We start from the raw sequence: 72089 nt of genomic DNA, 5'->3' as shown, positions 1-72089 counted from the left end.
CCTAAGTACCAAAATAGATGAGAGTTAATCTACAATCCCCAAGAGTCTGTTCTAGGCTTGGAGAGATGGGAAAAAGAGATTCCTAGCGCAAGGAAGGCTACAACCCATGGATTTCAGGACCGTCTCCATAGTTTCTCCATACGGAAGTCAGGGATCGTTCTATAATCCTTCTAAAACTACTTGAAGTCTAGGTAAACTAGGTTTTCTCAATTGAGTAGTTATAAATTCGTTCCCATTGCTTATATAATGTAGGTTGATGGGATTTCATGCATAGGCCTTCGGGCACGGAGTCTGGATGGTTAAATAATTTTCAATTGATGTTTAGAGTGGGAATGTATGTTGTGGATAATGATTATTATGTGACTAGTGATAAATGTTCAATCTTGGTGAAAACTATTTAGAAGGCCAATGCCCTTGCGGGATTAAATGTAGACTATTGCTGGGTTGTTAGGAGATCTTGAGACATGTGAGTTATGAGTTATTGATGTATATAAAGGGATGTGATTATACTAATAATTGTGTGTGTTTATGCTGATTATTCCCTGTGAATTACTTGAGCGAATCGTAAAATAAAAGGGTGAATGTGAATGACTTAGTGTTGATATATTTCATGCCACGAATCTATTTGATTACCTGTGACTGTAGGTTATGGTTTAGTCTATATTATAAAGAGACCCTTAATAGTGACTGAGTAATGTTGTGATGTTTACCATGCATTTAATTATTGTGATTGGATAATTGATATGTTATTGTGATGGATCTATAATCCCAAGACTATAAAATCTATAATTTTGAATTTGCTCTACCCAAAAGCGATGCCTTAAATAAAGAAGGCTTTATGAAATATTATTAATGAAGAGAAAAATAAAATGAAACTAATGAAATGACTATTTATGAACAATTACATGCAATGAGACTAATTACTTGCTTGTGCAAGTATGAGAACTATTCATTGTGGACTGTATGTGTACATTGTAATTGTGATATTGTATCAGGTGTTGCATTTCAACACATATATGGAATCGAGTATCACGTTCTAAAATATATATTGGATTGGGTGTTGCGTTCTGACACATATATTAGATTGAGTATTCCATTCCGACACATACTAACTATTGGATCGCAAGCCACACCGACACACTAGCAGTTTGAGTATAGGTTCAATGAGAGAACTATTATGTGACTATCATCTGTGAATTGATCTTGACTATAAGTGTCATTATAGAGAAACTGACTCGATTATAATTGAGCATGTCCAACTTGTGTTATAATTGATATGAAAGGACTGAAGGTTCAAGTGTGACCTGTTGACTGTTGTATCTTAGATTTTCATTGTGAAACTATATATTGCTCTGAAATGGTAAATTGATAACGTGTTTATGTATATGCCCGTTTGAATTATGTTATGGTTGATAGACTTGTCCTCATCGTAGGCATGATGTCGTGGGTAAATAAGTGAAGAGCAATCGATGCATTGTTAAGTGAAATTAGTGACTTAAAGTCAGATATTACTAATGTCCTGTGGGCACATATGTTAAAAGGGGAATTTGAAGAGAATTCATAGCTTATTCCTCCGAACAGGTCGCTCTAGCAGGAGGAATCCTGATGTGGCGAGGCTGCCAGAGCGGGATAGATCCCGCCACAATATAGGGTAGTGCGGTTAAAATATGAGCCTTATTCCACCTAAATATTTCTCTTTTTTGAGTGAAATGATTATTATTCTAGGGTCAGATTTTGGTTTGAAGGCTAATAGTAGTGGAATGGTTTGACAAAGTTAATGAGCTCCATAGTTCAAAAACTCATCGATGTGATAAATGGGCTAGGCGTTGATCTAGATTAGAGTTGATAGTGAACAAACTAGAAAGAATGAGAGTTATGCTTGAACGACTTTAATGAGGTTAATGAGAATGATAAGAGTTTGTGCATAAAGGTTGTCGAGTGTATTTCCTTAGGAGCATGCTTCTTCTTGTTGATTTCTTTATATTAAGCGGTGGGTATCGAGTTGACCAATGATGCTTACCTATACGTGTTGTTTGTACTGATACTACTCTTGCTAAGTTATTTGACATAGTTTAGTTGTAGAGTCAGTGATGATTTATAGGTGAAGACGAAGATGAGTCTCGAACAGCTTCTACTCTTCATTCTTTATGGTGGGAGTTATGTCTTATTTTTATTTATACTCTATATCTTTAAAAGCTCTTGTACCTATTTAGGCTAGTATCCTTGGGGGTGTTAGAATTTTTCTTGTAATAAACCTTAGAGTTTAATACTTAATTATGGTGTATTCTTGACTTTTTAGGCTGTTATTTTGATAATTGTTAAACTTTCGCACGATATTTTTGTAAGAATTTCCCTATCTAGGTGTTAGAATAGGTGCCCGCATGATTCAATGGGTTGGTGTAACACCTTCCAAAATTTTTCCCTAAGATTTAGACCTTTTTTATATACGTGTAGGGTCGAACTCGATTATTGTGAAGTGTATGCATGAGTTAGGATGAGTTCCCAAGTAATTGAAGAGCGTTAGAGGTGACGTGGAGCCATAAAGGATCCCTAGAATCAAGCTAAGCCCAAAGAATCCGTCTTGGCTAAGTTTTAGAATGAGTTCGTTTAAGGGGTCGACTTCTAATGACCATGTCTCCTAAATTAGGATGAATTGGATGGTCGATTACCTATCAAATTAAAGGTCTTTGAGTCTTCTTTCCAATGCCGCCAAGAGTATAATTTTTGGGGTTTGGAGTCAAAAGATATGACGATCCTAAGACGACCTGGTACTACCGGAATTTCAGGCCTAGGTTGTGACTGCAGGAAGCCTAGGCTTGGCGCCGCAGTGGCGTGATGCGCCATTATCTCACCAGGAACAAGCCTTAGTAGTTTGGTCCCTGGCGCGACGTGCCACTACGAGATGTGCAGGGTTTTCAAGCCTATTTTCCAGAATCCAAAAAATATAGGCTTGGCGTTGTAAGGGCGCGATGCGCCACTATCGCGCCACAAAACAGCCTCAGTAGTTTGATCCCTGGCGCGACGCGCCACTGTCGCGCCAGGAACATTTTTAGTCTGTTTTCCAGATTTTTGGAGAAAGGGCAATTTGGGTATTTCCCCAAATTATATATACACCATCCTTGAACGTTTTTGGGACCATTTTTCAGTCCCTCTCTCTCTAAAAGCCCTAATATTTCCCTCTCTTTTTCTTCTTCTTCTCCAAATCCTTCTCCAACAAAGAGTGCCTCCAAGAGCTTCAAGAATTCAAGCCTTCCATTGGAGACCCAACATTAAGGTCTTCTTCAAAGTCTTCAATAAGGTATGTAAGACTAATCCAAAATATGGATTGAGTTCTTCCATATGCCCATAGAGGTGTTGGATGAAGAGTGTGAAAGATTTGAACCTTCTAGGAAGGTTTCCTTGAAATTTTTCTAAACCCTAGAATATTTTCATATGCTAGAAATTGATGGATGATTTTAATGACTTGAGTTACTAAATATTTATTTTTCATATTATTGACTTCAAATGGATCTTTGCATATAAATTAATATGTATTGATGGTATTCTTGAGTTGAGTTTTGTTGAGAGTATGGATTCATGTTTTCTACACATGAATCCGAGATGAGATTTCTTTTGGTCATAATTGTCTTGAGTTCGAGATGGATGGTTTGGGTATATGTGTTGATTGGAATGAGAAAAATGAATTGAAATAGTTATGAATGTGAATGGCATAAAAAGAATTAAAATGTTGGTAGAGCTAGAATGTCACTTTTGTTTTTATAAATAGAATGTAGAATTAAATAAGGATTTTGGAGTAGATGTTTGATGATGATGTGATGATGATGTGAATGATGATATTTGGTGATGATGCGATGATGATGTTTGATGATGATATTTGGTGATGATGCAATGATGATGTTTGATGATGATGTGAACGATGATATTTGGTGATGATGCGATGATGATGTTTGATGATGATGTGAATGATGATATTTGACGATGATGTAAATGAAGAGGTTATGTTGATGAGAATGTCATAGGATGAAGTAGATTGGAGTCTAATGTGATTATGTGATATGTGATTTGTATAATTTGATTTGATTGGAGTCTTATGAATATTTTGAAAATAAATGATCTTTGAGAAGGAGTTTTAAATAAATGATTTGTGAACATTTTGCATAAACTATTTATACACTATTTTTGAGTTTAAAGAATGATTATTTTTCATCTATGATTTAAAAATAGTTTAAGCATGAATTGAGTTTGAGAAGTCTTTTAATTATTTTTGAACATGAGTATTTTGAGTATAAACGAGTTAAGTATTTCTTTTTAAAAAATGTTTATTTTGAGTTTGAGTTGATGTCATGACCCAAGCCTAGGGCCTAGACGTGACATGGCGAATGAGGAACCCGAAAGTACCTCAAACAAGTCTCTTAGCATTCTTTTAGCCTTTCATAGGTAATGATGATAAATAAACAAGCGGAAATCATAATAAATCTTCAACTTACATATGTCCAACAATACCTCTAACTATTAGATTTAACGGGGCTAAGAAAAGTCCCTAGCTCACCCTCAATCATAATAGAAGAAATTCCATAGTAAAATATCTTAACATATCATAAACTAGAAAGATAAAGAAGTATTGTTCCCGGAACATGGGAACTCACCAAAAGTAGTCTTCAATGGAATATCAACTAGCCACGTGGAGGAGAATGAGGAGGAGCACTGATCCCTACATGGTGATATCATGTAGGCAAAAGAGTATGCGTTAGTACTTTGAATGTACTAAGTATGTAAGGATGTATGAACATTGAGAAAACATTAAAACATTTATGTAATATGGAACATAATTTAATGTATGCATAATAAATCATATATATATCCTTTAAAACATTCATTTTGTGGGAAATTAACCATAACCGACATTTAAGACCATGCGAGCTATTACATGGAATCCAACATAACCCCCTACGTTGGCCGGGGAGACTACTTGCCAGGTAGAACTCCGTCAACTTCATTTATTTATTTAACTTTAACTTTAAGGGCTATTTATGGATCCATTAGCCTAAGCCTACAAGGGCTCCTATGTTGGCACATAGTTAATGAGACAAGGGTTTGCTACTAGGATTTCCTTACCGAATCCCACCTCAATGCCTCATTCGGTGCTAAGTTAATCCCATGGAATAATTTAATACTTTAAAATATTCATAGCATATAACTTGAGAATTCAAACATCATATTCGGTAGAATAGCTCATTAAAACATTTGGTAATTCAATTATGCAAGAATTGTCCTTATTGCATAAAGAATCCATCATTCATATCATTTCATCATTCTTTCATTTCATAAGACTCCCTTTTGATCAAAGATATTGCTTTCATAAACATTTATTTGGAGTCAAAGCTTTCAAGTCAAACTTTATTGAAAATATAGTAAAACTAGGTGGGTTGAAATAACTTCAACTTGCAAACATATATGTAAATAAATATACATAAATACTTTGAAATCCATTAATTAAAAATTATGCTTTAAACAACCCACCATGAATTTCAAGAACCTTTAAATAGATAGTTAGAGGGTTTACTTGTAAATCATCAATTCGTACATATGAAATTATGTTGCATCAAAATAGAGTAATAATCATTAGTTTAACCATGATTCATACTATTAAGTAAATATAAGAATTAACATAAGAAAATATTACTTGAAATCAAGATATTTAATTGAAAGAGTTTTTGGACTACATGGGTGGAAGAACCCATGGATAAATACACACATAACTTAGAGTAGAGTTTAAAGAAAATAAATATAATTTATCATATAATCAAAATAATTTAGACATAAGAGTGGAAGAAATACTCTCATTGAAACCTTACATACCTGGAAACCGAAGCTTTAGTTGGTACCGGAAGACTTAATGACCACTCTTGAGTCCTAGCTTCTCTCCTTGCCGGAACGTTTTGTGTACTACCCGGAATATATGAATTACCAGAATAGTATTTCTTCACTACTAAGAACTAAAACTATATTTGAGAATGTGTAAAGAAGTGTATAGAGAGAAGATTTGCTTGAGAAAGCTTGATGAATAAAATGAGGAAATAAGGTGGGTATTTATAGGTGGGAAAGATGATCTAACAATAAATAAAATAATTATAAATAAAAATCTGAAAATTTAGTGAAATATATTGATGTCATGGATGATGTTAAATGGAGGACAATTTATGTCATGAGTGATGTCAAATGTATCTAGATCTTTCTATGGTAGGTGAAATGAGTTATCTTTGACAGAATATTCTTTTTGGGAGCTGCGTTTGAATAAGATAAATTCTTTATTAAGATTTGGTGTCTTCATAAGAATTGTAGATATGGAAGTCTAGTTTCATATCGTTCAAGAATCAACCAATTTGGATAAACATACAGTGAGATATGATTTTTCTTCTATAAACACTCATTTCCGTCACAGCATCCTACCTTACAAAGATTAATTTATTTGACCTACTTAACCTCCGAATCTTAAAATATGGTCTTCCTAAAAGTTGTAGGTAATGATCTTGTGGTTACTCAGAAATTTGAATCACTCAATTTGGATATTCCTATGAAAAGTTATGACCAAAATACAGAGGCTGTATCATGTTTAGGCAAAAATTGAAATATCGTATACAACGTTTTTAGGGGATGTTACAGTTGAGGAGTTGAAATTATGTTCTAAATACATCTAATATTTTTCTACATCCATTGAGTCGAAATGGTATCAAATTTGAAGAGAAGAGTTTGATAATTGAGGTGAGTTAATTTGAAAGAACATCCAATGAGACCAGATTGATTGAGTTTTGAAAAGAGTCCAATGAGACTAAATGAGTTGATTTGAAATTAAGTCCTAAGAAACTAAATGAGTATTTTGAATATTTTACTCACTTAATAGCTATGTGCGTATTGAATCTTGGGAGGAGTATTGAGCACCGAATTGGGTAAGAGTATAGTCCATACCCGAATCCCATAAACTACGCCACCAACGTAGGAAGAAATTGTACCGTGTTGGATGTTTCCCTATTTCATTGTCCTGAAATGATAGGACTTGATTGATTGACAGAACCATGATTGGTTTGAGTCGTTCATACCCTGGCAAGTATGAACAGACAGAGCAACGACGTGACTCATTGTGCATCACCTATATATAGGTGGTGGGATTGTTGTCGGTTAGAGAAACTCCCAAATTGAGTGGATTGTGCATGATATGATTGGTTTAATTGTGATTGTAGATGATTGAGTTGAATCGTAAAACATTGCATAATTTAATTTGCATATTTATTGAGTTGAGTCCTTTGAGTTGATTGTCGAGTTGATTGTATATGATCGGATTGGATTAGATGATAGGTGATTGGATTGTATGGTGTGTGATTGGTCGTTGTCTAAAATGTATTCTTACTTTGGACGTATGATACTTTGATTGAGTCTCTCTTATCTTTCTGAGTTGAGATATTTGAACCAACGTTACTCTTCCTTGAGGTATGTTTCATTCTGCCATATTACATACTCGTACATTCCATGTACTGACGTCCATTTGGACCTGCATCATTTCATGATGCAGAGACAGGTTTAAGAGATCGTCAATAGGAGCACCATTGAGGATCTATACACACTCAGCGTATTGATGAGTCCTCTCCTACATTCGGAGGACACCACTTATGTTATTCTTGCGTCGAGTTAGCCCTTTTCATTTTGATTTGAGGTAGCCATGAACATGTCATTGGCACCAATTAGATAGTAGTGATAGAGGCTTCATAGACTAGATAGTGATGGGTCGATTGAATATTTTATTCCCTCGAATTTATTCTTGTCAAACTATTTTAATGACAAAGATTGAAGTTTGAGTTGCTGGCCCATGACCTTTCTTTTTTGAGTTAGATTGTTGATTTGGGATTCGCCCACCAAATAGTCTCTTTATTTTAAGTCTTCCGCTGATTGAATGAATGAACGGATGTGTGATCAGGTTATGTGGTTCGCTTGGGAGCCAGAAATGGTTCTCGAGTGCCGGTCACGTTTAGGGTACCCTCTCGGGGCGTGACAGTTGGGTTGTGACATATATATTAATCCTGCCTATACTTCAAACAAATACATATATTACAAGTAGTTATAGACTTATAGTTTTATATATATCATATATTGATGAAGATATATTCAGATACACATATCTCTAAAATAGCCTAAATTAGTCATTTGCACAATGAAATCATCCTCATGCTTTAATGTCAATCAACTCTCTCTCTCATCAACCTTTCATTCCATGTCGTCCACAATCATCCTATCTCTTTCTTCTTTTTCTCCATCACGATTTTCACCAGTAGACCCTTAAAATTGAAATCTGAAACAACAACACACCAATTTAAAGTTTGTATCTATTTAACTATTATTCAAAGTCATGTATCTTTGATAGATTTCTATTTGTTTTGTCTTCTAATAGATTTCTATTTATTTTATCTTCTAATTTTTAAAAGTTAAAGTAAAACTCTATTGATTTAGGGATTTCTTAATTTATTTTCATGGCTAGTGATTTCGACGAAGAATCACCAGCACCGCCTCATTCTTCCCTCTGACTCCGACGACATTAATGATAAGTCACATCCACGGAGAACTGATGCTCACAACAACAAATTAAACCAAATGGTGAAGCAAACACCTTCGTGGTTAGTTGCCGGACCAATCGAGAATATAATTCAGAAAGTTTCAATAAACAAAGATTTACACATGTATATGACACATTATTGATGTATCTAGCACATTATTGATGTTCCTGACACATTATTGAGTTAAGATTATATGTATTTAATTTTTCTCAGTATATCTAATTAAGTGTATATGTATCTGACAAAATATAAGCATGCATTGGAGATTTATGCATGTATCTAACACATTATTGACATAAGAATATATGTATCTAATTTTTATCGGTATATATGATTAAGTATACATATATATCTGACAAAATATACACATGTATTAAAGATTTATGCATGTATCTGACACATTATTGATGAATGTGACATATTATTGAGTTAAGATTATATGTATCTAGTTTTTTATCAGTGTATATATATCTGACAAAATATACACGTGTATCTGAATAAGAGTTCATGAATCTAAGTTAAAAAGTCTAAACTTTACTGAATCACCAATAAAAGAAGAAGGGATTATAATTGTTTTAATTTTTTTTTTTAGGAATTGTGATATGCTATATCCTCTAAAGTTGTTACATTACAAGCGTGCTTTCCTCCTTAATTAATTTCTTTCAGTTCTATTCATTAATTAGACACACTCCTTAATTAATGACTTTCAATTATATTTCTTAATTAAACACACTAATTGATATGTATCTGCCTTACATATTTCTCAGATACATGTATCTGAAGAGGCAGATACACATATTTGAAGCTCAAAATATAGTAAAAAACGTAATATTGTAAACAAGAGTGAATCTAAGTAATTAACTCCTAAAGCAGTGAGATTTGTATAAATTACCCTTTTCACAGACACATATTGCTGGGCCACCGACCAGTCCCACAAGAAGGTGCACTATACTCTACAATACAAGAAATTCCAAAATAGCGATTTATCTTTTTAATAAATTATATTCACATATAATCTTAAGATTTGGGTTCAAGTTTGTGTAATTCGATGTGATAAATACTAATTTAGAAGACTTACATGGTTTTTTTATGATGGAAGCAGACTGCAATACCTTATTCACGATTGTCAGTAATTCTCACAAAGTGGATGAACTTCCTTTATTCACCATTTAAATATTTTTTAGGAGATGCAAATCGTTTTTCTCTATTATTATCTCTAGCCGTCATCTAATATAAAAAATTTCTATTTTTCTACACCATATAATAATAGTATATTTATACAAGGTAAGATTTAGAAAAAAGATAAGCTAATAGGCTAACGGGCTAATTAACACTTTTTATGAATAGACCTGCTCTAATATCATTTTCCAACATAATTACTAAGGGAGAAAAAGTGAGAACTGGAACTTTCTTCTAAGTAAAAGATCTTTTTTATTTTTATATTTTTCAAAGAAGATCTTCACTTAAACACGTTTAAGAAACACGTGAATTTAATGACTAAGTCTTTAATTAAACAAGAAAGAAAAGACAAGATTTTGGTAATTGCCTACTTGGTCATAATAAGATGCCAAAGTCTGTGAGTAGTTAGACACCGAAAGCAATCCTAACATATAATATTTTTATATAATAATCTAAAAAAAATAATATATTTTGCGTCATGAATCATGCACATATCACAACGTTTTTTGAATCTAGGAGAATGGGTTAACAACTTATTTATGATGTGATCTTGTTATTCATTGAAACTCAATAAAATATTTACTATTCATTATCAATACTAACCCAACTACAACACGAAAATAACAGACGCAAGCATTTAATAAGTGAAAAATGATTTAAAATATAGTTTAAAACTGGGTTTTTATAAACCCAGGTAATTTTACCAAAGCATGCAAATTAACCCTCTAAGATCTAAAAGTTATTGTACCAAAACTCTAGCTAATGATGTAGAATAAGGGGATGCAACTCCGAAAATAATAAATATAAATATGAATATAAAAGTCCAAGTCCGAGAAACTAGGATTGAGAATTAAAATGAATCCACGACAGCTCGTAAAAACAGGCTCACCCTTGAATCCAAGCAATCAATGATTTCTTAACTGAGATTTCTCAACAACCGCCTGAATATGCCCCATACTCAACAAACAAAGAGTAAGTGCAATATCAGTACATAACCACATTGTACTGGTAGGATCACGCGACCATTTCCAGTAAATGAAATATAAAAAAGAAATTACAACATAGTAAGGCAACAATATACAACCACATCATAGTTATGCCAACTCTTATATTATTATACAGGTAAACATACTTAATCACAATACAACAGTCAAACAATGACCCACTCATAAAATCCATACCTAAACTATAAGTGTACCTGTGTGGTATCCATTCACATAGTTAGTGTACCGACATGGTACTTGTTCCAAATGTACCGGCATGGTATCCGATCCAATTGTACCGGTTTGATACTCGATCTAAATGTACCGGCGTGGTACCCGATCCAACATAAAGTCACACATCACAATCACAACCACAATGAATATGCACACACACTTGTACAACTAAGTAATACGTTCATTACATGAAATTTGATCACAAGATGTCATTTCAGTTCATGTTCTTTCCTTTTTTCTTAATCATATATTATGCATGCAATACTTGTGATGTAGTTAACATGCACATATAACACAAACGAGAAAACACAACTATTACCTACCTTGAATCAAGCCTGAATGCTCTAAAGAATCTGAGCTCTCCCTTTCGGAAGCGTCTTGGCTCGTTCATGGTCGAAACAAATAAAGGATACAAAAAATCAACGAACAATGGCCTAATTTATCCGGAATATATTAAAATCCTAAATCTTGGCTAATTTTATGATCATCTTACCCAAATAGGGCTTTTTCCACCATTAATTTCATGCCAAAACCTTCCACTAAGAGAATCTCCATAGATTTTAAGGTCTAAGAACCGAATTACATGTTAGAGGAACGATTAAGTTTAACTTTACCAAAGTAATTGGTGGAAAACTGAAAAGAAACATCCCTAAGTGGCCTCTAGCTCTCAAAAAATTCAATTTGTTTCTTAAAAAAAAATAATTTTGAAACTTTTCTGACTTAAAACCTCGACTGTCCCACTATAGTGGCCCCGACATAGCGGGATTCAACCTTCTATGACTTCTTGTACGAAGACAAAATCTTGAAATTTATGTCCCACGACCCCATTTTGCAACACAACCTCAAACTTCAATATTCTAAAATAATTCTTTCATGTCAAATTCGCTTTCGGAAGTTCTACTCACCCGAATTTACTTCGGTAGGGCCCTATGGATTCCTTAACGTCTTAGCTACTAGCTCAAACAATCAAAACTCATAAATCAATCCCAATCTATTACTGGATTGCCTTAGACCTCACCCGACTCAGATTCTGTCTAAGTCTGACCTAGTCTTAAATTTTCTAAGTCACCATTCGAAAGTTTTCTAGCCCAAATTTCTTCCCCAGGAATGAGTCGTTACACTAATAGTATTATTATGAATAATATCGAATAATTGGTATAAAACTCTCATTACTGTATAATCAACATTAATCAAAGTTCGATGTTTAAAATGTAATAATGATTAGTGTAAAATTGCAGTCTAATAATTATTAACTTTATTTGCATAATAGAGATGTAGAATTTAAATTACAACATCAATGATATGATTAGACAGATCAGATCCCACAACTTTTATATAAGATTGAGAAATTCTTAATCCGAATGTATCTAAATTTAATATTTTTAATTTGGAGCATAAATTAAAATATAAATAATTATAAAAATACTAATAAATTGCAAATATAAACTTATAACTTTAATATTTAACGAATTCAATGATAAAAACTTAAGATATTAAACATATAAAATTTTAATTCTGATCCACCTCTACTTAAATGAATCATATAGTACAATGCAAATCTGAGGTGCCATTTGGATCCAAATAGTTTTTGGATAAAAGTTTTTTAAAAAGCGTGAAATTAGTGTTTGGCCATTAAATTTTTCATTACTTGGCAAATATATTATCACACTCCGAGAGGGTACCCTAGGCGTGACTAACACTCAAAGACCATTGTTGGTCCCCAAGCGAACCACTTGGTCCAATCGCACCTTCATTCATTCAACGGAGGACTTAAAACAACAGAGAAGGGGACAATCAAGTGGGCTAACCAAATCAACAACTCAAGAAAGAATAATGTATTTAAACCAAATCTTAACTCAACTTTATGTCAAAGAATAGTTGTGAAAACCAAAACAAAAACTCAATACTATCAGTATCTTTCTATAAGCTTCTATCACAATTCAGAAGGTGTCAATGACAAGTCCATGGCTATCCAAATAAAAATATCAAAAGTAAAACAAAATAATATGATTCCTCCGAAGGGAAGAAGGTCTCACCACAATCAGTAAAGGAAAATAGATCTTCAACGGAGCGCCTGCTGGTGATCAATAGCACCTGTATCTGCATCATAAAATGATGCAGGCCAAATGACGTCTATACATGAAATATACGAGTATGTAAAATAGCTAAAGAAGAACACGATTAACAGACTCAACATCAATCAACTCACTTCAAGGGACACAACTCCATAATCAACTCGACTTGATAAAGAGCGCAAGTTTAGAGTAAACAATGCTTTTAAAAAGAATAGACTCAGTAATATGTAATTCAGCCAATCAAATCATTCATTTTAAATTTGGGAGTTTTTGTTATCCAACAACAACCACCTATGAGCCGGTGATGTACAACGAGCCGACGTCGTTGTCACTTCCGTCCAATACTTTGCCACGGTAAGGAATGAATCAACTAATCTTGGATCCATTATCAATCAAATCAAGTCCTTTTTTTGGGAAAAAATGGAAATTTTCGATTTTACATTTCAATCCTCTCTTAAGCTGGCTACATAGTTATGGAGTTCGAGTTGTTAGTTACTCTCACTAAAGACGGTGCTCGATACTCCTTCCAAGACTCAATATGCTTATATTCAAATCAAATCAAATCATGCATATTGCATCATCTAGTTATATTGGACTCTAATCAACTCAATCTGATCTGAATTCATCAATTCTTTCCTTTAGACTTCCTTTCAATATTTAATCATGACACGTCAAGACTACAAATCAACTATCATTTAGACTCCAAAATATCCAATTCAAACGATAGTAAGTGTAAAGACTTCTAATATGCAATCAAAGTTCGTCTCATTCTCATTCAACATTCACCCATCAAACCTTTAAGACTAAAATCATATTATAAAACAGTAAAAATAGTACTCAAATAGGATTCATGGGAATGATGGCATAAACGGATATCTCAATTACTCAACTCATCGACATCAGCAAGACATAATTAAATTTGTATATGCAAAGACTCATTAGAAGCATAAATATATCAAGAAAACTCAAATTGTAGGAACATTCAAATTCAACTCTAGGATAAATTCAACTCAAAGAAGATGTAGGGAGCATGGATGAACATAGTCCAACATTCTGATAAACCTTACATACATGGAACTCAAAGAACAATCGAAGCTTGAAAGATGAAAGTGAACGCTGGAACCCTAATCTCTTTCTCCTTTCCAACCCATGCTTTCAAATAATTCTAAGTGTTAATGAGAGTCTAGGCGTTCAGGGTACGGATAAGAGACTCAAAATAGTCTCAAAATATTAGGGTTTTTATTTGGAAAGGGTGAAAAAAGACTAGAATATCCCTTACTAAAATTGACCCTGGACGTCTACGAGTCATTCTTACAAGTATTCAAAGTTCCTACGGATCATAAGGACGACTCGTAAGAATTCCAGATTTGAGGACCCTGTCCTATGAGTCCATCTACTACTTGTAAACATTTCTACGATTCATTTTGTTGAATCGTAACAAAAGTACTGAGGCTTGTATTTTTCAAAAATCTGACAATGACTCTATGATTCATTTCTATAAATCGTCAACTTTCTTACGAGTCATAAGGTGACTTGTAGACCCTCTCATACTTAACCAAATTTTTCCCTTTTCAGTTTCGACCCTACGAGTCCATCCTACAATCCTTAGAATACTCTCTAAGTCGTTGGACGACTCGAACCAACTAGCACAGTCCATTTTTCTCAATATTTTCTCATGGTCCTCAAACTTAATCTAGGCTAGAATAACATGGGGTGTTACAATATCTTTCATTGGGATCATTCGTCCTTGAATGAAGACCAAGCTAAGGGTTTAATCAAGGAACGAATACAATCAAGAACTTAAATATTCAAATGCTCAAACAATCAACTACTCGGACTTAAGAATACTTATCATATACTCAAATTCGGAATGAACATCAACTCAAAGTTAAGAGATAAGAATATTACTATCAACATTATCATCAAAAGAAATGAATAGATGGGGTTATTTAGCTTTCATATCCTTTTCAGCTTCCCATGTGGCCTCTTTAACAAACTGATTTCGTCATAAAACTTTGACGGATACTACATCTTTGGTTCTCAATTTGTGAACCTGACCATCAAAAATCTTGATTGAAATATCCTCATAAGATAAACTCCCTTTCACCTTAATGTTCTTAGTCAGAACAACAATAGAAGGGTCTTCCAAACACTTCTTAAGCATAAAGATGTAAATCACAGGATGAATAATTGCTAACTCTGATGGCAACTCCAACTCATAGGGCTACATTACCAATCCTCTTCACAATCTGATAAAAACCAATGTAGCGGGGACTAAGCTTCCTTTTTTTCCCAAATCTCGTCACACCCTTCATAGGTGAGACCTTCAAGTACACCCAATAATTTACTTCGAACTCTAAATCTCTCCTTCTAACATCAATGTAAGATTGCTGTCGACTCTAAGCAGTCCTCAACCTCTCTTGGATGAGCTTCACATTTTCCATAGCTTGGTGAACTAAGTATGGTCCAATCAACTCAGCTTCACCAACTTCAAACCATCCAATTGATGACCTACACCTTTTCCCATACAGAGCTTTATATCAGGGCCATTTGAATACTTGAATGGAAGCTGTTATTGTAAGAAAACTCAATAAGAGGTAAGTGCTTATCTCAATTACCTTTGAAGTCGATAACATATGGTATCAACATATCCTCCAAAGTTTGAATTATACGTTCTGCTTGGCGCTGTCTGTGAACAAAAAATAGTACTAAGATTCACTTTAAACCCAAACATTTCTGAAATGACTTCTAAAACTGATCAGTGAATTAAGCTCTCCTATTTGAGATGATAGACAAGGGTACTCTATGAAGTTTGACAATCTCTCGAAGGTAATATCTGGTGTAATCCTCTGTGGTATTAGTAGTCTTAATCAGTAAGAAATGGGATGATTTGGTCATCCTCTCCATAATTACCCAATGGAATCATGTTGTTTGGGAGACTGCAGTAAACTTATAATAAAGTCTATATTTATCATCTTCCATTTTCATTCTGGAATCTCAATATTTTGAGCTACTCTACAAGGCCTCTGATGCTCAATTTTGACTTCTTGACAATTTGGACATGTGGACATAAATTCTGCAATGTCTCTCTTTGTCCACTCCACCAATAGACTTCTTTTAAGTCATGATACATTTTGTGGAACCGAATGGATCGAATATCTAGAGTTATGTACCTCTGCCATGATTCTTTCTCAAATTTCATCAAAACATGGAACACGCCATCTCCCCCTTTAGCGAAAGCTATTACTTTCTACTTGTGAACATCATCTTTCAATTGGAGGAGAATGTGATCTTGATCTTAATCTTTCTTTTCTTTACCTCAGCAACTAGAGATGATTCATCCCCATTATGAGCAATAGCACCACCCTCACTAGAGTCAATAAGTTTAATTCCCAAACATTCAAGTCTATGCACCTCTTTATCCAACTCATTATTTCCCTCCTCTATATGGGCAGTACTCCTTATAGATAACCTGCTAAGAGCATTAGCTTTACCTAGGTGGTAAAGGATACTCATGTCATAATTCTTGAGCAACTCCAGCCATCTCCTTTGCCTCAGGTTTAATTCTTTCTGAGTAAACACATATTGTAGGCTCTTATGATTAGTGAACACATCAACATGTATGTCATAAAGATAATGACGCCAAATCTTGAAAGAGAATACTACGGCTGTCAACTCAAGGTCATGAGTGGGATAGTTCCTCTCATAAATCTTAAGCTACCGAAAGAATAGGCAATAACTTTACCCTTTTGTATCAATAAACAACCTAATCCAACTATGTATGCATCACAATAGATAACAAACGCATCTTCTCCCTCGGGTTGGGACAAAACTGGAGTTGTAGTCAACTTCGTTTTCAGCTCTTGAAAACATTTCTCACAAACGTCTGACCATTAGAATTTAGCCTTCTTCTGAGTCATCTTATTTAATGGAGATGAAATAGACGAAAATCCCTCAACAAATCTCTGGTAGTAATCAGCCAAGCCCCAGAAAATTCTTATGTCGGTTAGGAATGTAGGTCTGAGCCAATTCTTTACCGCCTTATTTTTTTGCCAATCAACTCGTATACCCTCATAAGATATAACATGACCTAGGAATGACACCGAAGTAAGCCAAAATGCACACTTTGAGAACTTAGCATATAACTCTCTATCTTTGAGAGTCTGAAGAATGATTCTGAGATGGTTAGTATGCTCCTCCCCATTCCACGAATACATTAGTATGTTGTCGATACATACAATCACAAATATGTTCAAATACTATTTGAACACTCTATTCATCAAATCCATAAATATTGCAGAAGTGTTAGTCAACCAAAAGACATAATAAGAAACTCGAAGTAACCATATCGAATCCGAAAAGCAATCTTTGGGATATCACATTCTTTCTCTTTCAACTGATGATAGCCTGATCTGAGGTCTATCTTTGAGAAATAAGTGGCACCATGAAGTTGGTCAAATAGATTATTTATCCTGGGAAGAGGGTATTTATTCTTAATTGTGACCTTATTCAGTTGATGATAGTCAATGGATATTCTGAGGGAACTATCTTTCTTTCACATGAATAGGATATGAGTTCCCTAAGGTGAGACACTCGGCTTAATGAAGCCCTTATCTAACAAATTCTTCAATTGATATATCAATTCTTTCAACTCAGCTGGAGCCATTCTATATGGCGGAATACAGATAGGCTGGATATCAGGAAGGACATCAATCCCAAAGTCAATTTCCCTATTAGGAGGGACTCTAGGAAGATCCTCGGGAAAGACTTTAGAAAACTCATTAACAATCGAACTGACTCAAGAGGTAGAGACTCTATACTATCATTTTTAACTCGCAGAATGTGATAAATACATCCTCCCGAGATTAACTTTCTGGACCTAAGATAGGAAATAAATTTACCCTTAGGCACAACAGGACCACCCTTCCACTCTAACACAGGCTCATTTAGGAATTTAAACTTAACAATCTGAGTCCTAAAATCAATTGCGGCATAACAAGCATAAAGCCAATCTATGTCAATAATTATAATAAAATCAACTATGTCCAACTCAACTAAGTCAGCTGTGGTATCCCTGTGATAGATTCACACAGTACAATCTCTATAGACTATTTCAGCTAAGATAGACTCACCAACATGAGTAGACACATTGAAAGGCTCAAGAAGACACTCAGGGATTTTATCAAACTTATTAGCCATATAAAGGGTTACAAATGACAAAGTGGCACACAAATCAAGCAAAACATAATAATTGAAAAAGAAGACTTGGAGTATAACAATGATAACATCTGGCGAGTTCAGATCTTGACGATTAGCCATAGCATACATACGGTTTGATCCTCTGCCCATACTTGAAGTAGCAGCTCTCTGATTACCTCAAACTGGTGGTGTCGTGGTAGAAAACTGGCTCTGTTTCCCCACGTCATACAATCTCTCTGAAAATGGCTTGTCTAATCACACTTATAACAACCATTATCGCTCTCTCTGCACTCTTCTAAGTAAAGTTTGCCACACTTACCATAAAGTGGCTTCCCTTTCGAACCTTGAGCCACACTAGCTTGGGATTGAGAACCCTGGGCTCTGAAATTATGGTGGCTTTGTGCCTTTTGATCAAACTTGTTATGCAGCACAAGTGCATTTACCGATGATAGAGCATAGTTAGAAGACCTCTTCTGATAGAAGGACTTGCTGCCCTTACTTTGTCTCTGCTCATTCCCATGCCCAACTGATTTGGCCTTCTTGCTCAGGTGGTCTTCTCTGTCTTTCTTCTGATCATCCTCAACCTGCTGCGCATGCACCATCAATTTGAAAATATCCATGTCATAAATCAGCAATGATATTTTGCACTCCTTCTTTACATGTCTGCCCAATCCGAAGATAAATTTCCTCATCTTAGACCTCACATCTGGAACCATATCTAGACAACTGGATGAACTTAAGGATGTACTCCTTTACGGTCAACCCTTTTTGTTTCAAATTCACTATCTCTTCAACTTTCACTTCCCTCAATTCTCTGGGAATGAAGTGATTAAGGAATACTCCTTCTAACTTATCATAAATAGCAGGCTCAACATCCTTACCATGACTTTCCTCCCACTGATTATACTAGATATTAGCAACCTCCTTGAGCTGATAGAAACCAACTCAACCCCCTCAACCTCTGTAGCATACATTGCTTTTAGTATCTTCCATATCTCATCAATAAAGTTCTAGGGATCCTCTTCCACCTTAGACCCCGTGAAGATCGGTGGGTTCATTCTCAAGAAATCTTGGATCCTCACAGAAGTTGATGTCTCTTGAGAGCTAGACCTGGGAGCTGGTGAACTCTGGTTACCCCTCTGGGCAACTAACAACTAAGTAAGCATGACAATAGCTCCTCTGAAATTGGAGAGGGATGAGTAGTAGGCATTTGGTTTTCCTCTATGACCGGTCAGGTCAATCCCTAGTACTCACTCTAGAAGGTGGGGGCATCTCTAACTGTGGAATCTCAATGATGGCGGTGTTCCTCTGACTGGCAGTACGCTTAGAAGGCATTATCTGTAAACACGCAAACGCACAAGTTAGGGAGGAACTTCTTAGAGTAAAACTCTTTCCCACGAACTCAGAATATGAAGATGTGAAATAGTTCCTAATGTCCTATAGCCTCTTGTAAGTATGGTGCACGACACACGCATAAGCAAGACTCTACTAGACACGACTTCATAGACACCCTATGACTCTTGAACTCTGTGCCCTGATACCAAATTTTTCACATCCCGAGAGGATACCTTAGGTGTTGTCGGTACTCGAAAATCATTGGTGGTCCCCAAGCGAACTACTTAGTACAATCGCACCTTCATTCATTCAACGGAAGACTTAAAACAATAGAGAAAAAGACAAACAAGTGGTCTAACCAAATCAACAACTCAAGAAAGAGTAACGTATTTAAACAAAATCTCAACTCAACTTCATGTCAAAGAATAGTTTTGAAAACCAAAACAATAACACAACACTATCATTACCTAGCTATGAAGATTCTATTACTATCCAAAAGGTGTCAATGACAAGTCCATGGCTACCCAAAAGAAAAATATCAAAAGTAAAATAAAATAATATGATTCCTTCAAGAGCAAGGAGATCTCATCACTATCAAGAAAGGAAAATAGATCTTCAACGGAGTTCCTATTGGTGATATTTAGCACCTGTATCTACATTATTAAACAATGTAGGCCAAATAGAGTCAGTACATGAAATGTATGAGTATACAAAATAGTTGGAGAAGAATACGATCAACAGACACAATATCAACCAACTCATTTCAAGGAACTCAACTCTATATTTAACTCGACTCGATAAAGAATGCAAGTTTAGAGTAAACAATGTTTTTAAAGAGAATAGACTCAGTAATATGTAATTCAACCAATCAAATCGTTCATTTTAAATTTGGGAGTTTCTCTTATCTAACAACCACCACCTATGAGCCGGTGATGTACAACGAGTGAAAGTCGTTGCCACGTCCGTCCAATAATTTGCCACGATAAAAGATAAATCAACCAATCTTGAATCCTCAATCAATCAAATCAAGTCCTCTTTTGGGGACAAAAAGGAAACATTCGATTTTACGGTTCAATCCTCTCTTACGCCGGCTACATAGTTATTGATTTCGAGTTGCTAGTTGCTAGTTACTCTCACTCAATTCGATGCTCGATATTCCTTTGAAGACTCAATATGCTCATAAGACTCAAATCAAATCAAATCATGCAAATCGCCTCATCTAGTCACATTGGACTCTAATCAACTCAATTCGATCTGAATTCATCAATTCTTTCCTTTTCAAAATTTATTCATGGCTCATCAAGACCCCGAATCAACAATCATTTAGACTCCTAAATATCTAATTCAAACAATAATAAACGTAAAGAATTCTAATATACAACCAAAGTTTGACTTATTCTCATTCAACATTCAACCATCAAACCTTTAAGATTAAAATCATATGACCCTTAACTTGGCTCCAGTTGTCAACTATGATCTTAAACTTTGCTGATGCACAAGTATGCACTTTAACTATCCAAAATTTTAACAATTAAACACACGATATCTACGTGGCAAAACGAGTGGAGTTCACTAAATTCAAGCGCGTTAGAGGTGAAATTTGAGGCCCCCAACTGTTAGAAAATGCTGAAAAGTCAATTGTACCCTTAATAAATTACTTATATATATATATATATATCCATTTTTCAAACCAAAATCTCACTTTATTCTCTTTTCTTCAATAACTTTTTTCCGGTTAATCATAAAAAAAAAAAGACGAGATTTGTTTTATTCGATTAATCATAGAAAAGAAAAGACTAGATTATTTTAGTTCTTGGCTTCATTTTTCTTTTCTATTAAACAATATTGATTTTTTTTACAATACATATAAATAATCTAACTAAAAGATTTTAGTTATACGTATAACTAAATTATTTTTTGGTTATTACAAGATAGTTAAAAATTATTTCAAACTAAATTAGTTATTACAAGATAGTTAAAAATAAATAAATATTTTTTTTAGTTATTACAAGATAGTTTTTAGATAGTTATTGTAAAACTATCTTGTAAAAATACGTATAACTAACAGATTTTTTAAATAAGATTTTCATTTTTTTCTCATAATTTATCCAAACCAAAAGAATATACATGCTTGATGACCATAAAAAAACTAAATTAAAAAAATACAGCAAATAAAAAATTATTTTTTAAATATTTTTTCCCATAATTTATCCAAATCAAAATAATTTCTTCATGATCCCAAAACAAATTTTTTTTAAAAATAAGTAGAAAAAAGCTACAGCCACAAAAAACTATTAGATATATTATTATTATTTTTTTTGGGGGGGGGGGGGGGTTGAGGAGGTATATTGTTTTTGGCTGAGATAAATTATGAAAAAATTTTAGTGGAGATGACATTTTTATTTCATCCAATAATAAAATGACACACGATAAATACTTTTAAAAAATAAAAAATAAAAAGAGAGTTGTTAGTTTCAAGGATTATAGTAAGCCAGAAAAATTAATAGAAGGGTAGTTTTAGACCAAAAGATGGGTAGAAGGGTATTTTTAGACCAAAAAGTTAATGAAGGGTATTTAAAAACCTTTTTCATAGTTTAGGGGTATTTTTGGCCCTTTTCTATTTTTTTTAGTTAAAAATTCTACGTGTATTTGTTTATTTAGTTGGCAACCACGTTGGAGCGTGTGTATGTAATGCACTTGGCCTGTTAAATTTTTGGATAGTTAAAGTGCATACTTGTGCACTGGCAAAGTTTAAGATCATAGTTGTCAGCTAGAGTCAAGTTAAATGTCATATTTATATATTATCCCTATTATAAAACATTAAAAATAATACTCAATTAGGATTCATGAAAATGATGGCATGAACGGGTATCTCAATTACTCAACTCATCGACATTAGCAAGACATAATCAAATTTGTATATGCAAAGACTCATTATGAGCATAAATATATCAACAAAACTCAAATTGTAGGAACATTCAAATTCGACTCTACGATCAATTCAACTCAAAGAAGATGTAGGGCACGTGGACGAACATAGTCCAACGTTCTGATAATTCTTACATACCTGAAACTTGAAGAACAATCGAAGCTTGAAAGATGGAAGTGAACGTTTGAACCCTAGTCTCTCTCCTCTCCAAACCTTGCTATCAAATAATTCTAAGTGTTAGTGAGAGTTTAGGCGTTCAGGGTATTGATAAAGGACTCAAAATAGTCCCAAAACGTTAGGGTTTTGATTTGAGAAGGGTGAGAAAAGACTAGAATACCCCATACTAAAATCAATTCTGGTCTTCTACGGGTCATTCTTACAAGTCGTCAAAGTTTCTATGGGTCATAGGGACGACTCATAAATCACCCCAACACTTAACAAAATTCCAAATTTGAGGACCCTTTCCTGCGAGTCCATCTACGACTTGTAAACATTCCTACTATTCGTCCTGCTGAATCATAACAAAAGTACTGAGGCTTGTATTTTTCAGAAATCAGACTATGACTCTATGAGTCGTTTCTACGAGTCTTCAACTTTCTTACGAGTCATAAGGTGACTTGTAGACCCTCTCACACTTAGCCAAAATTTTCCCCTTTCAGTGCCGACCCTACGAGTCCATCCTCTGATTCGTAGAATTCTCTACGAGTAGTAGGTCTACTCGTACCAACTGGCACAGTCCATTTTTTTCAATCTTTTCTCATGGTCCTCAACCTTAATCTAGGCTAGAATAGCACAGGGTGTTACATATATTTGACAAATATCCTAAATTTCTAAGTTCTAGAAAAAACTAGAATTTGGGCCAAGTTCTAATATTTGGAAAGTTTTAAAAATTTAAAAATTACCCCAAATTTTTATATTTTATAAGAACACCATCATTTATTAATTCCAACTAATATTTATCTACCAACTTACTCCATTAACGTGCTCTATAAACACCATTAAATAACATCTCTATCTATTAATAAAAATGAAAGTTTGTTGGGAAGAGATTGTTTGTAGAATGTGGGAAGATTTTATAAAAGAATAGTTTGTTATTATCTCCTCTGAAAAAGAATAGTTTGAGTGACATAATTGAGAAAAAAGAATATATTTTTTTAAATTCGATTAATGCATTGCTCTTGCCCAGATTGTTATTTTGAACAGAACATATTTATTATAAAATGATAACACAAACTTATAGATATTTTTAATAATTTTTAGAACTTAAGGGTACAAAATAATATTTTTGAAACAACCACATATTCTTGGAAAATTTTTTGGTCAAACACATGATCAAACTTCACCCAAAAATAACTTTTCAAGAATTTTAAAAATTTTAGACCAAACACCGGCTAAATTAGTCGAGTCATTTTCTTTTTAATCAAGTGATTGAATTTCGAATGCTAAATTATTATTTTTCCAAGGTGGTTTAACTCTCAATTTCAAAACGTCATTGTCCATATCCTAATTCCATGTTATTAAAAATCTGAAAATAAATATAAAAAAAATTCCATGTTAGTTTCTCTTTTCTAGAAGAAAAGTAGCCACTGCGACCACAGACCATGCAGGCATATTATATTCAAAAATACATTTTCAATTTTTACTTCAACACTTGTGGGATATATTAAGAGAAAAATAAAATATTATGTATATATATTAAATTATTTTTTTTCATATTTTACTTTCAATATTAATTATTTATTCTTTTAAATCACTTTCATGAAAATCTAAGATTAAACATCAATTAATATGAATATTATGATAAAATACTCATGTTAATTATTATTTTTTAAGAAGTATGTAAAATCAAAATTGGACAAATAAAAGTTAACAGAGAGAATTGAAGTTAAAGAAGAAACTATCATTGCCCATTTTGCCCTGCTCTCCACCTACTCTTGCCACCGTCTAATACCACCGTAGTACCTTATTTTTTCTTCCTCTATAATATAAGTGTGAACATGAACTTTATTATATTTATAAGAATTAATATTTTAATTTTTCGCAAATAATTGAAGCACGTTGACTTCAAGCATGAATTTAAATTATTACTAACTTTTTAAATTTTTTTCTTAATCAATCAAACTTATTGTTATTATAACTTATAAGTTTAATATTTTATAAATAATAAAGATTAAAGATTAAAGATTAAGATTTGATTAATTTTATAATTGATATCGATGCGCCTCATAAGTCATACCAAAGCACATGTAACGTCAACAAGGAGATTTTTTTATTATTACTCTTTCTGTTCCATAAGATTAGGTGTGCTAAAATTAAAGTACATTTGACTACTTTATGTACTAATTGAATCAATATTTATATATGAATCGAGTTTGTTTGAATTATTTACAAATCAAACCATTATTTGTGTTAGATTATTAAATCTATAAATCAAGTCAAATCAATAAAGTCAGATTTTTTGATATTAGTTTTTTTTGGATTTTTCGAGTTTTTTTGGGTTTTTCAAATTTTTTCGGGGTTTTCGGGTTTGTCATATTATCTAATAAAAAGCACAGAACAGTGTTTCTTAAAAAGAGTTCTAATACAAAATATCAACATATAAGATGGAGGCAGAACATTGTTTGAAGTTTTAACTTTATAAGATGGACTTTTTTGTATATTATTTACATGGATTTCTCAAGTCCAAATCTAAATGTAAGAAAGAAAACAAAAATTATAAAAAAAAAATAAAAACATATTTATAAATTATATTTTAATAAATATTTTTATGTATAACATAATTTAAAAGTAGTATATCTATAATCCGGTGGGTTTGGGTTCGGTTTGACTTTTTTAGTTAAAACCAAACCAACCCAATAATAGTCAGATTTTTTTTTAAACACCAAACCAAGTCAAACCAAAACACTAGTCGAGTTTTTTTTTTCTGTTTGATTCGGTTTGTCGGTTTGGTATGGTTTATCGATTTGCCCTGTATAACCCTAATACTTACTAATATTGGCCAAAGAGTAATTAATAAAAGTATCTAACTTAATAAATCATGTTATGATATTCTAGAATAAGGTGATTAAAATTCACATTTTATTTCTAATTATGTTAATACTTTTGTTATTAGTCAAAAAGATATGTTTACTAAGAATTCTTTCTTGAGAAAAAAAGAAAAGAAAGTCTTTTCTACTCATAATAAAATTCGCCTCAATATAAAAAATATATATATTATTTTACTTGTATATTTTAGTAAATTAAAAGATTTTTTTTATTTCTTTCATTTTTAATTTATGTAATATTATTTTATTTGACATAAAATTCTAAAAAGAAAAAGAGGATTTTTGAAATTTATGGTGTAAGATACTTTTTGATCATTCATGTGGCTATAAATCATTTCATTAATAATAAAAATGAATTTTATATGGTCTAAAATATTTTTTGATTATTTATGCGCTCTTTTATGACTTTTACTTTATCCTATCATTTTTAATGCACCCTAATTTTCTTAGTTCTTTGCAAAATCATTAAAAAAAATCTCATTTTAAAATTATTTACAAGGATAAAAGAGAAAATTACATATAAAGAAAAATAAAAAGTGATTTATTAATTAAAAATAAAAGCAATATTAAATACAAGTCATTTGCCGCTTCTTTTCCACTAAAATGAAGAAAAAATATTTGTTAAGTCATTTTGAGAACGAGTTCTCTCTCTTTCATAAAAGACTTTTTTTATAAATTTAAAGAAAAATTACTTAAATACACAACTTATTTTATCATATTCTCTAAAATTCTCTACCATTTGAAAAAATTTCAACAATCTCTACTCTTTCTTATTCTCTGACACATCACTATACACGATGTATCGATCAAATACATCACTTTACGTGATGTATCAGGACGTCAGATACATCATTTACGTGATGTATCAGGACATCGAATACAATACTTTACGTGATAAATCAATCGGATACATTACTTTTACGTGATGTATCATGACGTATGTGATTTATCCAAATTTCATCAAAAAGAAGAAATTTTAAATAATTTTTTAAAAATAAAAATAAAATATAATTAAAAAAATCACTATAAAGTTTAGGTGAAATTTATCAATACCCAAAGACGGGAGAACTCATTACAGCAGAAAAAAAAAAAAAGGAAAAATTGAGTGAAACAGGTTAGGGTAATCAAGCCTAAATAGGTTAAGGGTAATCAAGCCTATTATGCATGTGTAATTTTTATATATGGTTAGATGATTATATTATTAGTAATATATTGTTGGAAGATTGAAAAAGTAAATTGGTTGTAATGTTGAAAAATTGAAGTTACGGTGGTTGTTTTTCAACGTGCGCTTTTTGTTTTGAAATTGTGTGGTCATTGTAATGGTCAATTGTGTTAATGTAATATTTATTATGAGTGGGTAGTGCCTAGAAATTTGGATTGATATATAGGGATATAGAACGTAGGAATTTTGTGGAAGTCTGTGAATGGCTCGTGATTTGCCTTTTTTTTTTTTCGTTATTATTATTATTATCTAAGATTTATATAATTTGAAAAATTAAAATTTAATTCTAGGCTTGAAAATTGAAAAATATAAGAATTGACATATTAATTGACATCAAGATTAGAAAGGTGTTGTTAGTTTCAAAATTTTATCATAATTATTTATTTGAATAAATTATATTAATTTAAAAATCTAATAAAAGTGAAAGACTCAAATCTCAGAGTGATTATTTAATTATTTGATGCAAGTTTTAAAAAAGTACCTAATACCTTAGACATCCTATTCATATAGTATATAATAATTATATATAAATTCAAAATAAAAAAATATTATAATTGATATGAATAATTTTTTATCTATTCCGTATTTGCCAATATAAATTATCTAATCTGATTTGACTAGAAGGGAGTTGAAAGTAATAACAAGACAATAGATGATCTTGATTACTGATGGATAAAAAAAAAGATAGGATTATTCAACTAGAAAAATATATCCCCAAACTCAGTGGAAAAATATTTTTCTTATTGTTACAATTACTTAATCTCTAATAATTATATTTGATAACTTTGAAATTGTGCATTCCAAAGGGTTTTAAAATATTTTTCTTATTATTGCAGTTAATTTAAAACTTAAGAATTTGTTTTCTTCGACTTCCTTGCTTCCCCATTGCCCTTTCAAGAGCTGTATGAAAATCTTTAAAGGGTACCATCTCCATCCTGTAACAAATTAATATAAAAACAAAATTAATGTCACTACACTCTTCATTTTACATTTAAAATAATTTCATTTTCTTTTTTAAAAAAATGTATATATATATACAATATTTAAAATAAATTTATAAAGAATTACAAAATTAATTGATAGAGAGAGTAAGAAATCGTACTCATATTTCAATATCCCTGCACGAGCAAGGGCCAATAGATAATCAATTGAACACCTATATTGTGTTTCGTCTAAATTCTTTTCTTGCAGCCAATATCCTTTCAATGAAATATTCTATAAAAAAAAATAACGATAATTCAATATATAACAACATATTCAGTGATCCTACAAATGATCAAGTTCGATAAATAAAATATATATAAATTTTATTCCAATCTTATAAAGTAGGGATGTTATTTTCAATATAACATCGACAACCGTGCTAAAGAATTATGTAGTGTTTAAATTTCATAATTGACCATTTGAAAACTAACCTTGAAAATGAAATATGTAGTAGATATAGTAATTGGCTTCTTTGACATCCCTCCATATGTAACCATAGAGCCACCTTGCCTTACAAAAAAAAAACATCGTATATTTTCAATACATAACGAAAAAAAAGTGAACTTTTAACTTAGAAGAGAACCAAATTAAAAAAAAATGTCTCACTTTAAGAATTTTACCACCATAGTAGCTGCATTTCCGCCAACACAATTCAAGCCTAAACGAGGTTCAGGTATATCACCCTACAACACATCACCGTTACAACAAATTAAAATACACTTATTAATAAATTATATAGTTAAATTAAAATACACTTATTAATAAATTATATAGTTAGTATATATAAGTTAAATCCGTACCAGGAGACTTTTGACGCCTTTCACTTCGAGTTCACTTTCGGTAAATACTTTATCAGCACCAAGTTTGGTTAATTTTTCTTTAATTTCATCAGATCCAGGTTTATCTCTTATGATATTAACGCTATGAATTCCACGAACTCGAGCTAATTGAATAACACATTGTCCTACTATGCTTGTAGCTCCATTTTGGACAATTGTATCCCCTGTTTAATGGAAAACATAATTAGTTAATTTTAAGCCAAATTATAGTAATTAAACATGTTTTTAATTTGGGGAATTTCAATAATAAACCTGGTTTTAAATCCACAAAATCCTCAAGCATTCTTAAAGCACTCAAAGGATTAACAGAAATAGTGGCAGCATATTCAATTGGAGTGGTTTTATCAATTTTGTACCATAAACTTTGGTCTTGTACAACATAGGTTTGCCATGTCCCTGGAACATAAAGACATAAAACTACAATGTCACTGAATTTGAACTTTACTAGTTCTGAATTTAATTTTTATATAAATAAAACACATACAGAATTTGAACTAAAATTATTATAAATTTTTGTACGTCCCTACCTAAGAGTTAGGGGAGGATATTCCAGCATAGGAAATTTATAGTTTGAAGTGTAATTATCAAATATAGCGATAGTTTGAATAATTACCTGGAAGATAAGCAGAATGAATAACCAAATCTCCGGGAGAAAGAGCCTCAACTGCAGAGCCCACAGAATGTACTTCTCCAACACCTTCCCATCCCCCAACTACAGGTACTGATGGCCTTACTGGGTACACTCCTGTTATGCAATTATTAGTAAAAGTAAGGATCTGATCATGAAATTTATTCATCTTTTGTGAAAAAGATCGTGAAGATTGATTTTTTTTCCTATTTTATTTCAAATTTGGAAAATATTTTTTACCTCGCTTTTCATTTTTGATATTGTATTTACGTACATTTAAGTGTGATTTTATTTTTTTTTTTGGAAAAAATATAATCCCATACAACTCCATCTTCAATTTCAACTTCATAAATTGCATAATAATAGATATTAGATAACTCTGTCCACTAAAATTAGAACATATAAAAAGAAGAAAAAATTGTATAAATAAACATATTATTTTATCATAATCTCTAAAATTTTATATCATTTAAAAAAAATCAAAAATCTCCATTCGAATACAGGACTCCCCTCTCGCCCATACATCCCTATTCCCTTTGGGATACATCCTACCTCCCATCTCTATCCAGGCGTTATCTCTATGATACATCCCTCTCCTAATATCTGCTCATCTATTCAGAAGTTCAATGATGTATACGAAATTTATAAATGTTAAGAAAATTTTATAATTTAAAAAATAATAAGAAAATAATATAATTATTTTTGTTTTAAAAAAAAAAAGAGAAATAAGAAAGGGAGATTTATTATTTTATCGAACCCTCTATTCTGTTGATATCTGCTGGGTTGATGGGAGCTGCAAGCATTCTCACACACACGTAGTTCTCATCGATCTCCATCGGTGGAATCTCGGTAACCCTGTCGGAAAATTGTAGTACATACGAAAAAGTCAAGAAAATTTAATATCCGCCCCTATACACTTGTACATATAGTACGAATTTGGGGTGGTGGTAGCTAGTAGGAGGACATTGTGAATCTAGAACGGACCTTGTGACGGTGTCGGGAGGGCCGTGTTGGTCGTAGACAATGGCGGTGGACGGAGGAGACACGATGGCCGGAAAGTTTAGGACGGAGGTTTGTTTATCATGACATAAAGGGACGACCAAAAGTGAATGCTGGGATAGCATTTTTTTTCTCTCTCTAAAATTTGGTGTATTGAAGAGCTTTTAGTATTCACTAGGAAACGTTGGGTGAAGATATTGCTACTTTAATAGTTGAAAGCATATCTACCACCAATTTAATTGGTTAAAATACAGTAAACAAAATGTTTAGGTTTCTAGATAGATAATTTCTTCAATTTTCTAAAATCAACTTATTATGGTGGCGAAAATCCTACCTGAAACGACAAATTCCTCTTTTATTTTTCATCGGAATTCATTTTCATTTGAAAAATATAATGACAATATATTTAATATAATCTCATAAGAGAGATTTGAAAAAGGATAGTATGTAACTTTATTACGATTTTCTTGGAGTTAAAGAGGTTATTTCTGATAGACTCTCGACTCAAGTGAAAATGTCTTTCTTAAAAAAATAATTTGATGAAAAATAATTTTTTTAAAAATACTTTGAAACAATAATTAATGTTTCAGCAAGTTTTTAAAAATGTTTCTAAATGTATTTCTCTCAAAAATATTTTAAGAAAGAAAAAAATCACTTCTGAAAAATAGGTTTTGCTACTCTTCAAAAACAATTATTTTCTTTCAAAAATTTGATCAAATATCTCATTATCTTTAAAATAAACATTTTTTTAACTTTCAAAAGTTTGGCAAAACTGGCTATAGGTTTGGTTATTTTTTTTATCTTAGTTTATTTGTTACTCGACTAGTTATTTTATTGAATATGAAATTTATGTGATATTGATAAAATTTTGAGGATTAATCAAAAAAATTATTTAATTTTTGAATAATGTATGTTATTTTCTCTATCCAAATTTATGTTGCAGCGATAGAATTTCAAAAATTATTTAAAAATATATATGTCTTTTAAAATTTTAAAAATATTTATTATTGTGATTTATATTATTTTTTATAGCATTTTAAATAATATATATTATTTTTTTTGTCCCAATTTATTTAGTTTAATAGGATTTTAATAATACACCAAATATTTTATACGTCTTTTGAACATTTTAAGTTACTAATTATTATAATTTATATATAATATATAATCAATAGTAATCAAATTTCTTTTTAAAGACAGCTTTACCCTCCAAATCTGCCAGGCGGACTTGATGACCTCCTGCTTAATTGATCTACTTTTGAGATCTCATGAGAGCTTTTCGAGGTAATCCAGTTGACGCAGTGCCATCATTATATCATAGATATAATAGCACAACTCATTATACTAATAGTATTTAAATTATTGAATATATTTTAAGTTTCAATGTGACAGCTTCAGCTTAAACCCTTCACACGTGTTTCCTTAGCAGAAAGTGCAATAATTGTACCCTTTCACTTGTAATATCAAATTCAAAATGGATAAATAAGTAGGTAGATGCCCAAGAATTCTTACCCCTACATTAATTCTCGTCAGCCCCTCAATTATTTACTTTTTGTATTTTCCTTACTCTTTTTATAACTTAATTATTTTTATAACATGTTATTAATATGAGTATTCATCACTTTGAACTATTTTAAAAAGATAATAAAAGGATAATAATTTTATTTTCTTAAAATGACGAATATCTCTAAACTTGAATTTGTTTCTCTTGATATATCTGAAAAAATACATCTAAAATCAATGGGTCTGGCAGACACCATCAAAGATGACAATATGATATCTAGTCAAGACTGTGTCAAAACCATGATATTATTCTCTTCTAAATTCCTAAAAAACTTGTTAAGTTTTTAAGATATCAGCAGAAATGGATATCATGTTGAGACAGAAATGAATATTGAATATCTTGGTATAACCAAGAGTGTCTCAGGCCAGAAATATATTTTGAAAGAATTACCAACTTTTTCTTCTCGCCTATATTATGCAAAAAATAGTGCAATTGAAGAACATTTGATCATAAACTAGAAGTTTATTGATCTAAATACATTTGTGCTATGGCATGATCGAATAGGTTATCCTGAATCAATAATGATGAAACACATTCTTGAAAATTCAATTGGACATCCGTTAAAGAACCTGAAGATTCTTACGAATGATGAATTTTTATTTGATGCTTGTTATCAAGACAAATTAATTGTCAGGCCATCAACCCTGAAGGTTGACATCGAATCTCCTGATATTTTAGAGCCTACACATGGGGATATATGTGGACTTATTCATTCACCTAGTGGATTGTTTAGATATTTTATGGTCCTAATAGATGCATCATCAAGATGGTCTCATGTGTGCCTCTTATCATTCCACAATCTGGCGTTTGCGAAGTTATTAGAACAAATAATAAGATTAAGGGCGCAATTCTGAGATTATTCAATTAAAGCTATTCGCCTTGATAATGCTGGAGAATTTACATCCCAAATTTTTGATGATTATTGCTTATCAATTGGAATAAAAATTGAGCATCCTGTTGCTGATGTTCATACTTAAAATGGCCTTGTAGAGTCCTTTATTAAATGCCTACAATTGATAGCAAGACCTTTATTTATGAAAACAAAATTGTCAATTACTGTTTGATTTGTTTATTGTCATTTGATTTCTGCATTTTATTATCGTTGTACTTTGATTATCTTATTTATTTATAATAGTTAATGCTTCTTTCTTTCCGTACAATTCTACCATGACTTTCTCGCTTTTGTTATTCTTTGTTTTCATCTTGTTTTTGATATGCTTGGCCCTATCTGACCTTGTATCTTGTTTTCTTGTTTTCCTCTCTTGAGCCGAGGGTCTCTTTGAAATAGTCGCCCTACCTTTCAAGGTGGGAGTTAGGTCTGCGTACAATCTATCCTACCTCACATGGTGGGATTACACTGGATTTGTTGTTTTTGTTGTTGTTGTTGTACTATTTAGGGTCATGCTATCTTACATACAACAGCACTTGTACGTGTTAGATCAAAAAGTTATAATAAATACTCTCCGTCACAATTAGCATTTGGTCATGATCCAAATATTGTTCATCTATAAATTTTTGGTTGTACGGTATACGTGCCTGTAGCACCACCACAACATACAAAGATGGGCCCTCAATGAAGGTTGGGCTTATATGTTAGGTTTGACTCACCCTCCATAATTCGCTTCCTTAAATTATTAACAGGAAATTTATTTACTGCTCAATTTGCAGATTGTTGGTTTAATGAAATAACTTTTCCACAATTAGGGGAGAGAAAAAGAAACTCGAAAAAAAAATTGCGTGAAAAATTTCATCACTATCTCATTTTGATCCACGTACCCGCACATGTGAGTAGGAGATCCAGAAGATCATCCACTTACAAAAAATAATAAATTAAATGCAAAATGTATTTACTGATTTGAAATGGATAACTAAGTCACATATCCCTGTAGTGAATTTGCATATCTGGATTAATGTCCCAAAAGACTATTTACTAGTATCATAGTTTCGGAATCCCAAACACGCCTAAAGCGTGGTAGATCATTAGGTTCAAAGGATAAAGATCCTAGAAAGAGAAGCATAAGAAATAATAAAGATGATACTACAAAAGAATATCCTGAAGAAGGTCAAGATCTGAGTAATCCTGATATTACTGAAGAAATCAGTGAATCCGATACTCAAGTGAATGAAGAACTTTCAATAAGTTCTACCGGTGATGAGATAAATTTAAATCGATCAAAATCACGATGGATAATGTTTTTGCATATAGTGTTGCACTTAACCTCATGCAAGATAGTGAAAGTCTTGAGCCTAAATCCATCGAAGAATGTCTACGTAGATGTGATTGGCCAGACTGACAAAAGGCAATTTAATCAGAATTAGACTCACTTGCCAAACGTGAGGTTTTTGGACCTGTAGTCCAAACCCCTGAAGGTGTAAAATCAGTTGGCTATAAATTGATTTTTGTGCAAAAACGAAATGAGAGAAATAAAATTATAAGATACAAGGCACGCCTTGTTGCACAAAGATTTTCTCAAAGACCCGGGGTCAACTATGAAGAAACATATTCAGTTGTTATCAATGGAATAACTTTTCGATATCTCATCAGTTTAGCTGTACATAAAAATCTTAAAATAAATCTAATGGATATAGTTACGGCTTATCTTTATAGTTCACTTGATAATGAAATTTACATGAAAATCTCAGAAGAATTAAAATTGTCTGAAGCATATACTAAGTCTCGGGAGATGTACTCAATCAAATTGCAAAGATCATTATATGGTCTGAAACAATCAGGACGTATGCAGTATGATCGTCCTAGTGAATACTTGATAAATGAAGGTTATATAAATGATGTCATTGATCCATGTATTTTTATTAAGAAAATAAAATCAGAGTGTGTTATACTCGATGTTTATGTTGATGACATAAATCTCATTGGAATCCCTGAAGAGATCCAAAAGAAGATTGAATATCTAAAGAAAGAATTTGAGATGAAAGACTTTGGAAAGCCAAAACTTTGTCAGGGTCTGCAAGTTGAACATTTAGCAGATGGGGTCTTTGTCCACTAATCTGCCTACATTGAGAAAATCTTAAAATGATTTTACATGAATAAAGCACGTCTATTAAGTACTCCAATGGTTGTTCGATCACTAGAAGTGGATAAAGATCCATTTTCAACATTCAGAAGAGAATGAAGAACTTCTTGGTCCTGAAGTATCATATCTTAGTGTTATTGGTGCACTTATATATCTTGGTAACACAATCAGACCTGATATAAAATTTTCTGTTAGTTTTATGGCAAGGTATAGTTCATCCCCAACGCGAAGACATTAGAAGGATATCAAGCATATTTGATGATACCTAAAGGGTACCATTGATTTATGTTTGTCTTATATTAACAAAGACTATGTAGACCTTATTGGTTATGCAGATGCATGTTATTTATTAAACCCATATAAAACTCGATCTCAAGCATGCTATCTATTTACATACGGAGGAACTGCTATATCATGGTGATCTACAAAGTAGTCTATTGTTGCTACTTCTTCAAATCATGCTGAAATAATAGCAATTCATGAAGCAAGTAGAGAATGAGTGTGGTTGAGATCGATGATAAAGTTCATCAAAGAAAGATGCAGCCTGGAAAATGATGTCAAAATACTCATAGTTATATTCAAAGACAATGTCGCATGCATAACTCAGTTGAAAGGTGATTTCATAAAAAGAGACAGAACAAAACATATTTCACCAAAATTATTCTTCACACATGATCTCCAGAAGAATGGTGAAATTGATGTACAACAAGTTCGTTCGAGTGATATTCTTGCAATTTATTCACAAAGGGATTACCAACATAAACTTTTGAGAAACTAAGGTATAAGATTGGAATGCGTCGTCTCCAAAAATATCAAATGAAGTTTTCATCAGGGGAAGGAAAATACGTGATGTATTTTTTTTCCCTTAACCAAGGTTTTGTCCTACTGGATTTTTCTGGTAAAGTTTTTAATGAGGCAGCAATCGAGGCGTATTACCAGATGTGTGTACTCTTTTTCTTTCACCAGGAGAATTTTCACTGATTTTTTCCAGTAAGGTTTTAACGAAACACAACATCTATGAGTGTTCAGAATAACTATGTATATTATTTTTTGTAAAAATTTCAATAAGGCACATTATATATGAACATTCAAGGGGGAGTGTTAAAATATTAAGTGGGTGGATGCCCATGAATTCTTGTCCCCTGCCCCCCTCCCCCCACTAATTCTTGTCTCCCCCTCAATTATTGTCTTTTTGCCTATAAATAAGGCATTGTAAAATGCAAAGATATAGAAGAAAATAAAAAAGCTCCAAAAAATTCATTGTTCTTCCTATCCTCTTCTTATTTATTTTCTCTCTGTATTTTGCTTACTCTTCTTATAACTTAATTACTTTTATAATAATACATTAATAAAACGGAGTAAATTATATATACCTAATACCTTAGATAATTAGTGGTGTAGTCAAAAAATTTATAAAGGGTGTCCAAATTTTGGATAGTAAATATTACAAAAAAGGAAGCGATGATTAATGGTATTTTATACTACTTTTAATTAATATTTTGTTGAAATGAAATTAAAGCTTAATTTAAAATAAAAATAAGAAAATCAACTTATCTTGTTCAGAAGGAATATTAGTGTAGCTAAACTAAGAAAACCTTGACATATGACGTTGCAAGAAAAAAAAATTATACCATTACACGTGAAATCGATGTGATAAAGCTTTCGAATTATAGCTGCAATAATATTTCTACTAAGCAGAACAAGGTATTTTTCTTCTCACCTTCTCTCACGTTAAATTATTATTTCTACTAAATATATAAAAAGACAATTAAACATTTCATACATAAAATTGTGGACAAAATCAATGTTAAAAAATAAGCAAAATTTGGGGAAGGATCAAAAGTGCACAATATTACAAATATGAGACACTATTAGTGCTCCATGTTAAAACTCAAGAATGACTTTGAGTCTTAATCCAAAGATAAAAGACTATTTTGGGCTTTTTCTCACCAAAGACACTGGAGTAAGTTTAAGAAGGAGATAGTAACAACAGTGTATAGGTCCTGAACCCCGGGGAGGATAACCCGAAGTGTCAATACGACCTCTAGAGCCCGAAAAAACACTATAACCTTTCTGACCCAGCCTAGATCCACTTGCACCATCTGAGCCCTGAATAGTTTCCTATACTGGTCTACCTTGATAGTCGTGGGTACCTGGACCTGAATACTCTCTACTTCTGGAGGAGTGACCACTGAACTAATCCTACCGAGAGAATCTCTTGGTTTCTCCCTATCTCGCATGTCGAATGCTCTCAATTATCCTGGCGTGGTCAATAACACTCTAGAAGGTACCATCGGATAATACAAGAGAGGCTGTAGCCTCTTAAAGATAGCCCGCAAATCCCTTCACTAGCTTACGGATACGCTCAAACTTAGTAGGAATATTGGACATGGCATAATGAGACAACTCATGAAAGAGAGCATCATACTCAGATAAAGATAAGAAGCCTTGCTCCAATCTATCAAACTCATCTCGACGCTGGTCACGGAGGCTATACGGTACAAACCTCTCAAGAAACACCTCTGAAAACTGCTCCCAACTCATCATAGGGGAACTAATAGGTCTACTGGAAATAATCGATCTCTAATACTCCTTGGCCACCCCTGTGAACTTATACGAAGGACAAGCTACTCCATGAACCTCAAGAAAGGTTGAACAACCTGTCCTGGCACTCAGTCAAAAAATAATAAGCCTTCTCCCCTGCCGTACCATTAAATCTAGGAGGTTTCAGCCGAACAAAGCTCTTCTGCTCAGCTACTAACATGGCAACACTAGTAGAGTGACAAATCTCAGGGGTATTATAGAAGGCATAGAAGAAGATCTTGGAGTCGAGAACCCAACACTAGGTCCCTGAACTAGTGGCGTAGTACCAACTGTAATAGGAGAGCCTGAAGTACCTAGAAGAATACCAGGAGTCGGAGCACCATTTAGTCTAGCCAATAATCTGATCAATAACTCTTGAAGCATCGGAGCACGATCAGGAACCGCTGGAGGCTGGCCTGGCCTCTGATCCTCAGCCTACTGCTCATAATCATCCTCGTGCTCATACACAGGCTCGAGTGATGTCTCCCTAGATCGGCCACCAGTAGGTGTCGCTCCCCTAGCTCAGCCTTGTACCATGAATCCACCACGTCCTCTACCTCGCCCGCGAACTGGGGCTTGGGCAGCAGGTGCGACTTCACTATTAGCGACTCCAACTCTAGTTCTCACCATCTCCGCAGAAGGAATAGATTGGAGATATGCAACACTTAATCTGAATAAATTGCACGAAAGGAATCAAAAGAAGGAAATTTTATCCTAATAAGTATCTTGTAGCCTCTTAAAGATAAGTACGGACGTCTATGTACCGATCCACAAGACTCTTCTAGACACCCTCCTCTTTAACTTATAAGATCGGTGAACCTAAGACTCTGATACTAATTTGTCATGACCCAAAAATTAAGGTCATGATGGCACCCATCTTAAACCCCATCCCAATGCGTAAATGAAAAAGTAAAACCATATGAGACTCTCAAAAAGGGAAGTAAGGGCACAAATAAATGCAACAAAAATAAATTACAACAATGAAAATACCCCAAAACTTAGTGTCATAAGTGTAAAGTGTATTTAATACAAAATCTGAATCGGGAGATACAACATAAGTAGGTCAAATAAATTAATTTTTGTAAGGTAGGATGCTGTGACGGAAATGAGTATTTATAGAAGAAAAATCATATCTCACTGTAGATTTATCCAAATTAGTTGATTCTTGAACGATATGAAACTAGACTTCCATATCTACAATTCTTATGAAGACACCAAATCCTAATAAGGAATTTATCTTATTCAAACACAGCTCCCAAAAAGAGTATTCTGTTAAAAATAACTCATTTCACCTACCATAGAAAGATCTAGATACATTTCACATCACTCATGACATAAATTGTCCTCCATTTAACATCATCCATGACATCAATATATTCCACTAAATTTTCAGATTTTTTTTATAATTATTTTATTTATTTTTAGGTCTCTCTTTCCCACCTATAAATACCCACCTTATTTCCTCATTTTATTCATCAAGCTTTCTCAAGCAAATCTTCTCTCTATACACTTCTTTACACATTCTCAAATGTAGTTTTAGTTCTTAGTAGTGAAGAAATACTATTCCGGTGATTCATATACTCCGCGTAGTACACAAAACGTTCCGTCAAGGAGAAAACCTAGGACTCAAGAGTGTTCATTAAGTCTTTCGGTACCAACTAAAGCTTCGATTTCTAGGTATGTAAGGTTTCAATGAGAGTATTCCTTCCACTCTCATGTCTAAATTATTTTGATTATATGATAAATTATATTTATTTTCTTTAAGCTCTACTCTAAGTTATGTATGTGTTTATCCATGGGTTCTTCCACCATGTAGTCCAAAAACTCTTTCAATTAAATATCTTGATTTCAAGTAATATTTTCTTATGGTAAATTCTTATTTTTACTTAATAGTATGAATAATGGTTAAACTAATGATTATTGCTCTATTTTGATGCAACATAATTTCATATATATGAATTGATGGTTTACAAGTAATTCCTCCATTTATTTATTTAAAGGCTCTTGAAATTCATGGTGGGTTATTTAAAACATGATTTTTAATTAATGGATTTCAAAGTATTTATGAATATTTATTTACATACATATTTGCAAGTTGAAGTGATTTGAACCCACCTAGTTTTACTATGTTTTTAATAAAGTTTGACTTGAAAGCTTTGACTCCAAATAAATGTTTAAGAAAGCAATATCTATGATCAAAAAAGGGAGTCTTATGAAATGAAAGAATGATGAAATGATATGAATGATGGATTCTTTATGCAATAAGGACAATTCTTGCATATTTGAATTATCAAATATTTTAATGAGCTATTCTACCGAATATGATGTTTGAATTCTCAAGTTATATGCTATGAATATTTTGAAGTATTAAACTATTCTGTGGGATTGACTTAGCACCGAATGAGGCATTGAGGTGGGATTCGGTAAGGGAATCCTAGTAGCAACCCCTTGTCTCATTAACTATGTGCCAACATAGGAGCCTTTGTAGGCTTAGGCTAATGGATCCATGAAAGCCCTTAAAGTTAAAGTTAAAGAAATGAATGAAGTTGACGGAGTTCTACCCGGCAAGTAGTCTCCCCGACCAACGTAGGGGATTATGTTGGATTCCATGTAATAGCTCGCATGGTCTTAAATGTCGGTTATGGTTAATTTCCCACAAAATGAATATTTTAAAGGATATCTATATGATTTATTATGCATACATTAAATTATGTTCCATATTACATAAACTTTTAATGTTTCCTCAATGTTCATGCATCCTTACATACTTAGTACATTCAAAGTACTAATGCATACTCTTTTGCCTACATGATATCACCATGTAGGGATCAGTGCTCCTCCTCGTTCTCCTCCACGTGGCTAGTTGATATTCCATTGAAGACTACTTTTGGTGAGTTCCCATGTTCCGGGAACAATACTCCTTTATCTTTCTAGTTTATGATATGTTAAGATATTTTACTATGGCATTTCTTCTATTATGATTGAGGGTGAGCTAGGGACTTGTCTTAGCCCCGTTAAATCTAATAGTTAGAGGTATTGTTGGACATATGTAAGTTGAAGATTTATTATGATTTCCGCTTGTTTATTTATCATCATTACCTATGAAAGGCTAAAAGAATGCTAAGAGGCTTGTTTGAGGTACTTTCGGGTTCCTCATTCGCCATGTCACGTCTAGGCCCTAGGCTTGGATCGTGACAAACTTGGTATCAGAGCCAGAGGTTTTGAATGGTCCTTGGAGTCCAACATACCGCGTCGAATAGGGTCTTGTTTATGGTTGTGAAGCGCACCACAATTATGAATAGGAGACTATGAGGCGTTTAGGAAAAAAATTTCACTTCTTTCAAATTCATGTCGTGCCTTAGAGCATCCTAAGCTTTCCTTTAACTAACGACCCATTTTGTGTCCTATAGATAATGACTCGTGGAAGACCACCTCGAAGAGCAAGGGTTGACGATGAGGACCAAACTCCTCCGGTTCCCAATGCCCAACATCATGAGGATGGGGTAACCCATGCTGAGTTTCGCAGTATTATTACTTTGTTAGCTCAAGTCGTAGCCAACCAAGGGAATCTAGGTGTTCCTCCTCCCCAAATACAAAATCCAGCCTCTAGGATTCGGGATTTCCAAAGGATGAATCCGCCCGAGTTCGATGGTTCTAAACTAGATGAGGACCCTATGGAGTTCATTAATGAGGTATACCGGATTGTGGCTATCATGGGTGTGCCACCAAATGAGAAGGCCGAGCTAGTGGCCTATCAACTCAAAGGTATGGCTCGAGTGTGGTATGAACAATGGGTTGTTGAGAGGGATGAAGAAATAGGGCCGATAGGATGGGAAGAGTTTAAAGGTGCCTTCCTAGATCGCTTTTTCCCATTGGAGCTAAGGGAGGCCAAAATCCAAGAATTTATCAACCTCTGTCAAGAAAGTATGAGCGTGAGGGAGTATGCTCTCAAATTCACTAAGTTGTCAAAGTATGCTCCCTTCATGGTCTCCGACCCAAGAGCTAGAATGAGCAAGTTTATTTCCGATGTCTCAAGCTTGGTGTCCAAGGAGTGCAAAACAGCCATGTTGGTCAAGGAGATGGACATCTCTCGGTTAATGACTTACGCAGAACAAATCAAAGAAGAGAAGCTTAGAGAGAGATCAAGGGGGTTCAAAAAGGCTAGAATGGATGGTGGAGGGTTTAACCCTCAAAGGTCCGATCATGGTAACAATGGCAAAGGCCAAGGTGGACAACGATTTGTGGGACAAGGTTCCACCAATACTCCTCCTCCAAAGTTCAACAAGGACAAGAGTGGTAAACCAATGATTCCAAGAGAGAATGTTGCTACTCAAACTTTCCCCACTTGCAAGAAGTGTGGAAGGACTTACAAAGGGGAATGTTTAGCCGGCTCCAATGCATGCTTTAAGTGTGGCAAGATGGGCCACCATGCTAAGGATTGTAGAGATGGTAGTGGTAGGACTCAAGGACAAATTTCTCATGGTCAACAAGTCCAAGGAGGTGTCCAACGCACCAACCGTTTTACGCCTTGCATGGGAGACAAGAGATTGAGGATGCACCCAATGTCATTACCGGTATGTTAAAGGTCTTTTCTTTTGATGTGTATGCACTATTAGATCCGGGTGCAAATTTATCTTTTGTTACTCCATTCCTTGCTAATAGATTTGATGTTTTACCTGAAATGTTATTAGAACCTTATTTGGTGTCTACCCCTGTTGGTGAGTCAGTTATTGCAAGAAAGGTCTATAGGGATTGCCTTGTGTCTATCTTGCATAAAGTTATTCCTTGTGATCTCATTGAGCTTGACATGATAGATTTCGATGTCATTCTTAGGATGGATTGGTTACATGCATTTTATGCTTCCATAGATTGTAGAAATCGTCGAGTCAAGTTCCAATTTCCAAATGAGCCTGTTATTGAATGGCAGGGTCGTGATTCGGTGGTGAAGGGTCAGTTTATTTCTTATCTTAAGGCTCACAAAATGATTTCTAAGGGATGTATTTACCACATTGTGAGGGTTAGGGATGTCAACTCCAAAAGTCCTTCTCTTGAGTCAGTTCCTATAGTCAATGAATTCCCTGATGTCTTTCCCGATGACCTTCCCGGTGTTCCTCCCGAAAGGGAAGTTGATTTTGGTATCGATCTCCTCCCCGATACCAAACCTATCTCTATTCCTCCTTACCGTATGGCCCCAGCAGAATTGAAAGAGCTGAAGGAACAATTAAAGGACTTGTTAGAGAAGGGGTTCATAAGACCAAGTATTTCGCCATGGGGTGCTCCCGTTCTATTTGTAAGAAAGAAGGATGGGTCATTTCGAATGTGCATAGACTACCGACAATTAAATAAGATGACCATTAAGAACAAGTACCCACTCCCTAGAATAGATGACTTATTTGATCAATTGCAAGGGGCAAGTCACTTCTCCAAGATCGACCTTCGGTCCGGCTATCACCAACTACGGGTAAGGGAGTGTGACATTCCCAAAACAGCCTTTCGAACAAGGTATAGTCACTATGAGTTTGTGGTGATGAGTTTTGGGTTGACGAATGCACCGGTGGTGTTTATGGACTTGATGAATAGGGTGTTCAAACCTTACCTTGATACCTTTGTAGTGGTCTTCATTGATGATATTTTAATTTACTCTCGGGGTGAGGAAGAACATAAAAATTACTTGAGAGTTGTTCTTCAAACATTGAGGGATAAACAATTATTTGCAAAATTTAGTAAGTGTGAATTTTGGTTAAAGGAGGTAGCATTTCTTGGTCACATAATGTCCGGTGATGGAATCAAGGTTGATCCTAAGAAAATAGAGGCAGTCAAAAAATTGGCCTAGACCATTATCTCCTTCAGATATTAGGAGCTTTTTAGGTCTAGCCGGGTACTATAGAAGGTTCGTCAAAGGCTTTTCTTCCATTTCATCTCCTATGACAAAATTGACCCAAAAGAAATCCAAATTCATATGGACAGATGAGTGTGAGAAGAGTTTCCAGACCTTAAAAGATCGACTTACCTCTGCTCCTATTTTGACTCTCCCAGAAGGATTAGAGGGGTTTGTAGTTTATTGTGATGCTTCAAAGATTGGTTTAGGTTGTGTCTTAATGCAAAACGGCAAGGTCATAGCCTATGCTTCTAGGCAATTAAAGGTGCATGAGCGTAACTACCCTACCCATGACCTTGAATTAGCGGCCGTTGTTTTTGCTCTGAAGATTTGGAGGCATTACCTCTATGGGGTGCATGTGGATGTGTATACTGATCATAAGAGTCTTCAGTATGTGTTCACCCAAAAGGACCTTAACCTAAGGCAAAGGAGGTGACTAGAACTCCTTAAGGACTATGACATGAGTGTGCACTATTATCCGGGTAAAGCTAATGTGGTTGCTGATGCACTTAGTAGAGTGTCTATGGGGATTATGGTTCATGTGGATGAAAGTAAGAGGGAGTTGGTGAAAGATGTTCACCGATTGGCTAGATTAGGGGTGAAGTTGTGTCGTACTAATGATGGGGGTATGGTTGTTCAAAATAGGTCTGAATCCTCTTTGGTGGTGGATGTTAAATCCAAGCAAGATCTTGACCCAAAGTTTATCGAGTTAAAGAAGTTGGTAAAGGAAAAGAAGATAGAGGTCTTTTCCCAAGGGGGAGATGTGGTACTATACTATCAAGGTCGAATATGTGTTCCAAATGTTGATGGCCTAAGGAGTTTGATCATGATGGAGGCTCATAATTCTACATACTCCATTCATCCCGGTTCAACGAAAATGTACCGAGACTTAAGGGAGTTGTATTGGTGGGGTGGCATGAAGAAGGACATAGCAAGGTTTGTGTCCGAAGGTACGAATTGCCAACAAGTGAAGGCCGAACATCAAAGGCTGGGTGGCCTAGCCCAAGACATTGAAATCCCAACTTGGAAGTAGGAAGATGTGAATATGGATTTTGTAGTGGGTTTGCCTCATACCTGGAAGTGTCATGACTCGATTTGGGTAATTGTTGATAGAATGACTAAGTCAGCTCACTTCCTACCGGTTAAAACTTCCTATAGTGCCGAAGACTATGCCAAGTTGTATATTCGGGAGTTGGTGAGGTTGTATGGTGTGCCATTATCCATTATTTCAGATCGTGGTACCCAATTCACTTCTCACTTCTGGAGATTATTTCAAAAAGGCCTCGGTACTAAGGTAAAGTTGAGCACAGCATTCCATCCTCAAACGGATGGGCAAGCCGAAAGGACGATTCAAACACTAGAGGATATGTTAAGGGCTTGTGTGATGAAGTTTAAAGAGAATTGGGATGATCATCTACCTCTCATCGAGTTTGCCTATAATAATAGTTACCACTCAAGTATTGAGATGGCACCGTTTGAGGCTTTGTATGGGAGACGATGTAGATCACCGGTTGGTTGGTTCGAAGTAGGCAAGATGACCTTGTTGGGCCCCGATTTGGTACTTGATACTTTAGAGAAGGTGAAGATCATTAGAGAAAGGTTGAAGACGGCTCAAAGTCGTCAAAAGTCCTATTCTGATACTAGAAGAAGGGATCTTGAGTTTAATGTGGATGATTGGGTGTATCTAAAGGTTTCACCCATGAAAGGTGTGGTTCGATTTGGTAAGAAAGGGAAATTGAGCCCTAGATATGTAGGGCCTTATAGAATCGTGAGACGTGTTGGTAAGGTTGCATATGAGTTGGAATTACCATTGGAAATGGGCACGGTTCATCCGGTGTTTCACGTGTCTATGTTGAAAAAACGTGTGGGTGATTCTAGTTCCATTGTACCAATGGAAGTAGTGAATATTGAATAAAACTTGACCTATGAAGAAGTTCCTGTGGAAATTTTGGACCGGCAAGTTAAGAGATTGAGGAACAAAGAAGTTGCATCAGTTAAAGTCCTTTGGAAGAATCAACAAATAGAAAGTGCAATATGGGAAGCGGAAGCGGATATGATTAAGAGATACCCTCATCTTTTCCCCTCTACCCAAACCTAAGGTATTAAGTTTCCCTTGCTCAATTACTTGAAATTTTTACATCTCAACTTTTCTTGTCATATGCTTGCAAAATTATGAAATATGTTTTAAACGGTATTTTAAATTACACTAGTGCATTAATGATAGGTTGTTTGTTAACACTCTACTCTACTCAAGCTAAGTCTTTTCTCATTCGAGGACGAATGTTCCCAAGGGGGAGATAATGTAACATCCCCTAAAAACGTTGTATACGATATTTTAATTTTCGCCTAAACATGATACATCCTCTGTAATTTGGGCATAACTTTTCATAGGAATATTCAAATTGAGTGATTCAGATTTCTGAGTAACCACAAGATCATTACCTACAACTTTTATGAAGACCATATTTTAATATTCGGAGGTTAAGTAGGTCAAATAAATTAATTTTTGTAAGGTAGGATGTTGTGATGGAAATGAGTATTTATAGAAGAAAAATCATATCTCACTGTAGATTTATCCAAATTAGTTGATTCTTGAACGATATAAAACTAGACTTCCATATTGACAATTCTTATGAAGACACCAAATCCTAATAAGGAATTTATCTTATTCAAACACAGCTCCCAAAAAGAGTATTCTGTCAAAAATAACTCATTTCACCTACCATAGAAAGATCTAGATACATTTCACATCACTCATGACATAAATTGTCCTCCATTTAACATCATCCATGACATCAATATATTCCACTAAATTTTCAGATTTTTTTTATAATAATTTTATTTATTTTTAGGTCCCTCTTTCCCACCTATAAATACCCACCTTATTTCCTCATTTTATTCATCAAGCTTTCTCAAGCAAATCTTCTCTCTATACACTTCTTTACACATTCTCAAATGTAGTTTTAGTTCTTAGTAGTGAAGAAATACTATTTCGGTGATTCATATACTCCGCGTAGTACACAAAACGTTCCGTCAAGGAGAAAACCTAGGACTCAAGAGTGTTCATTAAGTCTTTCGGTACCAACTAAAGCTTCGATTTCTAGGTATGTAAGGTTTCAATGAGAGTATTCCTTCCACTCTCATGTCTAAATTATTTTGATTATATGATAAATTATATTTATTTTCTTTAAGCTCTACTCTAAGTTATGTATGTGTTTATCCATGGGTTCTTCCACCATGTAGTCCAAAAACTCTTTCAATTAAATATCTTGATTTCAAGTAATATTTTCTTATGGTAAATTCTTATTTTTACTTAATAGTATGAATAATGGTTAAACTAATGATTATTGCTCTATTTTGATGCAACATAATTTCATATATATGAATTGATGGTTTACAAGTAATTCCTCCATTTATTTATTTAAAGGCTCTTGAAATTCATGGTGGGTTATTTAAAACATGATTTTTAATTAATGGATTTCAAAGTATTTATGAATATTTATTTACATACATATTTGCAAGTTGAAGTGATTTGAACCCACCTAGTTTTACTATGTTTTTAATAAAGTTTGACTTGAAAGCTTTGACTCCAAATAAATGTTTAAGAAAGCAATATCTATGATCAAAAAAGGGAGTCTTATGAAATGAAAGAATGATGAAATGATATGAATGATGGATTCTTTATGCAATAAGGACAATTCTTGCATATTTGAATTATCAAATATTTTAATGAGCTATTCTACCGAATATGATGTTTGAATTCTCAAGTTATATGCTATGAATATTTTGAAGTATTAAACTATTCTGTGGGATTGACTTAGCACCGAATGAGGCATTGAGGTGGGATTCGGTAAGGGAATCCTAGTAGCAACCCCTTGTCTCATTAACTATCTGCCAACATAGGAGTCTTTGTAGGCTTAGGCTAATGGATCCATGAAAGCCCTTAAAGTTAAAGTTAAAGAAATGAATGAAGTTGACGGAGTTCTACCCGGCAAGTAGTCTCCCCGACCAACGTAGGGGGTTATGTTGGATTCCATGTAATAGCTCGCATGGTCTTAAATGTCGGTTATGGTTAATTTCCCACAAAATAAATATTTTAAAGGATATCTATATGATTTATTATGCATACATTAAATTATGTTCCATATTACATAAACTTTTAATGTTTCCTCAATGTTCATGCATCCTTACATACTTAGTACATTCAAAGTACTAATGCATACTCTTTTGCCTACATGATATCACCATGTAGGGATCAGTGCTCCTCCTCGTTCTCCTCCACGTGGCTAGTTGATATTCCATTGAAGACTACTTTTGGTGAGTTCCCATGTTCCGGGAACAATACTCCTTTATCTTTCTAGTTTATGATATGTTAAGATATTTTACTATGGCATTTCTTCTATTATGATTGAGAGTGAGCTAGGGACTTGTCTTAGCCCCGTTAAATCTAATAGTTAGAGGTATTGTTGGACATATGTAAGTTGAAGATTTATTATGATTTCCGCTTGTTTATTTATCATCATTACCTATGAAAGGCTAAAAGAATGTTAAGAGGCTTGTTTGAGGTACTTTCGGGTTTCTCATTCGCCATGTCACGTCTAGGCCCTAGGCTTGGATCGTGACAATATACAGATCACCGCAGCTTATATTATATTATGAGTTAGAAGGATCTTAATTCTAGACAGCGGCGCTGGATTGAGTTACTGGCCGATTATGACATCTCTATCCTCTACCACCCAGGCAAGGCAAATATAGTAGCGGATGCGTTGAGCTGGAAGATAGGGAGTGTGGATAGTTTAGCTTACTTCTCTACTGCAGAGCGACCCCTAGCCTTCGACATCCAGTCTTTGTCTAATCGGATGGTCAGGTTGGACATCTCATATTTTGAACACATTTTGGCTTTTGTGGGAGCTCGGTCATCTCTACTGGACTAGATTCATGGCCGACAGTTTGAGGATGGAGCATTAGTAGAGCTTCGAGAGTTAGTATTGCGAGGTGAGGGTGGACAGGCTTCTATAGATTCAGATGGGATACTAAGGCTCGCTGGTCGCCTTTGTGTTCCCAGAGTCAGAGACTTCATTTAGTTGATCTTTCACGAGGCCTACGATTTTAGGTGCTCTATCCAATTGGGCACCGCGAAGATGCATCGGGAGTTGAGATAGCATTACTGGTGGTATGGTATGAGAAGAGATATAACTGAGTATATGTCCCAATATTTAATTTGCCAATAGGTTAAGGTTGAGCATCAACAGCCTGATGGAGTCTTTTAGAGATTACCCATTCCCGAGTGGAAATAGGAATGAATTACCATGGACTTCGTGATGGGATTGCATCGGACATCCAGAGGTAATGATGGTATTTAGGTCATCGTTGATTGATTGACCAAGTCAACACATTTCTTGCCAGTACGGTCCACTTTTACTACAGATCGTCTAGCTCGAATCTATATTTAGGAGGTGGTCCATCTGCATGGGGTACCAAAATCCATTTTACCAAATAGGGAATCTCGATTTACTTTTAGTTTCTATAGGGCCTTTCAGAGAGATTTGGCCACCTTAGTTGATATTAGCACGACATTTCATCTACAAACCGACGGTCAGTCAGAGCATACTATTCAGGTTCTGGAGGATATGCTACGAGCTTGTCTATTTAGAGTTCGAGCGTCATTAAGAGCAGTACCTACCTTTGGCAAAGCTTAAGTACAACAAAAGCTACCACTCTAGTATTCAGATGGCCCTATTCGAGGCCTTATATGATAGGCATTGTCGCACACCGGTTAGTTGGTTTGAGTCCTTAGAGCCTAGGCCGCACAAAACCGATTTACTTTAGGATGCCATAGCCAGAGTCTGATTTATTCAGGATAGGCTGAGGAAAGCTCAAAGTAGGCACCAAAGTTTTGCTGATCACAAGCGTCGACCCTTGCGCTTTGAGGTGGGAGATCGGGTGTTCTTGCGGGTGTCGCCCTTGAAGGGTGTGATGTGATTCAGTAGGCGGGGTAAGCTTAGCCCCAGGTATATCGGGCCCTTTGAGATTTTGAGGAGAGTTGGAGAGGTTGCTTATGAGTTGGATTTGCCTTCAACATTTTCAGCTATACACTATGTTTTTTATGTTTCTATGTTGCACTGGTACATTCTAGATGAGTCTCACGTGCTTCATTATGATTTTGTTGAGTTGGATGATCGCCTTACTTTTGTTGAGGAGCCGGTTGCTATTCTAGCCATAGATGTTCGCCAGCTTCGGTCTAAGTCCATCCCTGTGATTAAGGTCTAGTGGCACCATTGGTCGATCGAGGAGGCTACATGAGAGATCGAGTAGGAGATGCGGGAGCAGTTTCCTAGCTTATTTGACCCTCCAGGTATACCCTTGTCTTTACTTTTGCAGACGAAAGTTCTTTTAGTAGTGGATGTTGCATTGACCCTAAAGGTCATTTTTGGAATTTTTGTAAAATGACCATTTTACCCCTTCCTAGTTACCCCGAGTCATTTTTGATTGGTACCGGATGTTTATTTTTAGAAAATGCTATGAAAAGTTAAGTTTTTGGAAATTTTGAATTTTTATAAGCTTTAAGTATTCAAAAGTGATATTTGGGGACAATCAGAGCTACAGATCTCAGAATGGAATTACGTCGATTCTAGCAACTCCAAAATATTGAAATTGGCTTAGAGGACTTTACAGAATTAGTTTTGGAGTTGTAACAAAGATTTGAGGCTTTATGTTGAGAAATTGAGGAATTTTAAGCCAAGGTTTGACTTTGGTCAACATTTTTAAAAAACGCACTTGGATGAGAATTCTAACAGTACAGTTAGCTTTTGGAGTATTGATTTTAGTCTAGAACGATCTTTGGTTTGGTTCTCGAGGCTTTCAGATTTATTTTGACCCCCTCGGTAGATTTCGATATTTAGAGGTAGAACCCAATTTTTGTTGTAATGATCTCTCATGAGAATTTTTACCACACCGTTGAGTCTGAATTATCATTTCTAGTTAGATTCCATATTTGGTTTTTGTTTTTCCCACTCAGGATGAGTTCGGAGTGTCGAAATCAAGGATTTGATAAATTGCTGAAATCTGGTGGTACGCTGGTGCACCGTATCTGGTGCACCCTCGCCTCTATTAAAGACCCCAATTTCAACATTTACTTGGAAATTAGTTTCACTTCATACCTCGATGTCTCCTTTGCTTCAAGCTCAAATTTGATGATCTAAAGGTCCAAATTCAAGAGAATTTTATAGGGAATCTGTTGGTGAGCTCGAAATCTCGAAGGGAGGCTTTGTTTGAGGTAAAACTTCAAATTTAGCATATGGTTTCTAAGTTATAATTGTGTTGATCTTTGAGGGGTTGGTTCTTGCTCGTTTTGACTCCGATTTGGGTGATTTCGGAGGCTATCTTACATGGAATTTTGAGGAGAAAATTGTGGATGTGTCAGAATCTTGATTTTGGCACGTCGGTTGAGGTAAGAAATTAATTTTAGCTGTAGAGTTAGTGATTTTTGAAATTATATTTTTGAAAAGTGTATCTTGGTCAATATAACTTCGTTTTGAGTGGTTCTTGAGGCTAGATTGTGGGGTTTTTTACAAGGAATGTTATAATGTAATTTTTTTTTGATTGGAAAAGTTTCATTTTTGAGAAATCAATGCGTAAAGAAGTTGCCTTATTTATTTTCTTAGTTTAAAAATGTGGAATTGATTGTTTGATCGTCTTGCGTTATTTTTCCATCCTAAATTATGTTATAAATCTGATTTATGAGCTTGAGGTGATATTTAGAATCTGTTTTGTGGGTTAAATCCCAAATTCTGAATGCGGATCCACATTCTCTATTTTAGACTATAAAATTTGTCTCTCTCTAAAAATTATAAAATTAATGCCTAAATGATGTTGTACTTCTAATTTTGATAACGTGGCAGCATTTCGAGATTGCTCAAAAAGGAAAAGCTCCAGTATTGTAATTTAGAGATCGCGTGTTCAGCCTACATATAGGCTACGATTTATCCTTCTTTAGATTGAGATGGAATGTGTGAAAGCATATTGAAATAGTTGAAATTTAGGTTGGGTAGTTTAATTGTATATCTTAGGTGTTAGAAATCACGCTTTAGGCTTTTTATGGGGTTTTTTGAGTATTTGGAAGCATGTGTATCTTGTCGTTATTTGTTAGTATTGTAAGAAGAGTTGAATGAGCATATTGTTGATACTGTGGAGTATGTTGGCCTTAGTATAGGATGTAAACTTGGTTTAGATGTCCCGGCGTCACTTCAGTGGACTTAGATTCTTATAGAATAGTGTAGCGGGCTAGTGCTTGATAGTTTGGCCTTAGCTAGGCGATATCCTTGCTCTTAATAACACCCTCATCCATAACTCGATATAACCATGACTTCGAGATGCGTCAGCAATACTAGATTTTATAATCGTTTGGCTTTGGCTTTGGTTCAAGTTTTAACGTCATATGAGTTGACACATTGGGGTGGAGATTCTCAGAACTGTTGTTGTCTAGTTGGAAAGGAGAATATTCGATACTAGGGGATGAATCATCTGTGAGCATTTGGGTACCCAGTCTTGGCCTCCATTTTAAATTATCGAGGAGCATTCAGGTACCCAGCCTTGGCCTCTTTCGGCTTGCTAGTATGACTAACATTCGGGTACTTAGTCCTAGTTTTGATCATATCGATGTGTTATGGCGAGCATCTGGGTACACAGTCCTAGCCTTGGCCACGTTAGACATTCGGGCGAGAATCTGTGTCCCAGTCCCGACCTCGACCCCTAAGGCACCCCTAGTCCATTGACTCTTGGAGATTCTGGGTTTGAAAATGATACAGTACTTCGATTCCTAACATCCAATTCCTAGCCTTGGTAGTTATAGCTATTATATGTACTCGACGAACTTATGGGGGTTCGTTCGGATTTTTATTTAACTTGCGCACGAGTGCCCCGACTGGGCTTATGGGCTCCAATTGGATATAGTTAGCTGTAGTTCTCATAGATAGTACAGTTTCCCTTGTGATGCTTAAGTTGACTCTTATTTAGGCTTATTACATTTTTTCACATTATTTTCACCTTTTCTGCTCAGTCGGCCTATGATGCCTACTGGGTACCTGATGTCTTCGTACTCATACTACACTCTGCATCTACTTTCGTGATGCAGGACCGAGCATCAGCTACCATCACGAATAGATTGAGCCTGTTGTAGTCAGATTCATAAACCAGGGTGAGCACTTGGCGTTTCTGGATCACTTCTGTCTCCTTCAGTATGGATGACCCGTCTTTTGCCTTTTGAAACTAGCCAATTGTTGTATATATTTCTGATCCACTTTTGAGACTTGTACTCATCTTTTATTTTGTAGCAGCTCTGTACTTGTGACTTTCAAGTTCTGGGAGGGAGCTTTAGTTATTTATATCATATTTTGGTTCTTCCGCTTATTCTTTCTGCTTATCTTTATAATTCACCGCTCTTGTTTAGTTTCTGCCCTTAAACCCATTACTTGAAGTTCTGGATTAACGGGTTGGCTTACCTACTAGTGGATTATAGTAGGTGTCATCATTACCTAAAAAATCGGATCGTGACATCTTAGTATAGGTACTGATGATACTTTTTGGTTACTTCTTCCTGATGATATCCCAAGTTGAGGAAACATTAAACTTACCACTCTCATTAGGTTTCCAAATAATCTCATCTGGGGTCCCCTCATTATAATAAAATGTGGTACTTATGATCTTAGAAATCAGCATAGGTGGTGCACGTCTTCTAGTCATAGTTTCATTCCACACACCATTTATCAAAAAATAAGAAACTTTAATATTATTGGGCCTTGTATTCCCAAATCTGAAATTAGATAAGGCTCCAGTGCCTAACCAGTCATCCCACCAGAAGTGACAACTTCCTGAATTGAGTTACCAAGTAATGTGAGTCTCCATGTTGAGTTTATTCTTTATCATGTACTTCCAAATCAGAGACTGGCCAGTATGCCATTGCTTAGCAATTGAATTGGCCCTTTGACAATATTTAGCTCTTAAAAATTGTCCCCACAGAGAATTCTTTGCTCTAAAACTCCACCATTACTAGTATTAAAATATTTTGCATACATCAGAGAGTTGCCTCAGTCCAATATCCCTTTTTTATATGGAAAGTTAAGGGTCTCCCAAAAAAGCTTAGTGATACTTTTTTCTATCCTTATCCCATCTCAAAAAAAATCAGCAGTCAGTTTCTTCATGTACTTGATAGTTGTTTTAGGGGGGATCTAGTTGCAAGAGTATAGATAGCCATGGACTGAAGTACATGTTTAATTAATGTGACCATTCCTCCATAACTGAGGATCCTTGATTGCAATCCACTTATCCGTTTCACAACTTTTGCTACCAACTCAGAGTAGTAAATGATCCTTTGTCTCCCAATGTATAGAGAACAACCCAAGTAGGTGATAGGGCTATCTTTCTATGTAAAATCAGTAACTTCTTTTATCATGGTTGTAGTAGTCGTAGGAGCTTTGGAAAGGACCATAAAGTGTCTCTTCTCTTTATTAATAAGTTGGTCAGAAACCTCTTCAGAAGTGGAAAGAGTCTTCATAATTAGTTGAAGCGAATTTCTAGTGCTAGAGGAAAAAATAATAATATCATCAGAAAAACTGAGATGATTTATTTGAGGTCCTCTAGTTTCCATGTGAAATCCTTTGTAAAATTGGTTCTGGTGTAGTCTATTCAATAATCTAGCCAAAACTTCATCTCCAAGGATGAACATGGCTAGTGAAAGGGGATCTCCCTGTTTGAGTCCTCTGGTGGATTTAAAAAACCCATGTCTAGTGCTATGTATGATAATAGAATACCAATTGTTGCTCATGATTCTCCAAGTCATGTCTATGAAAAATTCACCAAAATTCACCTTCCTAAGTACAATGCAAGTATATGACCAAGATATCCTGTCATAAGCCTTGTTTATATCCAATTTAATCACCACATTATACCCTTCTTTTGATTTTTTTATCAAATGAGTTATCTTCTAAGCAAGCATTATATTTTCAGAAATACTCTTTCTTTTGACAAATCCTGATTGATTGTCAGAGATAAGGTTAGAAAGAATGGGAGCTAACCTGATACTAAAGAGCTTGGAAATAGTTTTATTAGAGAAGTTGCTAAGACTTATGGGTCTGAATTCAGTAAGCTTAGTAGGGTTGTCAACTTTGGGCAAGAGAACTAAACAAGCATGGGATATAAATCTAGGCATTATAAAAGGGCAGTTCGGTGCATTAAAACTCCCATTATGTGCGGGATCGGAGGAAGGGCCTGACCACAAGAGTCTATTGTACGCAGCCTTACCTTGCATTTCTGTCAGAGGCTGTTTTTAAGGCTTGAACCCGTAACCTCCTAGTCACATGACAACAACTTTGCCAGTTACTCCAAGGCTCCCTTCAAAAATCTAGGCATTATGTGACCACAAAAGAAAGCTTAGTTACTGCCAGTAGATTTCTGTTAATGATAACCCAGCAAGTTTGAAAAAATTGACCACTATAACCATCTAGGCCTGCTGAAGAGTTAGGATTCATGGAAAAAGGTACTTGTTTAACCTTCTCCAAGGTAGGCATACTCTGTAGAATCTGATTATGATCTTGAGCTACAAGTCTGGGAATACATTGGAGAATCTCCTCTTTGATCTTATTATCATGCCCAGTAAAATTTTGTTTGAAATTATCACATGCTGCTCTAGCAATATTCTCATCTCCCTGAATGCCCTCCTCATTATCAGTGTTAATCTGATGGATGAACAACATCCTTCTTCTATCCCTTATAAGTGCATGGAAGTACTCGAAATTAGCATCTCCCTCCATGAACTATTGTAACTGAGTTTTTTGCTTGAGAATAGACTTCTCTATCTTTACGTACCTAATGTACTCAACATTAATAAGATGAAGTTTGACTCTATTATCTTCAAAGTTCATAGTGATCACATCCTCTTTAGCCTTTCTCACTTTTTCCTCGTACTCTTTCACCTGAGCAAAAATATCCTCATATTCTCTTGTGGTCCAGCTGCTAAGAGTAGTAGCTAGTCTTTTCATTTTCTAATGAATCACCCACATAGGGTCTCCAATAGTTTCTCTATTCCAGCACTCTCAGACAGTTTCTAGGAAGCTATTATTACCGGTCCAGTAGTAAAGGAATTTGAAATACTTAATGTTGTTCTCCTGTCTAACTGTCATTTTAGGTTTATAAAACATGTGTCATTTTCTAAGCCATTGCAATAAATAAATCAGGCCTCGATTATCATTATAACTTATTCAAAAAACATTATATTAGTACCCAAAAAAAGAAGAAAGGAAAACAGGACAACATTATATTCACACGTCTCATAATGATGTTGCTGCATTTGTTCCAAAATAAATATCATTAACTCATTTGATATGACTTTACCTGAGTTCTTTACTAAAATAAATGATTCAACATATTTGTTCTTCCACTTTTACTGATTCACCATATTTATATTTATCACTTTTAGTATATTACAAAATATAACGAGATTTTTTCCTTCAAAATATAGCAAAATACACTGCATTTGTGAGCATACAAAATCTAATCGTAACTAAAATTGTGTGAATATATTATTTGCTATAATTGTATGAGTAGATATGCCGGGCCAACTATATATGTATTGTCTATGTTTTCAAAACAGAAGTTAGATGTATGCGTGACCAAATATATGTGTATGTATGTTTTTAAAGCAGAAGTTGTATGTACGTATGACTATCAACTATACGTGTGTTCAACTCAATTCAATATATGTGTTTTTAAATTGTATGTGCATATATTTGACCAAGTGTATGTAAAATGGTCTCCAATAAAACGTCGTCGATATTCTAGCGCCCTACTGAAACGCGACGAACAAGTGAGGCTGGGGAGAACAGTAACGGCTAAGAGTTTTAGTAAAGAAAAGTGTTTCGATTTTACAAAGAAAGTGTCATATATATTCTGAAAATTTGTTCGACTTCATCACATTTTTTTCATATCAAGAAAAAATATTATTTTTTTCATGTTTATTCTAAACATTAATTACTTACTCGCAAAGCATTTCTCAAGATCTAAAATTATGCATCAATTAATCCAGCTATTATGCTAAAATACTCATGTCAATAATTATTTTCAAGGGACGTGCAAATAAAAGTAAACATAAGAAATACTTGTTTACTTTGGACTTTGCACATTCATTAAAAAATAATAATTAATATGAGTATTTTACCACAATATTATATTATCACTATTAATTGATTAAAAAAAATATAGAAAAAAGAAATAACCACAATTAAAAAAAGTGTAAAAATAAAAAACTTAAAAAAATTGCACCACAATTTAAAGAAAAGTTTATAAAAAGAAGAAATAACAACAAACAATAAAGCTTCCGAAAAGTTTACCATTTTCTCAACTTTTCAACATGTGAGATTTAGAAGGAATAATATTTAGTTACTAATTATTAATAAGCATAATGACCAATGCAATTACGACATTGCCCTTGACTTTAGAATATAAGAACTTGTTTCTTTTGACTTCCATGCTTTCCCATTGCCTTCTCAAGAGCAGTATGAAAATCTTCAAAAGATACTGTCTCAAACCTGTAATCAAAATTGAAATTTTAGAATAATAACGGTAGTTCAGAAAAATTTGATAGTGTTAATTATTTTTTTTAAAATTATAAAATTTTCTTAAAATTTATGAATTTCGGGTACATCACTAAGACTTTCAAATACATCAACAGACATCCGGATACATAAGGGAGGGATGTATCAAAGAGGGAATAAAACTGTATCAGAGACGAATAGGACCAACGATCCAAATTTGCTCTAAAAAAAAAGAGTTGTATCATAGAGGGATAGAATATCCGGATACATAGCGGAGAGATATACCTGAGTGGAAAGGAATGTATCAGAAAGGAGATGGATGTATCCGAGAGGAAAATAAAAATGTATTAATAACAAAAAGAGAGTAATGTATTCAAACTAGAATTTTTAAAAATATTTTAAAATAGTACGAAATTTTAAAGATTATAATAAAATAAAATATATATTTATATAATTTTTTTCAATTTTATAATATAAATATAAGATTTGAGCTTTAAGCTTTTAGATTCACCTAACTTAACTTTCTCGCTCCGCCACAAAAATTATGATATTATTTGCACTGCGGAAAACATGAAGAGAGAAAACATGTGGAAAACATTCAGAGAGAATATCTCACCTACCCCAAACCTCACCCAAAGGCCAAAACAAAAGGGGGGAAAATCAACACAATATTGATCAGACGCGTGCTTTTTTCAACAAAAGTACATCACTTTAATTCGTAAGGTCACATCAGTCAGCACAGTTTTTTTTTTAAAATTTCATTTTTGACAAAAATCAATATTTTCAATTAAATTTTTTTGTTACTAGATTTTTTATAAGATAAATTATAGGCAAAATTTTTTATTTTTTTTTCCTTATAAAGAAACCCTCACTATCTCATGTCAACTAATATAACCCCCTTTATCAATTAATATTATTTATTCCAAAAAGGAAAATATTATTCATAAATGATGTGAAATTGAATAAAAGTGTCCTTGTTAATAATTTGGTCCAAAAGCTATTACTATAAGATTAATAAAACACGTTTTTCTGCTAAAGTTATTAAAATACCCTTAAAACTGTTAATATTATAAAAAACGAATTACTATAAGATTTTTTTTCTAAAATTATTCAAATTAAAATTAATTTATGTTTTAATATAAACTGATGAAAAAGATGAAGATGGAGAAAAACAAAGAAGATGCAAAAACGCAAAAATAAGGATTGATGAAAAAGATGAAGAAAAGGAAGAGCAAAGAAGAGAGGAAAGTTAGGAAACGACTGTTGAAGAAAAACTGAGGAAAAGAGGAGAATTTTTTTTTAGGGCTTTTTGAAAGTGAGGGTAACATTGGAATTAAAAAAAATATGCGGGATATAAGAGTAAAATTGTTAGTCAAACATAAATGATTTTTAAGCCTTAAAAAATAGAAAATATTTTTATAAAATTTCTCATCAGTTAATTTAAACTACATATTAAGACAATTATAAGAAACGTTAACGCAGAAATTATCTTATTAGACATACATTCATACCCCTATATATACTGATTCTACTAAGGCTTTCAAATAATTATGTATCTTACCACTAATTAAGAGTTTTCTATCATATATTGAGAAAAATACACCTAGATACATGTATTTTTGCAGCTATATACACTAAAATAGGGAAAGAGGCGAGCGAGATGGGGTGGAAGGCGAGCGACATAGTCATGTATCCCGGATACATGTGAATCACACTTGATACACACTAGATATATGTATATGTATGCATCTGGTGTGATTCACATCTATCTGAGATATCAGATACATACCAGCGAGATAAGAGGGAGGCGAGCGAGATTTGTCATATATTCTAGATACATGTGAATCACTTGAACCTAATTTTGACCATATGTATTCTGAGATATATGTATTTGGACACACCAAAATGTGGTAAGATTCATAATATTGCAAACTAAAATATATCTAAATAATTAGCTCCTAAACTAGTGAAAATTTTCATAAGTTTCCCTAGATTTAATGGGATGGTTCAAATTGGACTGAACCAATAAATTGATTCAATCAAACTTTAGACAATCATATTTTCATGTACTAATTTTATCATCATGAAATAATTAAGTGAGAACATACTCATATTTTAATAAACCAGCACGAGTAAGGTCCAAGAGATAATCGATCCAGTCCCTGTATATTGTTTTGTCTAATTTCCACTCTTGCAGCCAGAATCCTTTCAATGTAATATCCTGCAACAAAAATCTCATTAATCAGTTTGACATTTTTTTCTCCATCAAATTAGAAGTGTGTATATAAAACAATACAGATAATTAATGGAAAATTTTCATAAGTAGCGTTGTTAGCGTTCGTTCTTACAAACTATAGCAAGATTTTATTATTTTTTTTGGTATTATCAATTCCGATAAGGAGGTTTTTTATTCTCCCCAGTCCCCATCTACTTCCACTCTTCCCGAAAGCTTCGCGGGGACTACTTTAGGACGATGAACGACCACCCGTAGGGGGTTTACTGTACAAGGCCCCTGTAGAGGAAAGGCTTTATCCCAGCAAATAGAAGATACTCAACTCTGCACAACATAGGGATTAGCACACTTTCGTCCGTGTGCATACAAAATCTAATCCTAAGTAAAATTTCATGGATATAGTAGCTGATTGTAATTATATCTGTAGGTATGTCGGATCAACTATGTATGTACGCAGGGGGAGCCACATGGTGGCTAGGGGGTTCGAATCGGTGAAAAATATTTTTTATGTATAAATAGTAGATGTTGAACCCCCTTCGCCTAGGTCGTGTATCTATTTCTATAGATCTTAAACCCCCTTATTGAAAATCCTAACTCCACTACTGTATGTAGTGTACGTATTTTCAAAGCAAAAGTTTGATGTACGTGTATGACAGTATGTATGTGTTTTCAAGGCAGAAGTTGTATGCATGTGTATGTATATGAACATCAAGTATATGTGTGACCAACTGTATGTAAAATATATATAAGATGGTCTCCGGCAAAACAACATCGATTTTGTAGGGGTCAATTGAAACGCCGATAAAACTACTGAGGTTGGAGTGAACAGTAACGACTAGGATTTTTAGATACACCGAATAACACTAACCTTGAATATAAAATTTGAAGTTGAAACAGTAACGGGTTCTTTCGACATTCCTCCATATGTAACCATAGTACCACCTTGCCTGAAAACAACATACAATAAATTAATTATTAATCACTTATCACTAATTATAATTGAAAATTAAATTAAGAATAATAGCTTATCTCACTTCAAGAATTTGACCACCAAAGTAGCAGCATTGCCACCAACACAATTCAAACCCAAAATAGGTTGCGGTGTATCCCCCTACAACATGCAAAAAAATGACACTAAAGGCATTTAGTTACTTTTTAAAAAAAAGTATTTTTTAAAATTATAATTAACTGTTACGATGAATAAAATTCAATGATCATACCAGGAGAGTTTTGATACGTTGAACATCCAACTCACTTTCGGTAAACACTTTATCAGCACCAAGTTTGATAAGTTTTTCTTTAACTTCATCAGATTCAGGTTTATCTCGTATAATATTAATGCTATGAATTCCATTAAGTCGAGCTAGTTGAATAACACATTGCCCCACTATGCTTGTAGCTCCATTTTGCACAATCGAGTCTCCTATATATATATTTGTGGAATTAAATTAAACACACAAATTTGAGTTAAAATAATGGAATTAAAGAAAGACAATGAATGATTTTTCTTGCATATTATTCGATGTTTGATAAGTAAACAAAAAATATTGACTGACCAGGTTTTAAAGTGACAAACTCATTGAGCATTCTCAAGGCACTGACTGGATTAACAGAAACAGTGGCAGCAAATTCAACTGGAGTGTTTTTATGTATTTTGTGCCAAAAACCTTCTTCTTCCGCTATGTAGGTTTGCCATGCCCCTGACAAAAAATAATTAAACCTATTATGAACAATTACTTTGAAATAAGTTGCATTGAGAGAGCATCTATAAATTTCGATCATGTCATTTTAATATATGTTTGGTTTTTCATTCGATGTCCGATATTTGTATTAAGGCATGATTAATTTTAAAAGGTGTCGCTTAATAATAACATTTTTAGAGTAATCTCACAAGTGGAGTACCATTACAAGAAAATATGGAATTAGTTACGAAATTTATCGGTTATTCCAAGCTAATCCATCGCTAAAAAGCTACTATAGCTAATTGAATTTTCTCATAACTTATTGCTAATCCGCATCTAAATAGGATTAGTATGGGATTTTTGTTGTTACGAAATTTTGTACGTCGTTATTTTTTTTTCTAGTAGTGAGTCTGGAGAATCTACGGTATACATAGACCTTACTCCTCCCTACCTTAAGAAGTAGAGAAGTTGTTTTTGACAGATCTTAATCCTCTATTCAAGAAAAAATTTTTTAAAGCTGGTCGGAAAGAAAATAGCGGTAGTGAAGAACCCATGAAAAATATTATATAAAACATGTCAAAGCATTTTGAAATGTGTTGCATGCGTAAAGCCCCTAATTAAGATGGAAAACACTCCCTATCAGAATTGTTTTCATAGTTAAGACTCGAATATAAAATTTTTGATTAAGAGTAAAAAAATTATATCCATCCAATCACAATTTTTAGTAACTTGTTGGTACTCCAATTAAATTCATATTTCAAGCTACTACTATATATTATATGTAAATAAATACAAAGAATAGCAATATTTACCAGGAACAAATGGAGAACGGATAACCAAATCACCAGGAGAAAAGGCCTTAACAGCAGAGCCAACAGAATGTACCTCACCCACCCCCTCCCCTCCACCCACTGCTGGTAGTGCTGGCCCATTTGGATATACTCCTGTCATTCGCCAGAAGATAATAATAATAACATATTCAATGTGATTCAATATGTGAAATTTTGGAAGAATACGATATGTGCTGATCTTCTCTCTATTTTTATAGAATTATTGAGTTAAGAGATCAAGCTGATGTAACTATAGGTAGTTAATTGTAACTAAATTTGTTAGAAGGTGGTTAAAAGTTAGTTATGCAAGGATAGTGACAGCTCACGTGTATGAGCAGTAAGTTGTTACTTTGTTCAAGTGTATACATATCTCTGATGAGATATTTCAAAAGATCAATGAAGCATTTGAGATACTTTTTCAGAATCTCCTCTCTTTTCTCAAATTCCTTCTCTCTCAAACTTACTTCTCTTATCTAGAAGATCTCCAACTATGGAGATCAACATGGTATCATAGCTTCGATCAGAAGTTATCATCACTGTCTAAGAAGTTGTAATCGTTGATCAAGCATCGATTCAATAAAATCTTAGTGAGAAGCAGAGGAAAAGAAAACCAAATTAATCATCAATGGCGATAGAACATAACTTTGTAGTTCCAAATTCAGCTGCGACAAGTAGCACTGGTAGAATTGAGATATCATAATCATCCATTGTATTTGCATCCAAACGATACTCGAGGTAGCTCTGTTAACTCTCTACAGCTCACTGGTTTTGAAAACTATGCTTTGGAGTAGATCTATGGCACTAGGATTGCTAGACAAGAGTATATTAGGATTTGTTGATGGTAGGCATACTAAGGATAAGTTTGATGTATCACTGCATGATCAGTGGAAGCGGGTAAATATTGTGGTGTTATCGTGGATCATGAATGTTGTTAGAAAGGAGTAGTTAAGTAGCATCATCTATGCTTTGAATGCTCACAAAGTATGGCTTGATCTGAAGAAAAGATTTGATACTGTAAATAGATCGAGAGTGTTTTATTTGCATAGAGAAATTGTTACTCTATATCAAGGAACTATGGCAGTTTATGATTAATTCTCAAGGCTTAGAACTTTGTGGGATGAGTTTGATGCAATCATGCCTTGTCCAGGGTGTAGCTGTCCTGAATCACATAATTACTCTCAATATTATAGATACCAAAGGCTTTTGCAGTTTCTAATGGGACTAAATAAAACATATGCTTAGTGTAGAAGTCAAATTCTAATGATATCCCCTATTCCAACACTCAACAAAGCTTACTCCTTGGTCATAAATCATGAAAGCAAGGGATCATTAGCTAGTTCTTCACAAGTAAGTTAAGTTGCTGAAGCCCTAAAAAGAGCAACTTTCTTCAGTTAAAAGGGAGGTTCTCCTAACTCTAGTTTCAGAGGAAACAATGGGAAAAAAGTGGTTATAGGATCTCGAAATACCTATGGTGGAGGAGGCATGAATAGTGAAGGTAACTTCTCAAACTCTTCTAGTAGACAACCCTCTAACAATGGAGTTAGAACATAGAAGAAGAGTTTATTAGTGTGTAAGTTTTGTATCTACAATGGACACTCCAATGAGAATTGCTACAAGCTGATTGGGTATCCACCTAATTGGCCAAAATCTAGAAAGAAAGGAACCAGTCAATATGCAAACCAGGCAGTGAATTATGAAGATCATGACTATGATCCACCTGACAGCTGTGATAATTCTTCTACTCAGTCAAACATAACTCCATCCACATCACAACTTCCTCCTTATTTCACTCAGGAGCAGTATCAACAGATTCTATTGATGCTGAACAAAGAAAATGAAGAGAAAGCCTTTAATCCAGATGCTAATACAGGTATTCTGACTGATCAACCTAATACTACTGTAAGTCCCAATTGGATAGTAGATTCAGGTGCAACAAATCATATGACTTTTAATCCTAATGTGCTGCATAACTATCATGAAATAAATAACTCAAAGAACAACAAAGTTCACTTGCTTGCAGGTTGTGTGGTACCTGTAGCTCATAAGGGAAGTTATAGTGTTCTAGCAAATCAAACCATAACTAATATTCTATTTTTGCTAGTTTTTAAATTTAACCTGCTATCTGTCTCCAAATTGACTAAGGAATTGCAATATTCAGTGGGATTCTTTCCTAACTTTTGCATATTCCAGGATCTTTACACTGGCTTGGTGAAGGCGATTGGTAGAGAGGATCAAGGACTATACATCCTAAGAGGGAGCTCTTTGAGTAGAAATTCCCACAACTCACTAACTGAGTATGCAAACATAGTTGAACAAGTTCCTAATCAATTTAGTAGACTCTGGCATAGAAGGTTAGGCCATGCTCCTCTGGAGATAATTAAGAAGCATGACAGTCTTAAACATTTACAGCATGAAAAAACTATATGTAGTATGTGTCCTCTAGCAAAACACACTAAACTACCTTTTTCACTTAGCTGTTCTAGCACTAAATTTGCATTTGATCAGTTACATTATGATATCTGGAGTCCCTATAGAGTAACTACTCACAATTGCAAGAGGTTCTTCATCACAGTGGTAGATGATTTTACTAGATTTACTTGGTTGTTTATGATTCAGTTCAAGTCTAAAGTTCTAGTTGTAATGAAGAACTTTCTCACAAGAATAAAGAATTTGTTCTCTAAACCTGTCAAAGTATTAAGAATTGTCAATGGTTGTGAGTTCTTTAGTAATGAGTTTCAATCCCTTATGTTTATTCTTGGCATTTTACATCAAAATTACTATGTCTATACTCTCCAACAGAATGGAGAAGTAGAAAGAAAGCACAGAACCATTTTAGGCATAGCCAAATCTCTTAGATTTCAAGCTGGTCTTCCTTTAAAATTTTGGGGTGAATATGTCACTACAGTTGTGTATCTTCTCAATAGAACACCTTCTAATCTATTGCATTTCAAGTCTCCATTTGATCTCTTATATGGTCATCCTCCATCTATTTCTCACTTCAGAGTCTTTGGTTGTCTGTGTTATGCTTCCACAACTACCTCTTCAGGTAAGTTTGCAGGTAGAGTTGTCCTAAGGGTCTTCATGGGGTATGCTTTAACTCAGAAATGGTACATTATCTATGATCTTCACTCCAAAACTTAGTTTGTTAGTAGAAATGCAATTTCAGGAATCCATATTTCCCTTTCTTCATGCTAAGTCTTTTGGCACTCCACTCTTTCCTGTTATAAACCTTCCTGAACTCAGCTCTATTTTTTCTCCTCTTGTCTCTCATGTTCAAGTTCAGGGGGAGTCTCCTTCTGAGTCCTCTCCTTTGTCTAGCTCTCCTGTCCCACCACCTACTCTTTCTCAGCCATCTAATCCTTTATCTTTACCTCCTTCCCCTCCCGAGCTCAAGAAGTCCACCAGAGTCAAAAACTCTCCACCCTGGATGAATGATTTTGTGACAACTAGTTCCTTTACCTCAAAGTCCTGTGCCTATCCCTTATCTTCTTATATCACTCACTCAAACCTATCTCCATCCTACCAACATGCTTTTTTTGTGTATTAATCTATTCCTGAGCCTACTTCAATTAAACAAGCATCTAAAGACCCTTCCTAGATCAATGCAATGAAACTGGAAATTGCTGCTTTCGAGAAAAACAACACCTGGTCTATTGTGGATCTTCCTTCTAGTAAAACACCTATTAGGTGCAAATGGATTTTAAAGTGAAATACAAGGCATGAGGAGAGGTTGAAAGGTATAAAGGAAGACTTGTGTCCAAGGGATATAGTCAAAAGGAAGGATTAGACTACTTTGAAACCTTTTCTCCTTTTTCTAAGATGGTGATGTACCGTGGATTTATGGTACTTTTAATAATTTAAAACTTAAGAATGTCCATGTCTTTTAAAGTATTTTTTAGCATATTTGATGTTAGTTGTGCTTATTTTGTAGGAAACTAAGTCAGAGAGTTTGTTGAGGAATCACAGCCCTGAAGGCAGGGGTTTTGGTATTTACTAGCTCACCTTATGACTCGTCGTTACTTATACAGATCTTAGGTATCAATCATCAAAGACAGATGAGAAAAATAAAGTTGAACTGAAGATTACGAGTGAATTAAATGATAAGTTTTCATCCTTACGGGTCGTCAAGTAGAAGTGAAAGAGTGACGGCAAAGTGAAGAAGATGAGTCAGTTCTACGGCTCGTCTATATTCCTATGAGATGTAGAACATACTCGTAGCTTGAAGGTACAGACGATGAAGCAAAGACAGTGTCTATGACATCAGTTAATGAGTCGTTTTCAGAGTTACTAGCTGTAGAAAGTATTCGTGAAGAAGAGGAGTTCCTCAGTGCAATGTGAAGAGTTACGAGCAGGGTCTACGACTGGTCATAATTGTTACGATCCGTAGAAATGAGTCGTAGACCCAAACCGACTTAAAGTTTTCTATGTTCTCCAAATTCATATTTACTTAGGATTTTTTGTCTATCAATACACTTCTTAGAATTAGTTTAGTTGATACACATTTTTGGATTTGAGAATAAAGCTTGAGCTACTTTTGGGCTTTTATTCTTAAATTTTGGTTTTTGTTATCGATATTTTACGTTTGGATTTTATTGAAGATTTTAGATTCTCAAAGTTACTTTGTAAGTTCATGATTGCTTTTAACATAAATATTATTGATTGTGAGCACGTAGTTATGAGTAGATAATTTCACAACTAGGGTTGTGGGAACCATGAGGAATTAACCATGTAGAACTTAATAAAAAGTAATTTTTGAATAGTGTGTATGCATGTATTATTTTTTCCTTCATTTTGATGGCCAAAGTTAGAACTCGCCTTATCCTTACTTACTGGATCAAGGAGGTAACGGATGGGAAAAGAGATTAAACAATGAAATTTGGGGCTAATCATCCTCATCTAATTAGCTTGAACGGATCAAAGAATAGCTAAATCTGGAATCATTGGTAAGGGTTAGTAAAACATACACTTGTAGACGGATCAAGTTGAAGTAGTGAAATTCACTTATTTGCTGGATCAAGGACTTAGGTGAAATTAACTTACCGATTCTATATGTAACATACTAGGAAAGGATTACTAATAAAAAAGTCTACTTAGTTAAGGATTCATGGGGAATACATAAAACCTTAGTTTCACTTCATATTGATTTAAACCAAATTAAACTATATTTTTGTTCGTTGATGCTTGTTAATTGATTTGTTCATTAGTTTATAGAAATCCCCTTTTCTTTACAGAAATAAATTCATTACTAAAGTAAATAGTAAATGATTGATCTAAAGTCTAAACCATATTCCTCGTGGGATCGACCCTAACATTCGCTAGGTTCTATATTTGATCAACGATAGCTTTATATTTCTTTAGGGAGGTATAATTTGAGCATATCAGATGGTCACCGTCAGATCACTTGTAGCTCTTGTTGCTTCTAATCATTGGTCTATCTTTCAAATGGATGTGCATAATGCCTTTCTCAATGGTGATCTGTTAGAGGAAGTGTATATGTAGATTCCTGAAGGCTTTTCTAGACAAGGGGAGTCTATGAAGGTCTGCAAACTCCATAAATCTCTATATGGACTCAAACAATCCCCAAGACAGTGTAACAGGAAACTTACTGATGTTCTCATTCAGATGGGGTTCACTTAGAGTCATTATGATTACTCTCTATTTACAAAAAGAACAGATGGACAACTATTGACCATCTTAGTATATATTGATTTGTTAGTTACTGATAATAATTAGGGCATGATCATTCAAGCAAGGGAAGATTTGAAGAAAAAATTTAAAATGAAAGATCTTGGAGAACGTAAGTTCTTTCTAGGAATTGAAGTGGCCAGATCACAAGAGGGAATAATAATGTGTCAAAAAAATATGCCTTAGAACTAGTTATAGAAGCTGGACTCAATGGGGCAAAACCAGCTAGTACTCCACTTGAGGTGAATCAGAAATTAACCTCTATGGAATATGACAAGCATTTACCAAGTAAAGGAACATTTGATGATGATGTTCTAGAGGATCCAGCAGCATATCAGAGATTAGTGGGAAGACTATTATATCTTATAATGACCAGACCAAATATATCATTTGTAGTTACGTTCTCAGTCAATACATGCATGCTCCTAAGAAATCTCATACGGAGTCTGCTTATAGAGTAGTAAGATACATTAAGGGTACTGCTGGACTGGGACTGTTAATACCAGCTAAAAGGACCAATCAACTGTATGCATTTTGTGACTCAGACTAGGGTGCTTGTCTTCAAACCAGAAGATCAGTTACTAGCTATTTAGTAAAGTTTGGTGGATCCTTAGTATCTTGGAAGTCTAAAAAGCAAGAGACTGTGTCTAGAAGCTCGGTAGAAGCTAAATTCAGAAGTTGATAGGGCTACTTAAAGAGTTGGGAGTTCAAGTTCAACAACCTATAGAGCTAATGTGTGACAGCAATGCTACTATTCAGATAGCTACAAATTCCATATTCCATGAAAGAACTAAACACATTGACATTGATTATCACTTTGTGAGCGAAAGAATCAGTCAAGGAATTATCAGGACTCATCATATGCCTACTGAAGAACAGTTAGCAGACGTGCTCACGAAAGGATTAGGAAGGCATCAACATGAGTACTTGTTAAGTAAACTTGGACTTAAAGAACTATTCAAGCCATCAGCTTGAGGGGAAATGTTGAGTTAAGAGATCAAGCTGATGTAACTATAGGTAGTTAGTTGTAATTAAGTTTGTTAGAAGTTGGTTAAAAGTTAGTTATGTAAGGATAGTGACAGCTCACGTGTATAAGCAGTAAGTTGTTACTTTGTTCAAGTGAATAAATATCTCTGATGAGATACTTCAGTATATCAAAGAAGCATTTGAGATATTTTCAGAATCTCCTCTCTTCTCTCAAACTTTCTTCTCTTAGCTAGAAGATCTCCAACTATGGAGATCAACAAGAATGGTGAGAGGTTGTTTCTGATAGACACTCGAATTAAAAAGTGATTGCAAGTAAAATTAGTTAAAAACATCAACTGGTAATATAGAATAAATTGTAAGTGACTAGAGAGATTAAATTATATTGATTATGATATAATATGTAATCGATTAAGATATGGATAAAACTATGTATACTTCACTTCTTAGATTTCACTTGTGACATTTATAGTGTATTTTTTTTTTGGTGTAAATTGACATGTTTGTTTCTCAATGCATATGTTAGGCAATGTTTTATGTCCCTCTCTTTATACTTTTTATCGATTTTCATTTATATCAAAGCATGAGGGTGTTGCTTGGTCTAGAAATGGACATGGTATGATAAATATCAAATTATCATATTGAAATTAAAAATTTGATATTATAATTTTGGTATTATGATATTTAATATAATATTGATATTTATAAAAAATTATCAAAATATTGAATATTGCACCAAGTATATAACTTCATATACATATCATATATATTATTATAATATTAAAAAATATATAAACTTGTATTAGTAAAAAACTAATTATTTAAACATTGAAATTTTGACTACTTTATCTTGATTGAAATTAAGATCTTTTTTGCGTAATTGATTTACAAAGGGAATTACATGTACTTCTTTTAAATATTTCTGCATGTGTAAGGTATTAGTATGATATAATTAAAATGTTTCTTAAAAACTCGAAGTCATAATTCTCAATTATATAAGTCTACGTAAGTCGAAGTTGAACAAACTATAATTACCGACTTATCATACCGCAAAATATCAAAATTATACTTAAAAATATAAAATCATACCAAATTAATTTAATATAATAATAATAATAATACAATTATTATTTTTAAAACGAAAATCAAAAGTACCTTCAATTCTATTGATATCTGCAGGGTTGATTGGAGCTGCCAGCATTTTAACGCACACATCTTTCTCACTGATTTCCACAGGTGGAATTTCAGTCAATCTGTATTTAAAAAAAAAATGAGTACATTTATATAATAAATATTTTAAAATTTCAATTTTTATACATTAATAATTTAATAAATATTTTAAAGTATACTGTCCAACACTATTACACTAACAAAACTGTATCTTGAATTTCTGCCCGCATAGCCCAAAAAAAAAACGCAACCCGATATATAATTATTCTAAATAATTTATTATATAAATTTATATTTTATAATGTATAAGAGGTGTTTACATATATTTTTACTATGTTATATAAAATTATATAAATCTGATACATATTTGGTTTTGTCTCTTGCGAACTTCAATTCACAAAACTCCATTCGAAATTGGTCCAAAACATCATCAAAATGCCTTAATCTTCATTGAATAGCTTTAAATATAACCACGACTTCAAAATGACATTCCTGACAAATCTGGATTATTAATTTGTCAAAAAAATAATAACTAATCACAAGATCTACCTGTGAGTTTTCAGGCTTTTAATTTTAACTTCTTTTACTTTGATTCACCTGATAATATTTAATTTTTTGTTAATAAAGATGAATATCACTCTCGATAAGTTTCTAAGCATACAAAAATTAAAATAATAATTCAGAATAAAAAAATTATTGCATTTTTCCTAAGTATTTCAAATTATATATAAAATAAACTAAAAAGTGTAAGATCGATCTGAAATATATATATGGCTAATTTGATTATAAGTTTGAGCCTAGTGATATAGAGAGTAAAATTCTCGAAAATTTAATAGTTCTGACCTAATGACGGTGTCTATGGGGCCGAATTTATCGTATACGGCTGCCATAGATGGCGGAGACATGGTGGCTGCCGGAAAATGTGATTGCTGTGACGACATATAGTCCCCTCTTTCTTGAGTCTCAATTGATAAAAAAAAATGGGTTAATATTTGGCTGTTGCTACTTAAATAGTTATTGACTAATGAGAAAAAAATTAATTGGCAAAGATTATTTTCATTTATGAGAATTTACATATATTGATTTTTTTATTGTTTTATATATAGAAGTTAAATTATTTTCCAAAATAGTAGTCTTACTACTAATTATCTTGTTGCCTTATCTTGACATATATTTTAAAGTATTTTACTTATGTGAGCAAAACAGAAAAAGAATAAAGTATTCATCGATCTCTCGAAATAATCATAAATTAAATTAGTGTTTTTAAAAGTTTTATTGGGGCTCGTTTGAACTCAATCATGGGTAAGACACTTACAAAATGTACTAAGCATCATGTGTGAGACTTCTTTTCGTAAAATTTACGCCTTAAGCACCTAAAAGGAGTAATGCGAAAAGGGAAATCAGACAAAGATTAAGGGTTAATGAAAAGTAATTAAAGTTGATCTTATCATAAAAGGAGACTATGTTATTGAGCAAGTAATTACATTTTTCATCCCAATTTATATAATATATTTAGATTTGAAGAGTCAAACAAAATTTTTTTATAGAGGTATAATAGGAGGGTCAGACATTTTGATTATCGATCTCAGTTCAAATGTAAACTTTTTGTTTAAAAATAAGAGTAAAATAATTTAGATTAAGTAAATTTTTTTTAAAATAATATGATTTTTTTTAGTAAAGAATATTATTTGATTCTACAAAGATTAGTGTCATATATTCTGAACACATTGGCCCATGGTTCCTTGGGCTTGCCAATTGCTTTCCCAGTTATAGCCATTTGATGGCACAGTTTGTTCTTTTAAATAGGTTGCTCTTTAATTTTACTTTCGACAATTGAACTTATGCCTAGCGGAATATAGATATTTTAAGGGTGTAAGATATAACTCATAAATATTATGATATAAGAATAAAATTTATACTTCACAAAACAATTATTTGCCCCGAAGAACAAAAAGTAACAACTAGCACAAAATAGGTCAAAAGTGCAAATGATACAGCAAATTCTTGATCTATGTTTTTTTAGATCTTTACATAAATAGCTTGTCAAATTTTATGTCTACTTTTTCAGTTATACATAAATTATACACTAAAATAATTGTTTTAAAGCGATGCGATATATTTTATTTTTTTTACATAGATACAACTGTAGTCAAGCTCTCAATATGGTCTCTATTCATATGGCCCGATAAGTAAGTACTAGTCATTATTATAAAATTTTCAAATTTTATATGTAAAACAAGATAATCATAAAATTTTACTTGTACAATTTAAATTTTTATGATTATAATTATTTTTGAAAGATGATTAAAAATAATCAATGAACTTTATTTCTACTAATTTTAGGTTAATGATTATTGTGTTGACACTAGATATATTATTGTCATCTTACAGTTGTATCAACCAAATTATGTCTAGAATTCCCATGTAATATTGATAATGTATACCAATCACTGAACCTTAACTATATATCGGGAGTCGAAAACGATCCACCTTTACTTCTTTAATTTAATATAACATCTCATATTTACCAAAAAAAAAAAATCTGCCTAAAAATTGGCACAAATGTTTTGAGATAAGTGTGTGTGGATAGACGCAGGAAGAATTTA

At 33.7% G+C, this 72089-nt stretch overlaps 2 protein-coding genes across 3 annotated transcripts; both read right to left on the bottom strand.

Annotated features, from left to right (window-relative positions):
* Window positions 1-27438: 27438 nt before the first annotated feature.
* On the bottom strand, window positions 27439-30466 carry LOC129904362 (enoyl-[acyl-carrier-protein] reductase, mitochondrial-like). 2 transcript variants are annotated; one of them, XM_055979926.1, is made up of 9 exons: window positions 30239-30466; window positions 30012-30109; window positions 29240-29371; window positions 28879-29022; window positions 28588-28790; window positions 28394-28470; window positions 28219-28297; window positions 27906-28018; window positions 27439-27738 (listed from the first exon to the last, which is right to left on the bottom strand). In XM_055979926.1, the coding sequence occupies exons 1-9, from the start codon at window positions 30376-30378 to the stop codon at window positions 27645-27647; spliced, it is 1080 nt and encodes a 359-aa protein (XP_055835901.1). In that variant the 5' UTR covers window positions 30379-30466; the 3' UTR covers window positions 27439-27644. The 2 variants fall into 2 exon arrangements, with proteins under 2 accessions (XP_055835901.1, XP_055835902.1); XM_055979927.1 differs by lacking the exon at window positions 27906-28018.
* A 26244-nt stretch (window positions 30467-56710) lies between these two features.
* Window positions 56711-70426, bottom strand: LOC129903917 (enoyl-[acyl-carrier-protein] reductase, mitochondrial-like). Its single transcript, XM_055979436.1, has 9 exons — window positions 70327-70426; window positions 69469-69566; window positions 61627-61758; window positions 60689-60832; window positions 60353-60555; window positions 60167-60243; window positions 60001-60079; window positions 59008-59120; window positions 56711-56893 (listed from the first exon to the last, which is right to left on the bottom strand). Exons 1-9 carry the CDS (start codon window positions 70422-70424, stop codon window positions 56800-56802), a joined length of 1038 nt encoding a protein of 345 aa, XP_055835411.1. The 5' UTR covers window positions 70425-70426; the 3' UTR covers window positions 56711-56799.
* Window positions 70427-72089: the final 1663 nt, after the last annotated feature.

Source organism: Solanum dulcamara, chromosome 9 (genome assembly GCF_947179165.1).
Source record: "Solanum dulcamara chromosome 9, daSolDulc1.2, whole genome shotgun sequence".
In the NCBI taxonomy this organism is placed as follows: Eukaryota; Viridiplantae; Streptophyta; class Magnoliopsida; order Solanales; family Solanaceae; genus Solanum; species Solanum dulcamara.
The sequence above is the reverse complement of the archived record's forward strand: the minus strand, read 5'-3'. Positions and strand labels throughout refer to the sequence as shown.

Bases quoted from the DNA above. Each gene is read 5' to 3' on its own strand.
- LOC129904362 (XM_055979926.1), bottom strand. From the start codon at position 30,378: ATGCTATCCCAGCATTCACTTTTGGTCGTCCCTTTATGTCATGATAAA. The intron at 28,471-28,587 runs GTACGGATTTAA...GATGTGTTGTAG, and splicing joins AAGGCGTCAAAAGTCTCCTG to GGTGATATACCTGAACCTCG. The intron at 28,019-28,218 runs GTTAGTTTTCAA...TTTTTTTTATAG, and splicing joins CTACATATTTCATTTTCAAG to AATATTTCATTGAAAGGATA.
- LOC129903917 (XM_055979436.1), bottom strand. From the start codon at position 70,424: ATGTCGTCACAGCAATCACATTTTCCGGCAGCCACCATGTCTCCGCCA. The intron at 60,244-60,352 runs GTATGATCATTG...TGCATGTTGTAG, and splicing joins AACGTATCAAAACTCTCCTG to GGGGATACACCGCAACCTAT. The intron at 56,894-59,007 runs GTATGTTCTCAC...TTTTGATTACAG, and splicing joins GCTGGTTTATTAAAATATGA to GTTTGAGACAGTATCTTTTG.